The sequence below is a fragment of the Neophocaena asiaeorientalis genome, unplaced genomic scaffold, assembly GCF_003031525.2.
Source record: "Neophocaena asiaeorientalis asiaeorientalis breed wild unplaced genomic scaffold, Neophocaena_asiaeorientalis_V1.1 scaffold67, whole genome shotgun sequence".
Lineage (NCBI taxonomy): Eukaryota > Metazoa > Chordata > Mammalia > Artiodactyla > Phocoenidae > Neophocaena > Neophocaena asiaeorientalis.
In genome coordinates this window covers 9,409,247-9,472,414 of record NW_020173731.1, presented here as the reverse complement: position 1 = coordinate 9,472,414, position 63,168 = coordinate 9,409,247, and the positions used below count along the sequence as shown (strand labels likewise).

The following is a 63,168-nucleotide window of genomic DNA, read 5'->3' as shown; positions in this document are numbered from 1 at the left end:
CTATCATCTTCCTACCTTTTAATTTAGTATATATGCCTCCAATTGTCAGAGCTTAACCAGGACCCAGCTGGCAAGGAAGATTAGCAGTTGTACTTTCAGGCTTCTGGCCCCAGCAGTCAAAGGAGAATGCAGAAGTGTAAGGCTGGGAGTCAACAGAGATTTAACCAGCACAGCGCTTAAATGATCACATCACACTGCACTTATTAATCAAGGCAAAGAGGGGGGTGATGAGCTCTAAAATTGGGTGTCACAGCATCAGAGTATTTACAAAGTCCTTAAGGAGGTCATTTATTCTAGTCAAATGTCCCATTCTATACTTGAGAAAGCTGAAGTCCAGAGAGAGAAACTGACCTGATCTAAGCCAAAATGAAATGACCTTTCATGTTACTACAGTTTTATATAATTTAGGAGATTCAAGTGCATTCTGATTCTAAATTCAAACCAACTGTATAAAGAGACAGAGGCTCAGTTACAACATATGGTATGGAATATGCACTCTCATTGTGAGGGCTGTAGGTTTTTTAGAAGATTTCATTCAATGGTTGCCCATCTTCTCATTGGAATGAAGTGAATGGTTAAGCAGGACCTGGCCCTGTAGAGTGCAGAAAGGAGACTTATCTTCTCCACCAACCCACGTCAGGTGGCGTGACCACTGGAGAGGAGCTGGAAAGAGATGAGAAGAGATATATGAATCTTGTTTGTCACAGCAGAGTGTGATAGGTGATTGGGAAATCTGTTGGATGAGATTTGGGCTCAAGCTTTCCTTATTGCCAAAAAGGTGGATATAAATTGGTGGTGCCAATAAAAATTAAAATAAAAATATAAAATTAAAAATCCATCAATAGGGACTTCCCTGCTGGCGCAGTGGTTGAGAGTCCGCCTGCCGATGCAGGGGATGCGGGCTCATGCCCAGTGTGGTAAGATCACACATGCCACGGAGTGGCTGGGCCCGTGAGCCATGGCCGCTGAGCCTGCGCATCTGGAGCCTGTGCTTCACAACGGGAGAGGCCATAACAGTGAGAGGCCCGTGTACCCCCAAAAAAAAAAAAAAAAATCCATCAATCTAACAACTGTGTACTAAGTGAACAATAAAAGGAAGAATTGTGGAGGGGAACTGTTTGTTGTGTCATCTTAGGTGTGTACTTCAGATGGAAAACCATGAACTGAAGATGTCTCAGTTCTAGTCACTGTCTTGCAGTGTATCAGTTTAAAGAGATGGAGGAAGTGGGTGGCGGTTCTAGTTCTAATTAGAATTAGAAGGAAAATGTTTTCAAAGCATAGGAACTGAAAGCAAATACCTATGAACCTTAACTAGCATAAGTTGTACCATCTTCACAGGTTTTGGAGAGAAGCACAGATCAGCAGAGAACAAAGCCTGACAAAATCGCTTTTAATTGCCTATTTGTCCAGAGACCACTGTGTGTTCTCTCTGAAAACTGGGCTGCATTGTAAACAAAACACAAAGATTCTTTTAGCCAGTATGGGCTAAGTTCTAAGTTAAGATAAGGCTTCCTTGCTCCTCAGCCCCGCACTAATTTCAGCTGTTGCAGTTTTCCCTCTTTGGTGGAAAGAAAAAGCAAAGCAATGTGAACTCAAGGGAAAAATGCAAAATAGAGTGTTTATTTCTAAGGTCTGGAGGAGGTATCCTAAGGTAACCAATACCACTATGACACCCACACTCAGGAAGTTGAAGACGGAAGGGGAAAGTAAATTGTCGAAGCGACCCTAGTCCCGGCATAACATACGGACTGCTGAGGAACTGTGAAATAAAAGAGCAGTTCTGAAAGGAAAGGGACCAAGAACGGATATTCAGAAGTCATTTTTGCCCTCACTCTCCTTCTGTAACACCATGGCTTCAGCTTGGGGTGTCCCTATGAGCCTGTTTACAAACACAGACACCTAGTTCAGATTCAGTGAATCGGCAGTGAAAGGCAATCTTCCCCTAAGTTCTATGACTTTTTTCAACAGTACCCTATGCTGAGATGGCAGTCCTAGTTTTATCAGCTAGATTTTTTAGACTGGAGACCTGCCAGACCATCTTCATGTGTGATTTGGCCTTAGGTAGTAGACTTTAGTCATAAGGGGGACTCCTTGAACTAGAAGCTAGTATAGCTAATATTCAAGCTCTAAAATAAAAAGAAACAGGCAATATAGATGGTTGTACTTCCTGTGAAGCCACCTTGAAAATCAGCCAAATTTTCATATTGAGAAAAATCACTTAATTATATGTTAAAGAAATGAGAAATTGGTTTGCAAGTCTTCATACAGAGAATTATCTGGGTGCAGAATTGGCTCTAGCATAGCTTTTACTATCTGAAAAAATAATTGAAAGGGAGGTGGAGGACAGCTGGAATAGAAACTAAAAGAGAAGTTATTGTCAAAACCAAGTGGAAACGATTTCTATTTTTCCAAACATATACACTTTTTTAATTTCATACTACTTGAATCCAAAGTGAGTTTTCACTTCTCAAACCTAGAGCTTTAGGTGTAGGGGCTTGGAGCTAAAGCTAGAATTGGATTCAACATATACTTTACACAATGTTTCTGTTTTAGTTTTGTTGTTGTTGTTTTTATTTTGAAGAGATGCTGTTTATTTCCTTGTTGTGTTGAATTGGCCAGCTTAGGAATCAGACCTAGAAAGTTGGTGGCTGCTTCCTAGTTTCAAAAAACACCTTGAGTTCTCCATTCTTGCTTGTAAGCATGGGTTTTGATACACTGAAGTACAAAGAAACCAGACCAGGTGTAACCTGGGCAGAAACACTCCTCTGTCTCCCTAAAAATGTGAAAAATGAATTGGAGCTGTCTTTTACAGTAAATGATATGAGTAAAATGCCCAGATAGCAAAATAGCCTTCCGATAGTATATTTTCTAATGGGCACATGCTAATGGAAATTTCCCTTCAAAGATTACAAGGAAATTATCTTTCCACAACTAAAAGTTTCTTTTGTTCTGATACCAAATCTAACAAGAAAGAGAAAAGGAAGAATGGCATTGGATATCTTTTTGTTAACTCTGATGTTCTTGATTTTTTGGTCTCTAGGTCACTGTAACACCCCAGATCATTTTCAATTTGCCAAGTTGAAAATCCAGACCAATGAATCTGAGTTTCCCATTGGGACATCTTTAAAGTATGAATGCCGCCCTGAGTACCACAGGAAGTCATTCTCTATCACGTGTCTACAAAACCTCACGTGGTCAAGTGCCAAAGATGTCTGTAAACGTGAGTAAGCCCTGCATTGGAGCGTTCCTATGTTTGTCAAAGTATCTATAGGATCTTATTTAATTTCTCCAAATTTTAAAGATAAGAAAACTTTGTCAAACATGTTCACATAGGTGGAGGTAATAGTTGGTCTTGTAGGTCACCCCTAATTATTGGTTGAAATGCTTGTCTCCTGAGAATGTTTCAAGGAATATTTGCAGGAGAACTCCATTTTTTTAATGGGGTAGTGAATAATGAATTACTCCAGATCAGGAAAAAAATGTGTAAGGAGACATAAACTGTTTGAATAACCAGGTAATACAAACGTTTATACTGGTGGGATATAAGGCCACAAATGACCTTTCTATTTAGATAAGAGATTTGAGGCAAAGACAGGTGAGATTTAGAGGGGAGGTCTCTTTGAAAGTGGTGCTTAGTGGGTGGCTGATCCTGAGGCAGTCTGGTGAGGTTCCTCAAGGTGGCAAAATCTGTAGACCCATCAGAATTGCATATGCTCTTCAGAAAGCTACAGTCAGGTGGGGACTGACTTGTTATACACTAACAAAAGTTTAAATTACTCTTCCTGGCTCCAAAATTCTCTTTCTTTCCCAAGGTAAATCATGTAATACTCCTCCAGATCCTGTGAATGGTGTGGTGCATATAGATACAGACACCCAGTTCGGATCCAGAATCAATTTTTCTTGTAATAGAGGGTGAGTGGGCAGGAACATCTCTTGGTTCAAGAGTTCCAGGCCAGCGATACTACCTTCTGGTCATATCTTGGAAAAGAGGACTAGGCTATTACCATCTGTTCTCAAGAAGCTTGAACGTAGGTGTTTAACTGCTAATTGAAATGGACAAAGGTATGCTAAGATTTGAGGGGAAATCTGTCTCCTTGCTGGAAGCCAGGGCAGTACATACAAGAAAAGTGAGGTATTCACCAGGTAGAAAGGAAGAAAATGGGGGGAGGGCATAGTCAAACCGTACAAACAGCGCTTGCCCAGAGCAGACATTGCTGAAAGAAGGGGAAGGCCACGGAGCCACTGTGTAGAAAGCAGATCTTATAAGGTAACTGCACTATTCATTTGCTAGGGCTGCCATAAGAAGTAGGACAAAGTGGGTATCTCAGAACAGCAACAAAAATTGATTCTCTCAAGGTTCTGGAGGTTACAGGTCCAAAATCAAGGTGCCAGCAGGACATGTTCCCTCCAAAGCCTCTGAGGGACGATCCCTCCTTGCCTCTTCCAGATTATGGTAACCTCAGGGCTTCCTTGGCGTGTGGCGCATCACTCCCGTTTCTGCCTCTGTCTTCCCATAGCCCTCTTCATTCTGTGTCTGTGTCTTCACACGGCACTGTCCTGTCTGTGTGGGTCTATGTCCAAAGTTCTCTCTTTTTTGAGGACTCCAGTCATATTGGATTAGGGCCCACCCTAATGACCTCATCTTAACATGATTATATCTGCAAAGGCCCTATTTCCAAATAAGGTCGCTTTCATGGGGATTGGGGGCTAGGGCTTCCACATACTTTTTGGGGTACACTGTTCAACCCATAACAGAGTCCCCTGTGAAAATGTCAGACATAAAGTGTTTACTGGGCGGCAGTCCCACCCACAAGGGTGCTTACCCTTGCTCAGTCTCAACCTCACTCCCAGTGGGAGCAGCTGAACCAGTTAGAGAATATGGGCTAAATTTGCACTGCCATGATAAACACTGAAAAGGAACTTGTAGCCTTCAGCATATTTGCTAAGCAAGGCCTTACAGATCATAGTACCTATAATCTGACAAAGTGAAATTAGAGTAAATCTAAACACTCTGTCTTTCTCCGAGCATTTTTAAGTACAATCTATAAATTCTCTGTCTATACCCTCTTTATATTGTATTACGGAATAAGAGTGAACCTCTCAATGGCATAAAATAGAAAACCGTTGAGCTTATGATATGTTACAGGAAATTAATGTAAAAAGAGCAATCTGAAAAATCGGAAGAAATGTCCTCTTACAAAATAGAGTTACTTCCAAGAAATAAGAGAAACTTTTAGAGAAATCTCCTGTTTACGTTTTTAACAAGATCCAGTTGCACGCTGTTTCTGTGAACCTAGTTAGGAAATAGAGAATGTTTGCATATGAATGAAAAACACAATTGTCAAACTAAAGAAAAATTCTGTGATAAACACACTGAATATTGTAGAAAATTAAAGCAGAGGGTAAGAAGATAAATTAAATTCTCCCAGAATTAAGTGGAAAAGGATGAAGAAGAAGAGAAAATATGTCTAAAAGAGTACTGGGATTCAAATTACATGTAACAAAAATTCCAGAAGGGAAAACAATAAGCCCATATTTAGCCATCACTAGGGAATCATCTGTATTTCAGGGATCATGAAAAAAACCTCAAGAATGCAGAAAGGAAATTAATAAACTATAATAGCTGTGCAGGAAATTAATTTGTATTGATATCACATTGATCCTTCACATCACTAAATTGCAGAAGATGGAGTTTCTAATGAGCTAAGCTAGTATTCACATCTAGAGGCTACAGATGTACAGTAAAGGATAAGCAAGGACCTAAAAATCACACCTGTGTACTTTACAGGAAGTATACTTCCCGGGAGAAGGAAAAAGATAAACTCAGGCAATCCATAAGTATTTTCTTAAAGGTAATGATAAATACTGGTGAGGTAGAAAATTGCCAAAAATCAAACAAAAGAAAAACAAATTTTTTAAAAAGTTCAAATATTTTCAACAAACTTATAAAACTTAATACAATGACAGAACTAATTGTTAAAAAGTGAAACTTGAGAATGTAATCATAATCTAATAACAATTTCTGAAGTCATAAAATATATCCGTAAAACTAGAAAAGAGAAGAAAGCAAAAAGAAAAACATAGTCTAGACATTTAGTACATAGGAGATGGGTAGACTTTATATATTTTGACACCAAAATTGAGAAAATAGGGTTGAATACCTGTGTTATGTATGTATTGGGTTGGCCAAAAAGTTCGCTTAGGTTTTTCCAGAGGATGTAGCGGAAAAACCTGAACGAACTCTTTGGCCAACCCAATACATAACGCATGAAATGAAATTTCGAAGGAACAAAAATCAGTTATTTAGCTTCCAAATTATTAGAGCAACGAAAAGAGGTTCACCTATCTGTTTCATGTAGCAAATGAGAGGGAAGAAAAAGGAATAGCATGGACTATATCCATCTCATTCACCAGAAATAAGCCCCCTTATATTTGGGGCAGATCGGCTGTATTCACTGCTATGTACTTACCACTGAACATTATGAAGGAACATTATGAACTGATGACAAAATCAAGATCAACCATACCATGTAGTTCAGTAAATTTGAATGGTTTAATATCCCTGTTGAAAAACAAAAGTTTCCAAATAGGATCAAAAGCATCACAAATCTTGTTGTATGTACAAGAAACATGCCTAAACTAAAATGACGTAGCAGTGTTAATATACAATATGTATATTTATGTATATCAGGAAAATGCAAAAAGAAAATTAAGTAACAATAATAATATAAGAAAAAACAGATTTTAAGAAGAAAATTATCAGGCAGGTCTACAGAAGTATTGTTTTATTTAGGTACTGGGTACAATCCAAAATGAAACCAAGAAATGAAGAAGCAGAGCGAGCCATGAGGAGTTAGAGAGGAAATATTCCTTTCAACAGTGAGAGGATAGAAAAAGAGAAATAAGAAAAGTCAGATAAAATAGGTGGAGTTTAGGCTAGTCCTTGAACTTCTTTCAGATTGTAGCCTTTCAGATTTGCCATGCATGTATGCATGCTGAGGAAATTGATGGGATGTGTATACAGCATGCCTATTTTTCATTTTTGGTTTCAGGTATCAACTCATTGGTCACTCAGCTGCTGAATGTATTATCTCAGGCAGTACTGTCTTTTGGGATTCAGAGCCACCAATTTGTGAACGTGAGTTGAAATCTCTAGCCCCATTTATTCCATGCTCAATCCTACAGTTGGCCCCTAGAATTACAAAGGATAAATTTCATCCCTTTTGGCAATAGTATCCTTCTGATATTTGAAGAAAACACTCCTACCCTTAAAGGTGCTCACAATGTTCCAAGCTTCTAGTTCCTCCTGATTTTTCCTTATCCTAGGGTATAATTTATTTTAAACAATAGTTTGGAACTCATTTAGAAGAGCACCCAAATTCTTCTTTTGTGGGTTGAACACCTTCCAGGTTGAAGATTGTTCTCTTTAGTGAAGTAAATGAATACAAGGTTAGTGAAAGTGCCTTCCTTCCTGTCTGTCAAGTCTTAATCCCAGGTCATCTGTTCAAGCCGTGGGCCCTCCCTGCTCTCTTATTCTTTGTCTGGACAGTGATATGCCATCTTTCCCATGAGTTGTTTGGAATATGAACTTTCTACACTTCAGGGCACATAGAGAAAGGAGCAGTTGCAAATGAACAAAGAACATAAAGATATAACCCTGGGTTTGGTGATAACGTAAAAAAATGAGCTCGGTGCTTTGTGACCAGCTAGAGGGGTGGGACAGGGAGGGTTGGAGGGAGACGCAATAGGGAGGGGATATGGGGATATGTGTATACGTATAGCTGATTCACTTTGTTATACAGCAGCAACTAACACAACAATGTAAAGCAATTATACTCCAAAAAAGATGTTAAAAAAAAAAAAGAAATCAACACTCTTAACTCAGCTGATAGTAGGATAAGTGGTAATGAATTTTCTAACAGGCCAGTACACAGTATGTATCAAAAACCTTAACTGTACGCAAGCCTTTAATCCAGAAATTCTACAGTTCATGACTTTAAAAAATCACCGTGGGTTTTTGCGAGGATTGATGTACAGATGTTACCTATATTATTATTTTATGATAGTGAAAAAGTCAAAAGAATCTAAATATTGTGCATATTTCCAAACAATGTTCTGGAAATAATCTACAAAATAATAATCTTATAAAGGTACACGGAATGTGTTCTAATAAAAAAAGTTTAAAATATGCTGGAATGCATTTGACAAGAGAGAGAACACTTTCAAATGGAATCAGTTAGTATGTTTGTACTCTGAAATATTACTTAGGTGGCAAAGATATTTTAGAAAAAAAATATGTGTGTGTGTGTGTGTGTGTGTATTAAAGATTGCACATTAAATAGTTAATAGTGATTCCTTCTAGATAATGGGCTTAAAGGTGATTTTTATTTATATTTTATAAATTTTCTACAATAAATATGCATCTTCTTAAATATTTTCTCAAGCAAAAATAAATAAATAAATAAAAGTATCTACTTTAATATTCATGCCAAAAATGATAGAATTATTTTATATGCTCAGGAATGATTTAAAGTTAGGTAATGGGCTTAAAGGTGATTTTTATTTATATTTTATAAATTTTCTACAATAAAGATGCCACTTCTTAAATATTTTCTTAAGCAAAAATAAATAAATAAATAAAAGTATCTACTTAGATATCAAAGTATCTACTTTGATTTATTTAAAAATAAATGAATAAATAAAAGTATCTACTTTGATATCTACTTTGATATTTTATATGCTCAGGAATGATTTAAACTGCCTAGAAATTATCTGTTACTTGAATATTAGATTAAATTTGTCGATAAAATTATCTGTGCTTCATACCTTTTTAGCAGTAGTGTTTTTGATATTTTTTTCCACTTCTTCTATATGCTACCTTTTCTTGAGTCAATATTGGCAAAATATATTTTTATTTCTAACATCCTCATTTTCAAGATTATTAGCATAGAGTAGATAGATATTCAGTTATTTTTATTACTTCTGAATCTGTGATTGTTATGTTTGTTGTGTGTAATATTGTGTGTTTGTTTATTTTTTATTAGTTGTACCAGAGCTTTTGGTTTTTATTTATTTGATAGACTATATTGTATGCTATACCACATTAATAACCAATAGAATTAATCCAAATGCCCTCTACAGAGAAAGAATTGAATTAAAAATAGTTAAATAACATATAAATTCTCACTTAAAAGGAGAAGTATGTGGACTATAATAATACATGGATACATTTATTGAAATAGCATTAATTGAGAAGAGCAGAGGTCATAATATTGTGGCTATCTAATCTGCGATTGTGTAAAAACATGTCTGTACATTAACAAGTATTAGACAAGAGCAGAAGTGTTCTGAATAGTGACATTTTGATCATTTTTTAATTTGGTTACCAAAATTCATAATTGAATACAACTTTAAGAAACTGAGGTTTTATCTTGCTGTCCCTTTTCCCAGGCATTCGTTGTGGGCCACCCCCAGCCATCGCCAATGGAGATTTCATTAGCACCAACAGAGAATACTTTCAATACGGAACAGTGGTGACCTATCGCTGCAGTCTTGGGGAGAGAAGGCAGAAGCTGTTTGACCTCGTGGGTGAGCCGTCAATATATTGCACCAGTGAAGACAATCGAGTTGGCATCTGGAGTGGCCCTCCCCCTCAGTGCATTGCACCTAATAAATGCACGCCTCCAGTCATTGAAAATGGAATAAGGATGTCTGAGAACAAAAGCTTATTTTCTTTACGTGAAAGCGTGAGGTTTAGGTGTCAGCCCGGCTTTGCCATGAAAGGACCCTCCACTGTTGAATGCCAGGCCCAAAACAAGTGGGGGCCGAAGTTGCCCAGCTGCTCCAGGGGTGAGTCTGACTGAGGCTTTGAAGGGGTCTACAAATGATGTGAGTTTTAGGAGGATCAGGAGGTTAGTGTCAGTTCTCGGGGGAGGATGTGTGGTGAGCAGTGTGAGTAAATTTGGGGCAAGGAAGCACAAAATTAGGAAAATGTGTGTTTGCTCTTGTGTGTAAGTGCCTTCATTTTGAGAAGCAAGAGTTTAATTATTCAAGGAAGGAGACATTTGGGACTCTCGTATTGAGGAATTCTGAAGGCAAAGTACCAGCTCCAATATCTCTCAGTTGTATTCAAGAATGATGTGGACTTTCTGGCCAGCTGTATAATAATCTTGTTTACTCTTTGCAACACTCCTTTGAAATAGTGCTATCCTTATATCCATAGGACAGTGAAGTTAGCTTGGTCTTTCAGAGGTTAAATAAGTTGTCGAAATTATGTGCTACTAAGTGGCATATCCAGGAATAGAATGCAGTGTGTCAGCCCCTAAAGTTGAATGCTCTGGTTCTTGACAGAACTTTGCTTTACAGAATTCTACTTTTATCAGCATCTATCACAGAAAGAAACTGGCTTATGAAAAAAGATATCATAGCCTCAGAATAGTGACAAAGACTTTAGGGTTTGTTTTCGTCCACCTCCTACATTTTATCATTAGAAATCTGAAATTGAAAGTGCAAGTAACTTGCTCAAAGCCAAACAGATTTTTCATTCATCTTTAATTAGATACAGGTTAAGTTAAAGTTCAAATGAGTTCTAATGCCCCTAGCACATACCAAAAGGACTGTGAATAGAGGCAGCCACACCTTGAGTTGAATATTCTCTAAGAAATGTGTCCTGTCATTACAAGGACTGGCTTATTTAGGGGATTTTGTTCTCAATGGCTGGTCTTGTCTTATGCCAATAGCTGGCATAAGAAGGACTGTAGAAGTGGATTGGTAAATATTGTGGTTGATACTAGGGACAGAGAGGGAGCTTACAGTTTTTCCGCCAACCCATATCAGCCTTGTACAACCAATGAGAGGGCAGCTGGGAGGACAAACAGATACAGTATGGGTAATTACTACACTTTGATCATAGAAGTGTGAAAAAAAGAGATAAGGGGAAATCTGTTACAGGTTTAGGCTCAGGTGACCTTCTCATTACCTGAAAGATGAGGCTGTAAATTGTATTGCCTTTCTAGCAAATATGTGAGTTGGGTAGCCCACCAGTACTAGTGACTCTATTCTAGAGAGCTAGCAGTGGAAGAAGAGACAGCATGCCTGGTGGACTAATGAATGTATTTTAGAACTTGTGCTGGGAAGGACTGGGTTCTAATTCTCTACCTCGTACTAGCTGTGAGGTTTTGGGCTACATCTCTTCCCTATCCTTAACTTCCACATTAGTAAAACAAGGGGATTGGAGTATCATTTGACTTCCTTTGTTATACCTGTACTCCCTTAATTATGATTCTCTAACTGTAACTGACAGGTACTTTACTGTTCTTTACCCAGTATGTCAGCCACCTCCAGAAGTCCTGCATGGTAAACACACTCCAAGCCACAGGAACAACTTTTCCTCTGGGCAGGAAGTGTTCTACAGCTGTGAGCCCGGCTATGATCTCAGAGGGGCTGCTTCTCTGCACTGTATGCCCCAGGGAGACTGGAGCCCAGAAGCTCCCAGATGTGCAGGTGCCTATACTCTCTTCTGGTTTGCAGATCAATCTCTTTGTCCCTTACATGGCAGTCTTACTCTTGTTTTTTTTTTTTTTCCCTAGTGAAATCATGTGCTGCCTTCCTGGACCAACTTCCTAATGGACATGTGCTCTTTCCACTTAATTTCCACCTTGGGGCAAAAGTGTCCTTCATTTGTGATGAGGGGTGAGTGTGAACTGGAAAAGAGACCAGGGCCACACTGCCAGATGCTGATATGCTGATGTCCTGGGCAATGGGTTTTATCCAAAAAGGAGGCTGACTAATGGAGAAAAAGTACTAGAAGAGACTAATATCTCAAACAGTGATTGGGAAGTATGGTAAGAACCAGATGGACCATGAACAGATGCTTAAAAAGGAAAAGTGGTAAATATACTGAACAGCAGAAACATAACAACAGAACTTGAATATTTAGGTGGAACATTAAGTGTTTGGATAAAATGGATAAATAGTAATTTGTAGGCATGAAGAGAGAAATATTCCAGAGGTTAAGTTCGATATATACGAATGAAAGTTATTTATAAGACAGATGACATGCAAGGATTGTGTCAGGAAATTTTTAAACCAATCATTAGTGGCATTTGGAATAGGAACAAAAGAGTAAGCAGAAGTATTTTTAATCTGTAATAATTACATATCATCTAATTAGTATTAGGCTGTGTTGAAAGAGCATGAAGACTGCTGTTCATATTTCAAGTAACATCATTAACTCTTCGTGTGAATCTAAATGATCTTGATATTATGTTCCAACACCATTGGCAGATAAAAAGCATGGATAATAGAGCAGTTGTTCTTAGTATATTCCAAGGACTCTTGACAAGCATCAATTACCAGTCACCCAATAAAGACCCAGAGGCAATTCAGGAGCCACTGGTCTGACAATAAACCAGATGTTTCAGGATGATTGTACTCCAAGGAATCCTGTCTCCTCACCGTTTCTTATTTTTCCTAGATAATTTGGCTTTACTCTTCAGTAATCCAGATATGTCAGAAGTCTCATTCAGGAACATTCCAAATGTATTGGCAAAAGGAACAGTCTCTGATATCTTTCCTCATGTTCTCTGATTTGCTTAAATCAGGAGTTGTTTTCCTCCTGGTCTACTAAAAGAGGAAAATGCCACGCTTTGCATTAGAGGACAAAGTTTCTCCTAATGACAAAAGGGGGCTTGTCAGAGAGCAGTCAGGGTAAGATGGTCTCCTGAAGGTCCAGGACCATACTAAGGAAATGCCTATGTTTTTTGTACCTTCTTCAGTTCAGGCGAGTCTGATTACTGAGCTTTGACAGGTGTCATTGCTTTGTCCTCATTGGAAGCATCAATATTTTAAAATGTTTTGGTTTCTGAGCCTCTATCAGCTGAGACACAAAATGGACTGAGCTTTTTCTTTCATTTGGGATTTAACCTAGGCATTAAATTGTGTTTTAGCAGAAGAGAAGTAGCTGAGATCTGTCAATGGATGGAAGAGAGAAATGGTGTGCTCATCCAGTCACTACTGCTTTTTGTTCCTTAGGTTCCAGTTAAAGGGAAGCTCGGCCAGTTACTGTATCTTGGTTGGAACGAAAAGCCTTTGGAATAACAGTGTTCCTGTGTGTGAACGTAAGTAGAAAGAATATCTGTTCAGGTCTGCATCTTTCTCCTTGTTTTTTTCATTTTCTTGTTGCATTTTACCACATGAAATTATCTAATGTCTGTCCCTCTGTTTATTTTGTTTTTGATACAAATATTTATTGTTGAAATAGTTACAAAGAATGTTTTTTTGGGGAAATAAACCTGAACATCATGGGCTTTGTGTGTCATTCTATAAATATTTATAAACGTACTATGTGCTATAAATGGGAAGAAATGCTTCACAGATGGGGAGAAATTTATGGCCTGAAGCTTTGTCAAATGTTCCCTTTTTCCTTCTCAAAAATGATAGTCACACTTCAGCTTTTTTTTATCCTTTCTTCAATCATCAATCCATCATATACACATTCTTTCAACAGATTTTTTTTTGAGTAACTACTATGTGCCAACCAGTCTTCTAGATACTAGGAATATGCCTGTAAACAAGACAGACTAGGTCCCTGCTCCAATGTTTTATATATATATATATATAAAAGAAGTAAACAAGCAAACACATAAATAGACAATTTCAAATAATACTAAGTGTTATTAAGAAAAGAACAGGGTAATGCAAAAAATAGTTGTGTAAATGGGAAAAAGGAATTCCAGAAAAAAATTGCTTCCATTTAAAATAAAATGATTAAGGAAGAAAAAGAGAAAATAACATTTGAGCATTGATGAAAATTGATTGATTACCAATGTGCAAAGATAGAGGAAGAACTTTCCATGCAGATGGAGCAGAAACTACAAAGGTCCAAGGCAGAAGTGTTCCTGGCATTTTCTTTGAAAAGCCTGCTCCTGACATTTCTCAGAAGTCAACATGGCTGATGTTCAGTGAGCAAATACAGAAGTATACAGGAGCAATAAAAGAGAATAACTCTATACTCTGTAAGAATTTAGGTTTTCACTCTAAGCAAGATGAAAAGCCATTGGAGTATTATGAGTAGAAAAGTAACATGATCTAACTTTTTTTTTTTTTTGTGGTACACGGGCCTCTCACTGTTGTGGCCTCTCCCGTTGCAGAGCACAGGCTCCAGACGCACAGACTCAGCGGCCATGGCTCACGGGCCCAGCTGCTCCGCGGCATGTGGGATCTTCCCGGACCGGGGCACGAACCCATGTCCCCTGCATCGGCAGACGGACCCTCAACCACTGCGCCACCAGGGAAGCCCCTCTAACTTACTTTTAATGATTTCACTCAGGCTACTCTAGAGAGAGCTGAGTTGAAAGGATGTATCTTAGATTGAGATTCCCCAAAAAACAGTGCCAGAGACAAAGTTTGAGTTATAATGCTCTACTGGAGGGTATAGTCCCAGGGCAGCAAAGGTGAAGGAAAATAAAAAGGGAGGTGGAGAGGAAAGAAAAGCAAATAAATCAAAGAGATTGTGTTATTGAAGTGGCCATAAGCTTCACAAGAAAGATGGCTGGTTGTTTGGCCGTATAGGACATCTCCAGAGAGATTCTGTGGAACCAGAACTGACCATTAGAAGAGAAAGAACAAGCAACTTATCTGCTCGGTCTTTCCTGTCTCTCATCTTCTGTTTATTCCAAGGCTATTAAGTCCTTGGATTTCATGTTGTATTATTTCTCTCCCTGATCAGACTCTGGGGACACTAGAGCCCGTGATCTGTTGCCTGGTACTCCACCTAAGCCAGGAAGTGATAGAAGGAGCCAGAGTGGACATGGATCCAGTCATGTTGGCTTCGATTTAGAACTACTGTGACTTCCACTGCAGTGGTACAGCAGAGGCTGTGCAGAAGCCCATCTCACCCTTGGGAGTGCTGACACAGCCAGTGTTGTCAGGCAATGAGGTAGCAGTGGTATTAGCACTCTCAATTGAGAAAGCAACTGAAGGCCCAAAAGATACCTGTAGCCAAGAAAATCTGAGGGTAGAGCTGAGGATACAAGCTGGGAGGCTATTGCAAAAATCAAACCAGAGATGTTGGCCCAGGATAACACTGAGAGAAGTGATAAGCAGTATTCAAATTCTGGATATATTCTGAAGGTAGAAATGACAGGATTTGCTGATGGTTTAGATATAGAGTTTAAAATAGAGATTAAGTGAGATCACCCAGAGAGTGAATGGGGCCAGAGAATAGATGCATGGTCTGAGCCTTGTAAATTCAACATTAAGATGTTGGAAAGATTAGAAGGAATCGGAAAAGGAGATTAAGAAGAAGCAGCCAGTGTGTTGAGAGAAAAATCAGGAGGATGAGGTATCTTGGAAGACAAGTGGAGAACTTTGTTTAAGGAGATGAGTCTCAGAAACTGCGTTATATTCTTCAGAGAGGTCAAATAATATGAGGACAGAAAATTATCATTGGGTTTAGCGACTTGGAGGTAATGAATGACCTCGATAAAAGCAGTTCAGTAGAGTTGTGGGGGCAAATGCCCGATCGGAATGAGTTCAAGGGATAATGAAGGGGAGGAAGGACAGACCATAGACAACATCTTAGAGGACTTCTAATGTAAAGGGGGTAGAGAAAAGGGACTACAGCTGCGAAGGGAAGTGGGATTAGGGAGCTTTTTCTTTTTTCATGACAGATATGTAACCTGTTAAATAGAGAAACACTACTAATATATCCAATCTGTACATTTATTTCTGCACTAAATCACCAGGATGTTGCTTCATCTTCTGATTGTAATGACTGAAAGACATATATTTATTTTTTCAAATGAATACTTTGCTTTAATATTATTTGAACATATTGTACTGATCTATATAGTGAAACCATAGTTACATCTTTCATGTTTGAAAGTCAGCTATTTGAAAATCTTAATGTAATTAAGAAACACGAAAGAAAGAAAGAAAAGAAAGAAAGAAAGAAAGAAAGAAAGAAAGAAAGAAAGAAAGAAAGAAAGAAAGGAAGGAAGAAAGGAAGGAAGAAAATTACTCCCATGAACTCAAGGATATACCTAAAATCACTTACTAGAGTGTAAACATTGGTTAAGCTATTCCACCCTTCGAATAGTTAGTTTATCCATAATTCTTTCAAGCTGCAGTATCCTCTTCCTAAATACAGATCAGACCAGAAGGGGAAAGGAGCATCTCTAAATACATAACGCTCAAAAGAAGAAATGTGTGTTTCTTCAATGATAAAAACAAACTGTAAAACCTATAAGTATCTCAAAAGTCAAAACATTTCTGAGCCTTTGGAGCATGCACTGGAGTATGGAGATGTTTCATTTCACTGTGGCAGCATTTCTGTAACCATTCATTTTGCCTTTGAGAATAACAGCCTCAAGGTATCAAGAGAAGATTAAATCATGGATAGACAAATAGTAAATGTATATATTTGGAAAAAATTCTCTAGGATGAAGATCCTTGATGTTAAAAGATCTCACCTATTTTGTGCTTAAAATAGTACTTGCTGTATAGTAGGTGCTCAAAAAAAAAGAAAAAAAACCTTGGTGAAATAATGGATAATTTCCTTGTTAAATGGATGTGGTTAAGAAGATTTTTGTTTATTTAAGCCTCAATTATCCAGAAGGCTTAACTCACTGAAGAGTTCAGGATGCTTAAGTCCCTTTTAGACTTTTATAATAAAAATTGATTTTGATGTAACTTCATTTAGCTGCATCTCAGCAGTGTCCTAATATATTTATATTGTAGTTTGTACTCTCCCTAAGAGTTTAATTGTTGTTGAACTGGCAACACAGTCACAGAATCCCACAATTGTGGAATCGACCCAGATGAAAATTTAAGCATTTTAATGTAACTTTTAGCTCTTTTAGAAATCTTTTGTCCAAATCCGCTGGCTATCCTTAATGGGAACCACACAGGAACTTCTCTGGGAGGCATTTCCTGTGGAAAAGAAATATCTTGCATATGTGACCCCCACCCAGATAGAGGGATGACTTTCAATCTCTTTAGGGAGAGCACCATCCACTGCACAAGTGACAGTCAAGGGAATGAGGTTTGGAGCATCCCTGACCCTCACTGTGAACTTTCTGGTCCTGTTGGTCACTGCCCACCCCTATATACCCTAAATGGGTTCAGAACACCTGGACCACATCCTTTATATTTCTATAATGAGATATGGTGTTTTCTTGTGAGTTTAACTTTGTCATAAGTGGAAGTGTCGAAATTACATGCCATAGCTAAAACAGATATTTCCAGCAGTGCCAAGATGTTTAACTAGGTAAGATGCTAATCATTCTACTTGCTGGTGGGGTGGTGAAGAGAGTGGGGGAAGAGAAGAATGGAAGCTGGGATAGAGTGGGGGTGTGGCACCAACCTTGGAATACCGCATCATTGGCAGGGGAGCCTTGAGATAGAAGAGCAATCCAGTGAGAAAAGGCTACACACGATGAGAGGCATTTAACCTTTCCTTGATCTTCCTCACCCTCCAACTGGATAGTAGATATTAGAATCCAGTGAGATTTCTTTAAATGCAGTTGCCTAGGTCCCCAGCCAGGCTTATTGAATGGGCAAATAGAAGCAGTCTCCACCAAAGAGGAGATAGTTGAGTTCAGACTCTATTTCAAATTATGCAGCACACAGTATACGCTCTCGTAAAGAAGACCTAGCTTCTTAGAGGAAGCTACTGAATGGCTTAGTCTGTTTTGTCCTTGTCCTTGAATGTCTGCATCAGAATGAGAAGAGTGGTCTATTAGTATCCTAGGGCTGCCATAAACCATGAACTAGGTAGCTTAAAACAACAGAAATTAGTTCTCTCACAGGTCTAGGGGCTGGAGTCTGAAATCAAGGTGTTGTCAGGGCTGCACTCTCTCCTATGGCTCTAAAAGGAGGATCCTTCTTGCAGCTTCTGGTGGCTCCTAATATTACTTGGCTTGTGGACACATCACTTAAATCCCTGCCTCTGTCTTCACATGCCTTCTCTCCAATATCTCTGTGTCTCAAATCTCCACTTCCTCTCTCTTAAAAGCACAGGGAGCTCAGCTTGGTGCTCTGTGATGAGGTGGGATGAGGTGCTCTGTGATGCTCTAGATGGGTGGGATGGGGGTTGGGAGGGAGGTGCAAGAGGAAGGGGATATATGTATACATATAGCTGATTCATTTTGTTGTACATCAGAAACTAACACAACGTTGGAAAGCAATTATCCTCCAATAAAAATAAATAAAAGCAAAAAAATAAAAGGACATCAGCAGTCACTGGATTAGGGTTCACTCTGGTAATCCAGGATAATTTCATCTCAAGATCATTACCTTAATTGTATCTGAAATGACCCTTATTCCAAATGAGTTCCCATTCTAATGTTTTAGATGGTTGTATCTTTGCGGGGGACATCATTCACCCACTACAAGTGGTGACTGCTATTTAGTACCAGAGAAGCAGCTTATGGTAGGCATCCTGAGACTGAGGTAGGGAGGAATAAGTGAAAAGAGACAGTAAATATGTCTTAATATACATGAGTATGTTAACACCAGTAAATGAGAATGTAATGGTTAACTTAACTCTAGATAAAGGCACCCTGATAGAAGGCCTGGCATGTGAAACTATTGACTAAAACTCTTGCTTTGAACAGAAAGGCCAAAAAGGTGAATAGTCTTCCAAGCAGTAAAAATTTCCTGATGGGTAGATGCTCTTGTAAAGCACCATCCTAAGGTAACTTCAGGGGTTACCTTAGGGGAAGAAACTCTTTTGCCATTATTATGTCTCTGTTTCTGTGATCCCATCTATCAGCTCAGTTGGAGAGAAAGAGGAGATGGGGTGGAAGTGTCTGCTCACTTTGATATTTCTGTGGTTTTGGTCTTCAAGTATTGTAAAGCCCCTAAACAGTTTCCATTTACAAAGCCTACAATCCTGACTGATGAGTCTGAGTTTCCAGTTGGGACATCTTTGAAGTATGAATGCTTCCTTGGGTATTTTGAAAATATGTTCTCTATCACCTGCTTAGAAAACTTGGTCTCGTCAAGTGCCAAGATATTTAGAGATATGAGTAACCCCTTCCTGGGAGCCAATTTATGTATATCAAAGAATCTGTGAGAACTGATTTAATTTGTTCAAATTTTGAAGGTGAGACATCTAATTTTGCCCAAGGTATTTAAATGGAGGGTGGATTTGTAAGTCATCCCTTCTTATTGCCTTGCATTTCTACACCTTGACTAGATATTCATTTCATAGGAATGGCTCTCACAAGAGGAATTGGAGAAAAATTTTCCATTCACTGGGGGTTACACTTGGTGGCTAAAACCATGAAATGAATAAAACAGGGGCACAAGAAAATTATGTGGGTCACAGTGAACTAAATAAGATAGGAGGAAAATCCCAAATTTAAGGCCTTTGATTTAGGCTGATGGGATGGAAAACCACAAACGACCTTTATTGGGTGATGCTCACTGGTCGTTTTAAAAGCAGGTGCCCTATAGCTACTTGTATGGTGAGTTTCCTCAAAGTGGTCAATTCTGTAGAACAATCAGAAGTATACAGGCTGTTCAGTATGCTGCACTCCAGTCTGAATCTTAAAAACAAATGTAAATTGAACTGTACACCTCATCCCGAATTCTGCTTCTTTTCTGTAGGAAAATCATGTGGAAAACCTCCAGAACCCTTCAATGGCATGGTTTATATAAACACAGATACCCGGTTTGGATCAACAGTTAATTATTCATGTAATAAAGGGTGAGTTGGGAGCACTATCTTTGGAATGTGAGTTGCAAAACAGCAATGCCAACCTTCCACCCAGTCTAAGATATGCAAACCAGACTACTGACGTATGTACTTAAAAAAGTAAGCAATAGGACTTTTGGGTAGAGATGGTAGCTTGAACAACATAGGCATTTGATCAAGGAATCTAAAAAAAGAAGGCGCAATGTGTACCTGTATTAAAACTAGGGGAGGGCACCATGCTTCTGCTGAAGGTAGTACATGAGAAAGATATTCACTGAATAAAAAGGACCAGCTTTCCAAATAAAAGGAAAAATGCTGGTTGAACCATGCAAACATCCTTAACAGGTTAGCGGGTGTATAGCTGATTAGAGGACCCTGGGGCAGGGTTTGGGAGGATAAATATTAAAGGTAACAGCAGCTCTGGGAAACGTAAATGTTAAAGTGCACACAGAGTGGCGACCTTAAGGGAGTTCTTGCACTTGACTTTTCCCTGGAATGGGGAAACATGCTAGAAGCCATTGCCTCAACTTAGAGGGAGCAATTAAAGAATGTTTACTAATTTTCAGTTGGCACAATAACTTAGAGGGAAAAAAGATATCTATATTAAATCTTCCTGCAAAAACTGTCCCTAGTCATCGGCCCCATGCTATTCTGTCCAGGCTATTATACCTATGATCCAGCAAGTTTAAACTAGGATAAATCAATATTCACCCCTTCTCACTTTGTCTGAGCTTGGGTGACTTAAAAACTTTCCATACAATCTCATCACCAGTCCCTTCTCACCTCCCCTCAGAAATAAGCCTAAAACTGTCTCTGTGGTGAGCAAGCCAAAACATCATTAAATATAAGGTAAGATACAGCAATTGAAAATAAAAAGACCAATTTGAGAAATCAGAGAAAATATTCCTCTATAAATCAGAGTATTCCAATAAACATGGGAATAACCTACAAAGTAAGATATTAGAAATCTCTCATATGTGTTTATAATATAGAATCTATGAAAGGCATTTATAAGATTTAATGATCTGATATTAGGAAAATTTACCTTTGGATAAAACACACAGGAATCTAAAAAGCAGCAATAATCAGGAGATTGAATCCAGGAAAAAAACAAAGAGGTCATTAGAAAATAAGATTAAATTCTCCAGAATTAATCCAGGACAAAACTGGAAATTATACACATATTCACTCACACACAATCTAGATATGGGGAAAACAAAAGAAACCAGAAAAAAGTGAAGCATCAATTAGCACATAATGGAAGATAGTTTCTCAGACCAGAATAAAAAAGCCTAGATTGTTTGAATCTTTAAGGCTTACTAAACAAATGCAAGGTTAATGGTAAGAGGCACTGGCCCTACATGAAGGAAATTTATGAAATTCAGATACTGAATAAAAATACTGCAACTATCGAGAGATAAAATCAGAAAAAGAAGAACTTCATTGTGACATCAAAAGCCTCTTCCACACACTAAATTACAGAAATTAGTGTTTGAGAGAAAATATTATGCCATAAAATATCTGTGCTCAGCCAAGCTGTCATTTATCTCCAAGGCACAGATGTATAGTCTCACATGAGTAAGAACCCAAAACATATGCCAATTAGATATGCTTCCTGAAAAAAGAATAATTCTCACAAAAATATGAGTAAATTTTTAAAAGAAGAAATCAAAGAAGTAGTAGTGAGTCACAAAACCATTTAAACAGAGTTAAAGTTGTTATTTTTAGTATGGTTGTGAAACTAAATATAATGGCAGAACTAATTCTTAAAAGAGAACTCATGTATGAAAGGAAGTATAGTAAACTTGATATAAAATAATAGATTTTTATCACAACAACTAGGAAGTTGGTGATGCAGTAAAATAAATAAATATATATATATATGCTTAACTTGTAATACATACAGATAAGTACATATTCTTGACATGATAAATAAAGAAGATATTATTCCATGCTAGTATAAAATCAAAATATATAAATTCAAAATCACAATGGCAATCAAAAAAGCACAACCACTTGGTGCATATGACAAAAGAGGGGTAAGAAAAGGAAGAACTAGGAAGCTTTCTATCTCTCTTGCTGGAAACAGCATCAGCAGAGCAAGAATGGAGCTCATTTTATACAGTACTCCCAGAGTTCCAACCCTGGGAATTGTTAAATAAATAAAAGGAAAGAACACTCTAAGCAAGATAAAATGTGTAAGCTATTACAGTACCTGTGATGGCTTAAATTCCCCTTTTGAAGAACAATGCCTTCTAAATATAGTCAATAAAACTTCAAACTACATGATAATTAAAAGAAACATTTCTAAAATAAAATAATAGAAAAATTCCATTTATAATTTTATCAAGCAATAAAATCCTTAGACATAAATTTAACCAAGGAGACATAAGACTTATACACTGAATACTATAAAACATTGCTGAAAGAAATTAAAGAAGACTTAATAAATGGAAATACATTCATATTCTTGGATTGGAAGACTTAGTATTGGTAAGATGAAAATACTGCCCAAAGTGATGATATACAGATTCAAGGCAATACCTACAAAAATCCCAACAGTATTTTTTGCAGAAATGGAAAACCATCCTAAATTTTGTATGGAATTTCAAGGGACCCAGAACACCCAAACCGTCTTGAAAAGAACAAAGTTGGTTGACTCATACTTTTTATTTCAACACTTACTACAAAGCTATAGTCATTAAAATAGTATGTTACTGACATAAAGTTAGACACACAGGCCGGCAGAGTAAGTGATAGCCCAGAAATAAAGCTACATATTTATGGTCAATTGATTTTCAGCAAGGGTGCAAGGACCACTCACTGTGGAAAGAACTGTCTCTTCAACAATGGTCCTGGGAAAATTGGATATTCACATGCAAAACAATGAAGCCACCTTACACCATATACAAAACTAAATCAAAATGGATCAAAGGATTGAAGTTAAAAGTTAAAATTAAGGCTTCCCTGGTGGCGCAGTGGTTGAGAGTCCGCCTGCCGATGCAGGGGACATGGGTTCGTGCCCCGGTCCGGTTGGATCCCACATGCCGCAGAGCGGCTGGGCCCGTGAGCCATGGCTGCTGAGCCTGCGCTCCGCAACGGGAGAGGCCACAGCAGTGAGAGGCCCACGTACCGCAAAAAAAAAAAAAGAAAATTAAGTTAAAATTATAAAATTCTAAGAGGAAAATATAGGGACAAATCTTCATGACCGTGGATTTGGCAATAGTTTCTTAAATATGACACCAAAAGTACAGGCAACAAAAACAGACATAGACAAATTGGGTTTCATTAAAATTAAGAACATGTTTACATCAAGACACTATCAAGTTCATTCAGCTTACTATAACAAAATATCACAGGCTAGGTAGTTTATAAACAACAGAACTTTATTTCTCACCATTCTAGGAACTGGAAGTCTGAGGTCAGGGTGTTGGCAGGGTCAACAAAGGTCCTCTTCTAGGTGTATGCTTCTAGTGTGTCCTCACATGGTGGAGGGGTTAGGAAGCTCTGTGGGGTCTCTTTTATAAGAGCATTACTCCCACTCATGAGGACTTCACCTTTATGACATAGCTCCTAAAGGCCCGACTTATTAATGCCATCACTTTTGGAGGTTAGGATTTCAACATATGAATTTTGGGGAGACATAAACATTCAGACCATAGCAGACACTATCAAGAGAGTGAAAAGACAACTCATAGAATGAGAAAAAATATTTGCAAATCATATATCTGACAAAATTAAATATACAGAATATATAAAGAACTCTACAACTCCACAAGAAAAAAACTACCCAATTTTAAATGGGCCAAGGACTTGAGTAAGACATTTCTCCAAAGGAGGTATACAAATGGCCAATAAACACATAAAAAATGCTAAACATTATTAACCATTAGGTAAATGCAAATCAAACCCATTCATACCTCTTAATATGACTTTAATAATAATTATTAATAAACAGAAAATAAAAAGTGTTGGTGAGAATGTGTAGAAATTAGAATCCTTGTACATTGCTGGTGAGAATGTAAAATGATGCCGCCACTATAGAAATTGTTAGGTATCTACACATGCACTCTTTTGCAGCAATCAAAAAGACTTAATTAGATCCTATATTCAGTGATCTGGATGGATGATCATGGTGTGATATTGACTGAGAAAACAATTTGTAGAGTTTTTTTCAACTTGGAAAAATAATGACCAATTTTGAGGAGATACTCTATATGCATATATATGTTTGAATGTGCTTAGATAAAGTAGGGTTATCTGAAATACATGGTATTCTAAGCAAAAACATATGTTGTAACTTTCTGTTGTTAAGTTACTGAAAAGAAATAAATTAAACTTAAAACAAATAGCCAAGGAGCAGATGTTAACCTGGACAAATAAAATGCAGATTGCTTTGACAAAGGGGTGGCAAACTTTTTCTGTCAAGACCCAGATAGTAAATACTTTCAGATTTGTGGGCCATATAATCTCTGTCATAACTACTCACCTTTGCAGTTGCAGTGGGATAGTAGCCCTAGACAGTGAATGAATGAACGTGTGATACAGCATACATGGGGCCTGCAGAACTCAGCTTGCCAACCTATGGTTAGATGAAAGAGCATTAGTTTTCCTCAATTTCTTTTATTATTCCAGGTCAAGGAGGTTCTAAAAAGAAGTAAAAAGATAAATTGATAAAATAATAATAATAGTTGAAAACTTCAGATTGGGTAAGCAAAGGTACAAAAAATAAGACTTTGATGGATGAGGCTGCTTTGGTACATGTGTGTTGAATTTTGTACCTTACAGAGAATGTAAACTCTTTCTAGGGACCATTTATAAGAGTTGATAGCATATCACTCCACAGGGTGTACCTCAATAGATTTGAACACAGGAGAAACTAAAACAGCTATATACTCTTATTATAATAAAAATAACACTAGGAATTAATGACAAAAGAATAAATAAAAATTCAAGTTTTGGATCTTAGTCAAAGAGAAAATTAAAACAGACATTGCAGATTACATATCAAATAACAATAAGGAATGATTATTGAGTGCATGAGCCCTGAGAACTCTTCTAGTGCTTTACATGAATTAACTTACTCTTGAAAATGACTCTTTGAAGTGAATATTACACATAGCCCCATTTTACAGGAGAGAAACTAAGACAGAGAGATGAACCAATTTACCAAAACTCACAGGACAGAGGTTGAGGTTAGAATTTGAATATTGCCAGTCTGCCTCCACAACCCGTATTGGTAAACCTTACATTATTCAGCCTGTTCATTATGAATGCTGGTGCAAATATTACTCATGAAAATTTCTGGGATGCTGATGCCAAAACTGTCCTTAGAGAAATAGTCAATACTTTTGTTATCTGACAAAAAGTTTTCAAACAAATGAACAAAACATTTTACCTAAGAATTTTTAAATGACTAGAACATGAACATATAAAAGAAGCTGGACTAAGAAATTAATAAAGAAAGGAAATTAATAAAAAGGAAAAAGGGAAACGATAAGTAAAAATCTCAGAGTAGTTTCTTAAAGTGGCCAATTAAACAAACGGAATTTGGCCAATTGTAATTTCACAAAATAACAAATCTGCCAATACACGTGAATGAGAAAGGAGATATCATAGATATTGAAGGGATTCAATCAATACTAAATAAAAATAGTATATCCTCTCTAGCCTAATGAAATTGAAAACATCCATGAAATGTGCCATTTTGTAGGAAAAATACAATTTCCAGGATGTACTTAAAAATACATAAATCAGCTGATAAACCTGTATCTACTTGAGTCTCTGTTGTCAGTCTTTTTGGATATATAGCTAGGATTGGAATTGCTAGACCATATGTTAATTATATATTTAACTTTTTGAGGAATAGCCAAACTGTTTTCTACAGTGGCTGCACCATTTTACATTCCCACCAACAATTACAAGCATTCCATTTTCTCCACATCTTCACCAACACTTTTATTTTCCATTTTTAAAAAGTTATTATTGGGCTTCCCTGGTGGCGCAGTGGTTGAGAGTTCGCCTGCCGATGCAGGGGACGTGGGTTCGTGCCCCGATCCGGGAAGATCCCACATGCTGCGGAGCGGCTGGGCCCGTGAGCCATGGCCGCTGGGCCTGCGCATCCGGAGCCTGTGCTCCGCAGCGGGAGAGGCCACAACAGTGAGAGGCCGGCGTACCGCAAAAAAAAAAAGAAAAAAAAAAAAAAAGTTATTATTAAAAAAAAAACTCAAAAAAGTTATTATTATAGCCATCCATCCTGGAAGGTCTGAATTGGGTTTGACTTGGATTTCCCTAATGACTAATAATTGTTAGTATCTTTTCATGTGTATATCTTTTGTACATTTGTATATCTTCTTTAGAAAAATGTCCATTCAAGTTCTTTGTCCATTTTTCAATTGGGTTGTTTGTCTTTTTGTTGTTGTGTTATAGGCATTCTTTATATAGTCTGTATATTAAACACTTCTCAGATAAATGATTTACACATATTTTCTTTTATCCTTTTATCTTTTCACTCTCTTGATAGCGTCTTTGATGTTGACTGGGGCTGCAGTCATCTGTAGGACTGATGGGGCTGAGAAATGTGAGAATGTTTGGAGGGGTTTGGAGGGCAGATGGGAATCTGTACTTTACAAATGTAGAATTGGTGCTGTGTCCAATTTAACCAGCTCTTCCTTCTAAAGGTAGCTAAGCCCAGTTGACATCTGGGTTACACGTATATTTTTAGATAAAAAGGCTAGAAGGATTCATAGCAAAATATTAGCTACTACAAGTGGTGCTATCTTGGGTGGTGATATATTTGATCTCTGGGTTATTCACAACTTCCAAATATGTCTACAATGAATGTATGTTAACTTTTATAAGCCAATAAAATTCAGTTTTAAATTTCTTTTTTTTTTTAAAAAAAAGAGGGCTGCTGAAAATCATATCTGTGAGCTACTTTTAGTAATTTGCAGCCCACTGAATGTCTCCATAGATTGCCTCCACTGCTAAATAGTTCAAAGTACATGAAAAAATAGGAAAAGATAAATATGACACCATCCTAACCCTTGATTCTCCCATCCCTGACCTTACTTAATGGCTGTCCAGTGCCTCAGCACGCTTCTCCACAGTATGTATGATGCTTATAGGGAAAGGAATCTCATGGCTCTTGAACAACAATTTAGAGTGGTTCTATACAGAAAACTATACAGATTTCTAATGCTCAGGGGAACTGAGTGGGCTCCAGTAAAAGTAATTCACAGAGATGGAAAATCCATCCAGGAAAAATATTACAACATAATCACTACTGCAGCATACTAGTGTCTTACAATATGTTCAAAAATATTCACTGCTTTTTACAGTCATACAGGGGCTGGAACCTGCTTCACATTTTTACTCCAAAGCTCTAGTTTAGTCATAGTGAGTACATTAAGAGCAGCCTTTATAAGGTCAAAAGTCAGAGGATACCCATGACCCTGTGCTCCTAAGGCAACATTTAAATGTATGATGGGAGACAGGCAGAAGGAAACACACATGTAGTACAGGGATGATTATCCTCTTTCCTTACTAAAGTGGTTCTCAAAATGTTTGTTTGCAGACATTTTGAAGATTAAATATTTGTTGGCACACTTAAAAGATTTTAGAACACAGCTCATAAAAAACAAGGTAACAATAAGTAAAATTTAATCACTACCTAAATATAAAAGTGACTTACCGTGTATACCAAAATATTCACTGTCATTGCTCTACCAACGTGGTTCCCACCATCTTTTTGTTACTGTTTTGGGAAGAGCTGGTATACCAGTTAAGATTAGATTAAGTTATAAAAGACAGAAAAAACACAAAATAACAGGAGCTTGAACAAGATAGCAGTTCACTTATCTCTCATGTTAAGAACCATAGCGGCCCAGGGCTCATACAGTGGCTCTAAGATCCACAGAAACCTGGGATCCTTCCATTAGAGAGTCCATCTCAACTCATGGTCCAAACTCCATTTACCAAAGAGGAGGAACGGAGGAAGGGAACACTTATCCCTGTGAGGACACTTTCCAGACACTCCATTTACATCCCTCTAGCCAGAACATAGTCACACGGCTGTAAGGGAAGCTGAGAAATGAAGCTGTTATTGAAAGTGGCCAATGGCCCAGTTAAAAATACAGGGTCATGTTAATAATGAAGAAAAGTGGATGCTGGAGATTCCAGTAGTCTCTGCTACAAATGGGTACTGCCCTGATCACATGTCCTAGGTAATCAAAAGACAGATTTCTTAACTGTTGCAGTAACTACCTCACTGTTATGTGACTTTGCATTACACCCATCACCTTTTACTTTATCAAGTTTAGCCCTGCTGTACATTGGAACATATGAATAGCTTGGCTGAGTATCTTTTGTGACATTTCTCACAGTAACAACATAGAGATGTAATAAAGAAAAAATAAATGATGAAGTTTCAATTTTTGTGACCTACTTTGAATGATTTTATGACACAGTGGGTGAGTACCCCTGCTTTCTACATTTGAAAGGTAAAATGGTTAGCTGTTTCCTCTGACTCTCATTTACTAAGTCTTCAGGGTAAAGCCATCATTCTTTCCTTCACTCAGTAGATATTTTTGAGCACCACATGCTTGAAAGTCTCTAGGCTAGATGCTAAAGAGTGTATGTATTTCAGTAAGGCATCTTCCCTCCTAATCAAGCGCTTATAATTTCTTAGCTGAAAGTACAAATGGATAAAATAATTCTGAGGTATCTTTAAGACAAGTACAGAAGTGTCCCATGATTAATAACGGGAATATTGCAATGAGTTGTGAGGGGACTAGGAATGGAGATGGATTAAAGAGGTACGAATTTTAGCTTGCCCTGAAGAATAAAGACTAATTTGTAGGTGGAGATGGGGTTTCTTTCTTGAGGTCTCTCATGTTTTAATCTGTCCTGTAATTTGTAACATCCTCCTGCTATTGTTTTCTCATGGTGACTTAAGTGGGAAATCTGTGTAGAGTCTAACCATCTTTCATTCTTTGCTTCTAGGTATCGACTCATTGGTTCCCCTTCTGCTACTTGTCTCCTCTCAGGCATTGATGTCACTTGGGATAAGAAGGCACCTATTTGTGAGAGTGAGTTGAATTATTTTTTCCCATCATTCCCTCCATTTGATCCTTATTTGTCCTTGGAATTATGAAGAAGGAATTGAATCCTTCTTGCACAGAGTTGACTCTCAGTTGTTTGAAACTTGGAGTCATGTGCTGCACGGTCCTCCTGGTTTTTCTTCACGTTAGGAGGTAATTTATCTGGAACTGTGGACTTAAACTCAGGTAAAATTGCCCCACTTTCCTACTTTGATAATAAACTCGCAGTATAATGATCATTCTCCTTAGTGACTAAACTTAAAAGATACTAAAGAAAATTAATTTTGTCTCTACAACCTCTTAATACCACATTATAAGCCCAGGAAGTAGATTACTCCCTTCCTTATCATTCTTGCTCTGAAGCATAAAAGATCTTGCAATCCTTAGCAATTTTCCCAAGCCTCGGGTTATTCTGCTCTTTATTCTTCCCTCAAATTCTTCCAAGCTCATGCCCTAGTCGTATTTGTTCTTGATTAGTTGGCCATTCATCTTTTCAATGGAATATTGTAAAGTGAATCTCCAAAATTTTGAGGAACATAGAAGAATGATTGCAAATTGGTAAAGTATTAAGGCTGTGAAGAAATCAGTATCACATGCAGAATTGATGGCCGTAAAAGTGGGCACAAACTTCTGGAAGGCTAATGAGCAATATATACTAAAGCCTTAAATGCAAATACCCTTTGACCTAGCAATTCCATTTCCCAGAATTTATCCCAAGAAAATAATCATCATGGACTTTTCCCGTGATTTTCATCCAAAGACACTCAATGCAACAATATTTATGGTAGTGGAAAATGTTAGAAATCATGGTTTGTAAATAGCTGATGGAAGACATAAGGCTTATTAAAAATGATTATAAGTTTTTAAGAAAAGTAAAAAGTATACCATGAAAAATTAGAGATAGAGATGCCACATCCAAGTAGCAATAGATAGTATATTTATATATCTACATCCCAGAATATTATTCAGCCACCAAATATACCATAGAAAATATAACCATAGACACACATGCACATGCACACACATATCTGAAACAATATACATTAAATTATTAAGAATATTTATTTTTGGACCTTATCATTTTTTGTTTGTCCACATTTTATAAATTTCCTACAATGAATATGTTCATTGTATTCACAGGTATTCCTCCAAAAATTACTGTCCTTTTCCCATTGGGTTATTTTCCCTCCATAAAATAACATTGGCTTTTAGATATCCAAAGACATAAATGAGAAACTATAAAAGGTGCCTTCTTTACTTGCCAAAAAATTTTAAATTCTCTGAAAAAAATTCAAATTAGCAAGGTATTATCATTTACTATATACAATTTTCAAGGTCTGGCACCTTTTGTAGGAGGTTATCTTTAATGAAAAATGTTTCCACTTCTACTATATTTATAGGTCAATAAATATTTAACTGAGTCAATATTGGTCATGTGTGAACATGTGAACGTATGAATAGTCAATTATACCAGTATGTTTTAAGTTACTATGTTGTGATAGAACATAGTAGTTATTTAGCATTTTATTACCCCAAATCTGTGATTATTTCCTCATGTCTTTTATATTTTCTTTTCAACCTTTTTTTGGAAATATATTAGCTTTGTGTAAATTTAAGATGTACATTCATATATTGTAATATGATTGCCATCATAGGATTAATTATTACCTGCATCACATTACATAATTATTCTTTATTTTTAGTAGTTGGAATAATTAGTTTCTAGTCTCTCAGCAAGTTTTATGGTTATATCACAATGTTGCTGTCTATATTCATTGATCTGTGCATCTCTAGGGCATATTTTCTAATTGTCGTAAGTTTATACTCTTAGACAACATCCATCCTGTCCTCCCATCCCCTGATAACCACCATTTTATTCTGTTTTTAAAACTTGGCTTTTTTACATTCCACATGTAAGTGGTATCATACAGTTCTTGTCTTCCTCTGTCTGACATCTCATTTATCATAACGTGCTAAAATTCCATCCATGTTGTCACAAATCTCACTTAGCATAATGCGCTAAAAGTCCATCCATGTTGTCACAAATGGTAGGATGTCCATCTTTCAATATTTCATTGTATATGTACCACATTTTCTTTACCCATTCATCTATTGATGGACACTTAGGTTGTTTCTATATCTTTGCTATTGTAACTAATGCCATCATGAATATGGGAGTGCATACACCTTTTTGAGTTAGTGTTTTCATTTTCTTTAGATAAATACTCAGAGGTGGAATTCCTGGATCTATTTTAAGATTTTTTAGGAACCTCCATATGTTTTCCATAGTGGCCACACCAATTTACATTCCTACCACATTTGTACAAGTGTTCCCTTTTCTCCACATCCTCATCACCACTAGTCATCTCTTGTCTTCTTGATGACGGCCATTCTAACAGATGTGAGGTGATATCCCATTGTGGTTTTAATCTGCATTTCCCTGATGATTAGTGATGTTGACCATCTTTTTATGTACCTGTTGACCATTTGTATGTCTTCTTTTGAAAATTGTTTAGTTGTGCCCATTTTTCAATCAGATTTTTTGTTTTTTGTTATTGAGTTGTATGAATTCTTTATATATTAAACCCCTTATCCAATATATGGTTTGCAAAAATTTCCCCCCATTCTGTAGGTTTCCTATTAATTTTGCTAATTGTTTCTTTTGCTGCACAAAAGCTTTTAAGTTTTAAGTTTGATGATTTTTCCTTTTGTTGTTTGTGCTTTTGTTGGTATTGTATTGAAAAAGTCATTGTCATGACTAATGTTAAGAGCCTCTTCCCTACACTTCCTTCTAAGAGTCTTATAATCAGGTCTTATATTTAAATCTTTGATCCACTTCAAGATACTTTTTGTGAGTGATATAATATAGGGATCCAGTTTCATTGCTCTGCATGTGTTCATCCAGTTTTCCCAGCACCAATTGTTGAAGAGACTATCCTTTTCCCATTGGGTGCTCTTGCCTCCCTTATCAAATATTCATTGACTGTATAAGCAGGGGATTAATCCTGGGCTCTCTATTCTGTTCTATTGGTCTATGTGTTTATTTTTGTACTAGTACTGTATGTTTTTTATTATTTTAGTTTTGTAGTGTAGTTTGAAATCAGGAATTGTAATACCTCCAGTTTTGTTCTTTTTCATCAGTATTGCTTTGGCTCTTCAAAGTCTTCTGTGGTTACATATACATTTGAAGATTCTTTTTCTATTTCTGTGAAGAGTGCCATTGGTATTTTTATGTGGATTGCATTAAATCTATATACGGGTTTGAATAATATACATTTTAGCAATATTAATTCTTTTGACCCATGAACATGGGGTATCTTTCCATTAGTTTGTGTCTTGTTCTATTTGTTTCAGCAAAGTCTTGTGAGTTTTGTTGTGCAGATCTTTCAGTTCCTTGGTTAAATTTATTCCTAAGTATTTTATTCTTTTTCATGCTATTGTGAATGGAAAAGTTTTCTTTATTCTTATTCAAATGTTTCATCCTTTGTGTATAAAAATGCAACTGATTTATCTATGTTGATTTTGTATCTTGCAACTTTACTGAAATAATTGATTAGTTCCAACAGTGTTTGGGTTGAGCATTTCAGATTTTCTATATACAGAATCATATCATCTGCAAGTAGCAACACTTTTACTTCTTCCATCCTGTTTTGGATGCCTTTTAGTTCCCTATCTTGCATATTCACTCTAGCTAGGACTTCCGGTATTATACTGAATAAGAGTTGTAAGAGTGGGTATCCTTGTATTGTTCCTGATCTTAGGGGAAAACCTTCCAAGTTTTTCTCCATTTTGTATATTGTTAGCTGTGGATTTGTTATGGCTGACCTTTATTATGTTAAGATATATTCTTCTATACCCAATCTGCCAAGACTTTTTATCATGGAAGGATGTCATTTTGTCAAATGCTTTTTCTGCATGTATTGACATGATCATGTACGTTTTTATCTTTAATTTTATTAATGTGATGTATTAAATTTATTGATTTGTATATGTTGAACCATCCTTGCATCTCCCAGGGGTAAATCCCACTTGGTTGTGGTGTATAATCCATTTTATGTGTTCTTGAATTTGTTTTGCTAATTTTTTGTTGAGAATTTTTGGACCTATATTTATCAGAGATATTGGTCTATAGTTTTCTTTTCTTGTGTTGTCCCTGTCTGGCTTTGTTACCAAAGTAATCTAATGCTGGCCTCATAGAATGAATTTGGAAGTATTCACACCTCTTTAATTTTTTGGAAGAATTTGAGGAAAATTGGTATTAATTATTCTTTAAATTTTGGTAGAATTCACCAGTGAATCCATCTGGCCCTAGGGTTTTCTATGTTGGGAGATTTTCGATTACTGATCCAAACTTTGCTCATTATTGGTCTGTGCAGATTTTCTATTTCTTCCTGATTCAGTCTTGGTAGGTTTTTCTAGAAATTTATTTTTTCTAGGTTATCTAATTTGTTGGCATATAATTTTTCATAATAGTCTCTTATAGTCCTATGTATTTCTGTAGTATCAGTTGTAATATCTTCTTTTTAACTTTATCTATTTGAGTTTTCTTTTTTTCATAATTAGCCTGGCTAAAGGTTTGCCAATTTTGTTTATCTTTTTGTAGAGCCAGCCTTTAGTTTCATTGATCCTTTCTATTGTTTATCTGGTGTCTATTTCATTTACTTCCGCAGAGATCTTTATTATGTCCTTCTTTCTGCTAACTCTGGGCTTAATTTGTTCTTTTTTTTAATTCTTCAAGGTGTAAAGTTAAGTTGACTGTTTGAGAACTTTCTAATTTCTTAGTATATGCGTTTATCACTGTAAACGTTCCTCTCAGAATTGCTTTGCTTCATTCCATAAGATTTGATTTGTCGTATTTCCATTTTCATTTGTTTTGAGATAATTTTCTAATTCCCTTTTGATTTCTTCTTTAACCCATTGGTTGTTCAGAAGTGTATTTTTCAGTTTCCACATATTTGTAGATTTTCCAGCTTTCCTCTTGTTGTTGATTTCTAGTTTTATACAATTGTGGTCAGAAAAGATAATTGGTGTCATTTCAATCTCCTTAAATTTGCTAAGATTTGTTTTGTGCTTTCTCATATGATCTATCCTAGAAAATGTCCCATGGGCACTCCAGAACAATGTTTATTCTGCTGCTGTTGGATGGAATGTTTTATATATGTATGTTAAGTCCATTTGTTCTAGAGTATGGTTCAATTCCAATGTTTCCTTGTTGATTTTCTGGATGATCTATCCTTGCTGAGAGTAGGTATTGAAGTCCCCTACTATGATTGTATTGTTGTCTATTTCTCCCTTTAGATCTCTTAGTATTTGCCTAATATATTTCAGTGCTCTGATGTTGGGTGCATATGTATTCATGATTGTTATATATTCTTGATGTTCTGACACTTTTATCATTATATAATAACCTTCTTTGTCTCTTGTTATCATTTTTGACTTGAAGTCTATTTTGTCTGACATAAGTATGAATATGCCCTCTTTCTTTTGTTTTACACTTGCATGGAACATCCTCTTCCATCCCTTCATTTTAAGCCTATGTGTTCTTTAGAGCTGAAATGAGGTTCTTGTAAGCAGCATACACTTGGGCTTTGTTGTTGTTTTTTTAAATCTATCCCGCCACTCTGTGACTTTTGATTGATGAATTCAATCCATTTATATTTTGAGTGATTATTGATATGTAAGAACTTACTACTGCTGTCTTATCATTTTTTTGTTTCTCCTTTGTTTCTTTTTCCCTCTGTTTCTGTCTACCTTTGTAAAGTGGTGGTTTTCCATGGTGATTTTCTCAGTCTCCCCTTGTTTTGTTTCATGACTTCTAGAATTTTGATTTGTAATTACTATATGGCTTACATAGAACATCACATAGATCAAATCGTCCTTTTTATGATGATAGGAATTTATCTTAATTCACCTATAAAATTTCCACAGTTTTAGTCCTCCCTTTTTGTATTTTTGATGTCACAATTTATCTTTTTCTGAGCTATGAATTTATTGAGAAATTATAGTAGCTATAGTTTGTTTTTAGTTGAAAGCTATAGTCTTTTTTAATACTCTTTGCCTTAAACCTTTATACTATAATTAAGTGACTGACCCACTGTTCTAATATTGAAGTACTGTTTTCTAATTCTGAATATTTTTCACCTTTGCTAGAGTATTGTGTACTCTCATTTGCTTTTATGTTACAAAGTAGCATCTTTTCATTTCAGCTTGAAGAACTTCTTTCAGCATTTCTTGCAAAGGAAGTCTCATTATGGTAAACATTCTCAGTTTTTGTTTGCCTGGTAAACCTTTATTTCTACTTCATAGCTGAAGAATAAGTTTGCTGGATAAAGTATTCTTGACTGGCAAATTTTATCTTTCAGCACTTTGAATGTGTCATTCCACTCCATCTGGCCTGTAGAGTTTGTGCTGAGAAATCTGCTAGTAGCCTCATGGCTACTTTGTAAGCTACTTTCTTTTTTCCCTGGCTGCATTTAAGATTCTTTCTTTGTCATTGATTTTTGACAGTTTCAGTATAATATATATTGGAGAAGGTCTTTTTGCATTGAGATAATAGGGTGTTTTATTAGCTTCTTGGACTTCCAGTACCTTCCCCAGGTTTGAGAAGTTCCCAGCTATTATTTCTTTAACTACGCTCTCTGCTCCCTTCTCCCTCTGTTCTTTTTCTTGTAGACCAATTATTCTCACATTTGTTTTTCTCATTATATCTGATAGCTCTCATAGGATTTCTTTTAATTTTTTAACATCTTTATTGGAATGTAATTGCTTTACAATGTTCTGTTAGTTTCTGCTGTATAACAAAGTGAATCAGCTATATGTATACATATATCCCCATATCCCCTCCCTCTTGTGTTTCCCTCCCACCCTCCCAATCCCAACCCTCTAGGTGGTCACAAAGCATGGAGCTGATCTCCCTGTGCTAAGTGGCTGCTTCCCACTAGTTATTTTACATTTGGTAGTGTATATATGTCCATGCCACTCTCTCATTTCATCCCAGCTTACGCTTAACCCTTCCCGTGTCCTCAAGTCCATTCTCTACGTCTGCATCTTTATTCCTGTCCTGCCCCTAGGTTCTTCAGAGCCATTTCTTTTTAGATTCCATATATATGTGTTAGCATACGATATTTGTTTTTCTCTTTCTGACTTACTTCACTCTGTATGACAGACTATAGGTCCATCCACCTCACTACAAATAACTCAATTTCATTTCTTTTTATGGCTGAGTAATATTCCATTGTATATGTGTGCCACATCATCTTTATCCATTCATCTGTCGATGGACACTTAGGTTGCTTCCATGTCCTGGCTATTGTAAATAGTGCTACAGTGAACATTGTGGTACATGATTCTTTTTGAATTATGGTTTTCTCAGGGTATATGCCCATTAGTGGGATTGCTGGGTCATATGGTAGTTCTTTTTTTAGTTTTTTAAGGAACCTCCATACTGTTCTCCATATTGGCTGTATCAATTTACATTCCCACCAACAGTGCCAAGAGGGTTCCTTTTTCTCCATACCCTCTCCAGCATTTACTGTTTGTAGATTTTTTGATGATGGCCATTATAACTGGTGTGAGGTGATACCTCATTGTATTTTTTTTCTTTTTCTTTGTTATTTTATTTAAAATTAAAATGAGGTTTTAGGTCTCAGCTTTCTGAAATCAACAGACTGTGTTGATTTACTAAAGATATCTCTTCAAAAAGCATTCTTTCTTCCAATTTTCCCTCCCCCCCTTACTGCCTGGTAACTATAAGTTTGTTTTCTACACCTATAACTCTATTTCTGTTTTTGTAGAAAAGTTCGTTTGTACACTATTTTTAGATTCTACGTATAAACAATATCATGTGATATTTGTCTTTTTCTGTCTGACTTACTTTGCTCAGTATGACAATCTCTAAGTCCATCCATGTTGCTATAAATGACATTATTTGTTCTTTTTATGGCTGAGTAATATTCCATTTTATATATGTACCACATCTTCTTTATCCATTCCTCCGTTGATGGACATTTAGGTTGCTTCCATGTGGAGTGCACGTATCTTGTTGAATTATGGTTTTGTCCAAATATATGCCAGGAGTGGGATTGCAGGATCATATGGTAGCTCTATTTTTAGTTTTTTAAGGAACCTCCATACTGTTCTCCACAGTGGCTGCACTAATTTACATTCCCACCAGCTGTGTAGAAGGGTTCCCTTTTCTCTACATCCTCTCTAGCATTTACTGTTTGTAGATTTTTTTTTTTTTTTTTTGCAGTACAGGGGCCTCTCACTGCTGTGGCCTCTCCCGTTGCGGAGCACAGGCTCCGGATGCACAGGCTCAGCGTCCATGGCTCACGGGCCCAGCTGCTCCACGGCATGTGGGATCTTCCTGCACCGGGGCATGAACCTGGGTCCCCTGCATCAGCAGGCAGACTCTCAACCACTGTGCCACTAGGGAAGCCCATGTTTGTAGATTTTTTGATGGTGATCTTTCTGCCCAGTGTGAGGAGATAACTAATAAGGACCTACTGTTAAAATAGAATTACCATATGACCCAGCAGTCCCAATAATGGGCATATACCCTGAGAAAACCATAATTCAAAAAGAGCCATGTACCAAAATGTTCATTGCAGCTCTATTTTATCTTGCTGTGATTTATGCCATAGAGTGTTCTGCCTATATTTTCCTCTAACAGTTTTATAGTGTCTGGCCTTACATTTAGGTCTTTAATCCATTTTGAGTTCATTTTCATTTATGGTGTTAGGGAATGTTCTAATTTCATTCTTTTACATGTAGCTTTCCAGTTTTCCCAGCATCATTTATTGAAGAGGCTGTGTTTTCTCCATTGTATATTCTTGCCTCCTTTATCAAAGATAAGGTGACCATATGTGCGTGGGTTTATCTCTGGGCTTTCTATCCTGTTCCATTGATCTATATTTCTGTTTTTGTGCCAGTACTATACTGTGTTGATTATTGTAGCTTTGTAGCATAGTCTGAAGTCAGGGAACCTGATTCCTCCAGCTCTGTTTTTCTTTCTCAAGATTGCTCTGACTATTCGGGGTCTTTTGTATTTCCATACAAATTGTGAAATTTTTTGTTCTAGTTCTGTGAAAAATGCCAGTGGTCGTTTCATAGGGATTGCATTGAATCTGTAGATTGCTTTGGGTAGTATAGTCATTTTCACAATATTGATTCTTCCAATCCAAGAACATGGTATATCTCTCCATCTGTTTGTGTCATCTTTCATTTCTTTCATCAGTGTCTTATAGTTTTCTGCATACAGGTATTTTGTCTCCGTAGGTAGGTTTACTCCTAGGTATTTTATTCTTTTTGTTGCAACAGTAAATGGGAGTGTTTCCTTAATTTCTCTTTCAGATTTTTCATCATTAGTGTATAGGAATGCAAGAGATTTCTGTGCATTAATTTTGTATCCCACTACTTTCCATGTATTTTGCAACTGACAGTTTGTACCTCTTAATCTCCCTCACCTATTTCGTTCTTCACCCCATTTCCCTCCCCTCTGGCAATCACCTGTTTCTTCTCGGTATCGATAACTCTGTTTCTGTTTTCTTATGTCTGTTCATTTGTTTTGTTTTTAGATTCCACAATAAGTGAAATCATGTAGTACTTGCCTTTCTCTGTCTGCCATGTCATTTAGCATAGTACCTCGAGGTCCATCCATGTTGTTGCAGATGGTAAGATATCATTCTTTTTATGCCTCAGGAATATTCCATTGTGTATGTATACCACATCTTCTTTTTCCATTCATTTATTGATGGGTATTTAGGTTGCTTCCATATATTGGCTTTTGTGAATAATGCTACAATGAACATTGGGTGCATATATCTTTTCTAATTAGTGTTTTCATTTTCTTCAGATGAATGCACAGGAGTGGAATTGATGTCATGTGGTAGTTCTAGTTTTAATTTTTTAAATTAATTTATTCATTTAATTTTGGTTTCATTGGGTCTTTGTTGCTGTATGCAGGCTTTCTCTAGTTGTCGAGACCGGGGGCTACTCTTTGTTGTGGTGTGCGTGCTTTTCATGGCAGTGGCTTCCCTTGTTGTGGAGCATGGGCTCTAGGTATGCAGGCTTCAGTAATTGTGGCATGCAGGCTCAGTAGTTGTGGCTCGTGGGCTCTAGAGTGCAGGCTCAGTTGTTGTGGCACATGGGCTTAGTTGCTCTGCAGCATGTGGGATCTTCCCACAGCAGGGTTCGAACCCACGTGCCCTGCATTGGCAGACAGATTCTTAACCACTGCAGCACCAGGGAAGTCCCTAGATTTAATTTTTTGAGAAATCTTCATACTGTTTTCCACAGTGGGTACAATTTACATTCCCAACAATAGTGCATGAGAGTTCCCTTTTCTCCACATCCTTCCTAACACTTGTTATTTGTTTCTTTTGATATTAGCCATGCTGACAGGTGTTAGGAGATATCTCACTATGGCTTTGATTCTCATTTCTCTGGTGATTAATGATGCTGAGCATCTTCTCACATGCCTGCTGGTCATCTGTAGGTATTCTTTGGAAAAATGTCTATTCAGATCCTCTGCCCATTTTTTAATTGGATTGTTTGTTTTTTTGATGTTGAGTTGTATGAGTTCTTTGTATCTTTCAGCCTTTCTTTGTCTTTTGGTTGGAGCATTTAGTCCATTTACATTTAAAGTAATTATTCATAGATATGGACCTATTGCCATTTTGTTAATTTTGGGGGATTGTTTTGTTGTGTAGTTCTTCTTTCTTCTTTTCCTCTCCTCTTTTGCAATTTGATGACTTTCTTTAGCATTATGTTTGGATTCCTTTCTCTCTTTTTTTGTGTGTATCTATTATAGGTTTTGGTTTGTGGTCACCATGAGGTTCATATATAACAGCTCTCTATCTATCTCTTATCTATGATTACATATAGATGTACATATGATTAATTGATGATCTCTTAAGTTCGAATGTATTCTAACAACCCTGCATTTTTACTCCTCCCACAACAATGTTGAATATTTTTGATGTCATATTTTACATCTTTTTGTTTTTTGTATCCCTTAACTACTTATTTTGTATATAGATGATTTCCCTACTTTTGTCTTTTAACCTTCCTGCTAGCTTTATAAATAGTTGATCTACTATTTTGCCTTTACCAGTGAGATTTTCTTTCATAATTTTCACATTTCTAATTGTGGCCTTTTCTTTTCCACTTAAAGAAGTTCCTTTAACGTTTCTATTAAAGTCAGTTTAGTGGTGCTGAACTCTTTCAGTTTTTATTTGTCTGTAAAACTCTCCTTCAAGTATGAGTGATAACTTTGCCAGGTAGAATATTCTTGTTTGTAGATTTTCCCCTTTTGTCATTTGATTGTATTGTGCCACTCCCTTCTGGCCTGCAAAGTTTCTGTTAAAGAGTCAGCTGATATTCTTATGGAGGTTCCCTTGTACATAACTAGTTGCTTTTCTCTTGCTGTTTTTAATATTCCCTCTTAATCGTTCACTTTTTGCCACTTTAATAGTATGTGTTTTGGTGTAAATCTCTTTGGGTTCATCTTGTTTGTGATTCTCTGTACTTTCTTACTTGGGTGTCTGTTTCCTTCCCCAGGTTAAGGAAGTTTTCCACTATTATTTCTTCAAATAAGTTCTCTGCCCCTTGGTCTCTGTCTTCTCCTTCTGGGACCCCCATCATGTGAATGTTAGTATGCTTGATATTGTTCCAGAGGTTTCTTAAACTATCCCCATTAAAAAAACCTTTTTTCTCTTTTCTGTTCGGCTTAAGAGATTTCCATAACTTTGTCTTTCAGATCACTGATCTGTTCCTCTGCATCATCTAATCTACTGTTGATTCCTTCTAGTGTATTTTTTATTTCAGTTATTGTATTCTTCAGCTTTGTTTGGTTCTTCTTTATATTTTCTATTCCTTTGTTAAATTTCTCACTGTGCTTATCTATTCTTCCCCTGAGTTCAATGAGTATCTTTATGACCATTACCTTGAACTCTTTATCATGTAGTTTTCTTACCTCCACTTCAGTTATTTCTTTTATGAAAATTTTGTCTTGTTCAATCATTTGGAACATACACCTCTGTTTCCTCATTTTGCCCAATATTCAGTGTTTATATCTGTGTGTTAAGTTGGTCCATTATGTTTCCTGATCTTGAAGAAGTGCCCATGGTAGGAAACATCCTGTGGTTCCAGCAGCATGCTCCCCTTTGGTCATGAAAGCTGTATGTTCTATGGATGCCCCCTATGTGCGATGCTTGTGCCCTTCTTTTGTGGTGGTATCAACTACTGTGGGCACACTGGTATGTGGGGCTGACAACTAGCCAAATTGGCTGCTAGGCCATGCTTTGTACAGTAGCTGTGGGCCCACTGGAGGGCTGGGTAAGCTTCCTTCATGGTTGGCTGCACACCCAGGGCGATGTGGGGCTGATGCTGGTCCACTGAAGGGTAAGACTGTGTCCCTGTGTGGCTGTCTGCATAGCCTGGTGGTGGTGGTGGGCTCAGCATTGGTGCTGGCCCACTAGTATGAGTGGCTGGGTCCCCATGGGGCTGTCTACATGACCCTGGGGGCTCAGGGCTCATGCAAGCCCACCGTAGGTCGGGGTCAGGTCCTTATGTGGCTGTCTGCATGGCCCAGAGGGACTCAGGGCAGGTGCTGTCCTGCTGGTGGGTGGGGCCAGGTCCCCACATGGCTGTGTACATGTCTAGGTTGGGTTGGGCTGGTACAGGCCCACTGGTGGTGGTAAGCCTCCAGCACGAATAGGCTAGAGGGAGGATTTCCAAATGGCATTTGCTAACACTGGTGTTATCTCGGTAAAATGAGCTCCCCAGAGTGGCTGCTAACAGTGTCTAAGGGGAATCCCAGTTGCCTGCTGCCTCTCTGGAAGGCTCTTCAAGATCAGCAAGTAGGTCGGACTGAAGCTCTTTTCAAACTACTGCCTCTGTGCTGGGACTTGGAGCATATGAGACTTTGCACGTGCCCTATAAGAGTGACATTTTTGTTTCCTATAACCCTCTGGCACTCCCGAACATAAGCCCCACTGGGTTTCAAAGCTAGGGGGCTCATCTCCCTGGAGTAGGACCCCTGGCTGGGGAGCCCAGTGAAGTGCTCAGACTCCTCACTCCTCGGGGAGGACCTTTATGATTGTGATATTCTTCCCATTTGTGGGTCACCAACCAAGGCTGTGGGTCTTGACTATACCATGTCTCTACCTCTCCTATTTATCTCATTATGGTTCCTTCTTTATCTCTTTAGTTATGGAAATTTTTTTTTCTGCTAGTATTCAGGTCATTTTCATAGATAGTTGCTCTGTAAGTAGTTGTAATTTTGGTGTGTCCATGGGAGGAGGTGAGTTTAGGGTCTTCCTATGCTACCATCTTGAACACCTTTCCCTAAAAAGACAGATTCTTAAATTCCATTCCCAAGAACTCTCTGACATGTTGAGGTAGAGTCCAGAGGTCTATTTTTAACAAACCCATCAGAATATTTTGATGTAGCAGGACCACAGACCATATTTTGAGAAATGCCACTTTACCTTGTTGGTTTTTATTTTAAAAAGAGGACTTAGGCTAATTTTGAGACCATTACAACTGAAAAGCAGGCTTTGCTTGGAAGGTATCAGTGGCAAGGCAGAGAAAGAAAGCAAAACAAAGGATGGGCTTGTTCGCCGAAAACAAATAGACTGCCAGTTATTTCTCTAGCAAAAATGGTCTTGCTTGGGATCAGCAGAGAATTGCGGTTTGGGGTCTGCAGCCATGGTGAGCCACATGCAAGTCCCCGCATAGCAAAGGAAGGAGAACTCTTTTAACAGAAGGGAAAAGGAAGTTGTAAGGGCTCTAGCAAACAAAGAGTCCATGGTTTTTCCTTGCTGATTTGCTGCTAGGAAAGAAGAGGAGTCTTTCTTCTTGCTGTTGAGCTCTGCTGTCATCACAGTGTGTGAAAGCTCCCCCTTCTGGTCTCCAGACTCTATTTAATTATTTAATTTAAGGTTTCTATTTATTAATTTTTACAAGGTAAATGAGATAAAATTAAGTAGAAAATTAATACTTTAAATTCAGAATCATAATTTATTTGTTCTATGTATAGAAATGAGCCAGAAATACGCATTTATTCAAGAGACAAAATACCTGTTGTATACCTAAACAGAGTTAAAATGATATTCCTATTTTCTTATGGTGTGGCCCAAGTGGTTCCAAGGCTGGAACATGGTTATCCTAATTCCTAACCTTTCCATAACTTTCCTGTTGAAGAGTTAACAATAATTTAAGGTATGATAATTTAAAATAATTATAAGCCATATATTTATATTCCCTTGCTTTACATAAAAAGGGAAGTCAGAGAATTTTAAATAATAAGATGTTGTAGGAGAGGTATCAATAATTTTTGATGGAAGACATGACTCATCTTTGCTAAAAGCAAAGTTTCAACTAACAATAAAATATCAATTTCTTTTTTCCTTTTTCTAATTTCAGAAGTAAAATGTAGCCTCCCACAGATTATGAATGGAATCAAGAAGGAACTGAAAATAAGAAAAGTATATCACTCTGGAGATAATGTAACTTTGGAGTGTGAAGATGGGTATACTCTGGAAGGCAGTCCCTGGAGTCAGTGCCAGGAAGATGACCTGTGGGACCCTCCTCTGGCCATATGTACCTCTCGTAAGTGCAAGTGCAAGGAATGTAGGTCCTTCCCAGTCCTGGTTACTGTTCATTCATTCATCTGTACTGACACTGAATGTGGTGGTGTGCCATATGGTGTGCATGAGCTAAGAGCTAAGGAGTGCAGTAAGAGTCCCTAATTCTTCCCCCAAAGCCCTTAGCAATGAGAATAAGGCAAGCCTTGCTCCTCACACTTCTTAACCCATCCATCTCTCCTCAGGGACTCCTCTGAACCTTTTCTGCCCATTATCACTCTGTTGCTGCATACATTGCACAGTAATAATTTGATTACATCCTATGGGTCTTAAAATTCAGTAGCAGATTAGTGGTAGAGCAGGCCTTCAAGAATGTTTTCAGCATGAGTCGGGGATCACCTTCCAACTTGCAGAGACTAGCTGGCTGGTCTCCCACACTGGTGTAGACTACAGGATTTTAACCTGGTACATTGGATACAGTGATTTAGGAATCATGTGTCATTAAGATCTGTAGAAGGGTAGCCTTCTGCTGGCAACTAGAGGGTGATGTAAAATAGAAAATCCTAAACCTGAAACTTGTACACATCAAGTAACAGATGAGCAAAATGAATAACGAATAACCTTCCTTAATCTAAATTAGTCTTAGCCTTCTCTTCTCCCCCATTCTTATCACTCTTACTTAAAATATGTGGTTGAATACCAAGATTGTTCAAGATACAACTTTTTTACAGTCAATGCCTTAAATGCATTAACAAAGCTCACTCGCAAATAATATTTCTAAATTATAAACTTGATACTCCCTTAATATCAAATTATATTCATTTCTTTGGCAAAAAGATCACTGCCTATCTGAATGTCTTTTGAGTATTCTAACGATGTGGCTGTGAGAGACAGAAAATTCACATAATGTGGGGGGACTGACGTGCCAGTTATTAAAATAGAAAGTCACAATACATAAATCATTTTATATCACCAAAAATAGACTTATCTTTATTAAAAATGGAATAAAGTAGATATTAATAAAATAGAGCTAGTATAAATAGAAATTAAAGTATCTTACAGAAAACAATCTAGTAACGGAGACATCATCAATCCAAGGGGAAGAAAAAGATGATCAAATAGTATACGTAGCACTGAAAAAATTTGGAACCTTTCTTTATGTCTTACAATAAATACCAGATGTAATAAGTAGGTAAAAGTTTTAAAAGTCAACATAGGAAAGCTAAAGTAGAAAAGGAAAAAAAAGAAGGTAAAACAGCTAGAAAAAGAAAAACAACTTTTGGAAAATTTTGATATATAGAGAAAATTATAAAAGGTCAACAAATTTGACTTAGAACTTATGAACTTTTAAAAGTAAATAAGAAAGCAGTAGACAGATGAGAAATATGTTAAAAATATAATGAAGTGTTAATAATGTAATACACATAGCAGTAGTGTTGGTTGTGGTAATAATAAAGGTTGTAAAAGTTAACATATGTTGAGCACTTAATTCACCTGTTCAAAGATTAGATATTCTATAACTATGTAAAAACTTAGATGCATGAGAAAATGTACTAGAAGGGAATGTACTAAAATATTTCAGGATAGTAGGATTATGGATGATATTTTTCTTTTGTTCTGTTTTATAAACTTTCTGCTCTAATTATACTACTTTTATGACAAAATAGTAATTTTAAAAGAAAAAAACAGACTTTGTTGAGTACACAAAATAATATGAGATTGTGTGAGTAAAACCAATGGCTTTTTATATTAGAAAAAAATTAAGAATCTGTACAGAAAAAAATCAGGATGAATTAACTGGCTGAGAGCTCCTGTTTGATCATATTGTGTGTCAGACTGATGTTTTTTGTGGCTTTTGCTTCCTTTTAGGCACGAGTGATGAGCTCATAGCTGGTAAGTTTTATGAAGGGTTTGCTGAGGAAACATCCTTAACAGTAGGTATCCACTGATAATAGGTGAAATGTAAAAAGAGAGATCAAAATATCCTAGACTGCAATTTTAATTAGAAAGAAAAGAATAATGAATTCAGGCCACAGTGTAGCAAAACTGGTATCCTTATATGCATATAGAGTGGGTGTCCTTTATCAAAGTTCCCTTACTATCTTTGAACCATTATAAAAAAAAGAACCATTCTTCCTATTTTAATGTGTCTGGAGAAGGCAACTTGCTCTTCAGTTTATAACCTGGGAATAGTCTTCAGGATGGTAGTCATGCCCATTTGCATAAATTGAAAGCCACAAAGACCAATTTTCTAAGCCCATTTCTGTGATCTGCCTATGTGAGAGGAATAGTTTTGTGGTAGAGTTTCTACCACAAAGTGAAAGTAGACTCTACAAAGTAGAGTCTGCTGCATAGAGTAGCTCGTGCCTTGCGCCTCACACAAGAGACATGCAGGGTCATGGTGAGCTGAGCAGAGGAGCTCCAGTGTTTGTTCTCACCCACTTATTGAAACGCTGCTGTTGGACAAAGGTCACAAACTGCTCTCTCATTGCTCATTTATAACCCTGGGGTAATAAGACTAATATGCTAGATTAAACCTGGAGCAGAGGGGAAATCTTAAAGGTAAGCCTGTGGGGGGTGTTTTTTAAAAACAGAATTTATACTTACTTTTTATTGGTTAATTTGGGGTTTTGTTTTTTTTTTTTTGCGGTACGCGGGCCTCTCACTGTTGTGGCCTCTCGCGTTGTGGAGCACAGGCTCCGGACGCGCAGGCTCAGCGGCCATGGCTCACGGGCCTAGCCGTTCCACGGCATGTGGGATCTTCCTGGACCAGGGCACGAACCCGTGTCCCCTGCATCGGCAGGCAGACTCTCAACCACTGCGCCACCAGGGAAGCCCTATACTTACTTTTTAAAAACTCTTTAAGACACAGTTTGAAACCTACAGGTTATATTTTCCATGCATTTAATTACCATGTTTTACTGCCTAGGCATGTTCTTTGGTATGATCCTCTTGATTTTACCCGTCATTGCTTCCTGTTTGATAATTCTAAAGCACAAAAAAGGGTAAGTACAGCCATATTCTCCTAGAATATGTTTATAACTCTATTTGCTGCTTCTTGGAAGCCAAAGAGATGTAAAAGATGTTGACCTAAAACAGATAGACTGCCAGTTATTTCTCCAGCAAAAATGGGTTTATTTGGGATCCGCAGAGAATAGCAATTTGAAGTCTACAACCATGGTGAGTCATATGCAAGTCCCTGCATGCCAAGGGAAGGAGAATGCTTTTCTTGGGAGGAAAAGGAAGTTGGGAGGGCTGTAGTAAACAAAGAGTCCATGGGTTTTCATTGGCTGAGCCCTTTCCAGGAAAGAAAAGGAGTCTTTCTTGTTACTGCTGGTCTCTGTTGTCTTCCTAGGGCAGGAGAACTCCCCTTTCTGGTCCCTCAACTCTATTTATTTGAGGTTTTTGGGGATTAATTTTTTACAAAGAAAACCTCGAAAAAGAAGTACTACATAAACAGAGGTGATAATTCTTATAAAGAAGGCTGATGACACATATTAGGCATAAAGAAGGATTTACACTATTAAAAACAACACAATTCAGCTGGGTAAATTTGAAGATCTAATTGGCTTCATTAAAAGATTCATGGATTGAGCAGCATCCCATTTAGCAACTAGAAGGATGCACAGAGGAGTTGTACAAATGGAAGGTTTTCATAGGAAGAAGGGTGGGGCAAAGGAGCTATTCGGGGAAACAAGGATTATTTTTAAATCAGGACATCTTCTTTGGAGGCAGGGCAGAGGTGTTAGACAGCAAGAATTTATGAAATTGATTGCCTCTTCTTCCTCTGGGAGGTGAAGAGGACCTACATAACAGATTACCTTATTGATGCTGACCAGAAAATTTCAGAATGGTTGATTAAGATTAATTTCTGCAGGTCAAAACTGCAATTAAGTCTGGGGATCAAATGGTTCCATTTTGTGTCTGTTACTTTCTTTAAAGAAATATATATGATAAGAAGAACACTTTTTTTAAAAGCATAGAATTTATGAAGGACTCAAATTTTGCAAAAGAGAAAATAGAAGGAATTTTTACAAGGGTGTTGATGAGAATGTTGGTATCCTTGTTTTGCTAAAACATTTCAGACTCCAACCTTTATACACTGACCCTATCAGGGCACTAGAAATTAGAAAGTGTGTCCCACTGGCACACATACCCAGGCTGTCAGTGTGGAAGAATTAAGGTTTTGCATGGGTATTTTTAAAAAATAATCATCTTTGAGATTGGTTCAAGATGGTGGAGTAGAACGACCGCTCTCACTCCCTCTTTCGAGAACACCAGAATCAAAACTAACTGCTGAACAATCATCAACAGGAAGACACTGGAACTCACCAAAAAAGATACCCCACATGCAAAGACAAAGGAGAAGCAACAAAGACTGTAGGAGGGGCGCAACCACAATAAAATCAAATCCCACCCAGTCACACTGGGTGGGTGACTCACAACTGGAGAACACTTATACCACAGAATTCCAGCCATCGGAGTGAAGATTCTGAGCCCCACGTCAGGCTTCTGAACCTGGGGGTCCGGCAATGGCAAGAGGAATTCCTAGATAATCACACTTTGAAGGCTAGCGGGATTTGATTGCAGCATTTTGACAGGACAGGGGGAAACAGAGACTCCACTCTTGGACGGCACACACAAAGTAGTGTCTACATTGGGACCCAGAGGAAGGAGCAGTGACCCCATAGAAGACTGAACCAGACCTACCTGCTAGTGTTGGAGGGGCTCCTGCAGAGGTGGGGGGTGGCAGTGCCTCACCGTGAGGACAAAGACACTGGCAGCAGAAGTTCTGAGAAGTACTCCTTGGTGTGAGCCCTCCCAGAATCCACCATTAGCTGCACCAAAGAGCCTGCCTAGGCTCCAGTGTTGGGTCGCCTTAGGCCAAAGAAACGCCTTAGGCCAGCCCCACCCATCAGCAGACAAGAAGATTAAAGTTTTACTGAGCTCTGCCCACCAGAGCAACAGCCAGCTCTACCCACCACCAGTCCCTCCCATCAGGAAACATGCACAAGCCTCTTAGATAGCCTCATCCACCAGAGGGCAGACAGCAGAAGCAAGAAGAACTACAATCCTGCAGCATGTGGAACAAAAACCACATTCACAGAAAGATAGACAAGATGAAAAGGCAGAGGGCTATGTACCAGATGAAGGAACAAGATAAAACCCCAGAAAAACAACTAAATGAAGTGGAGATAGGCAACCTTCTAGAAAAAGAATTCAGAATAACGATAGTGAAGATGATCCAGGACCTCAGAAAAAGAATGGAGGCAAAGATCGAGAAGATGCAAGAAATGTTGAACAAAGATCTAGAAGAATTAGAGAACAAGCAAACAGAGATGAACAATACAATAACTGAAATGAAAAATACACTAGAAGGAATCAATAGCAGAATAACTGAGGCAGAAGAATGGATAAGTGAGCTGGAAGACAGATGGTGGAATTCACTGCTGAGGAACAGAATAAAGAACAAAGAATGAAAAGAAATGAAGACAGCTGAAGAGACCTCTGGGACAACATTAAATGCAAGAACATTTGCATTATAGGGGTCTCAGAAGGAGAAGAGAGAGAGAAAGGACCCGAGAAAATATTTGAAGAGATTATAGTGGAAAAATTCCCTAACATGGGAAGGGAAATAGCCACCCAAGTCCAGGAAGGGCAGAGAGTCCAATACAGGATAAACCCAAGGAGAAACACACGGAGACACATAGTAATCAAATTGGCAAGAATTAAACACAAAGAAAAATTATTGAAAGCAGCAAGGGAAGAACGATAAATAACATACAAGGGAACTCCCATAAGGTTAACAGCTGATTTCTCAGCAGACACTCTACAAGCCAGAAGGGAGTGGCATGATATACTTAAAGTGATGAAAGGGAAGGACCTACAACCAAGATACTCTACCCAGCAATGATCTCATTCAGATTCCATGGAGAAATCAAAACCTTTACAGATGAGCAAAAGCTAAAAGAATTCAGCACTACCAAACCAGCTCTACAAGTGCTAAAGGAACTTATCTAAGTGGGAAACACAAGAGAAGAAAAGGACCTATGAAAACAAACCCAACACAATAAAGAAAATGGAAATAGGAACATACATATCGATAATTACCTTAAACATGAATGGATTAAATGCTCCAACCAAAAAACACAGGCTTGCTGAATGGATACAAAAACAAGACCCATATGTATGCTGTCTGCAAGAGACCCACTTCAGGCTTAGGGACACATACAAACTGAAAGTGAGGGGATGGAAAAAGATATTCCATGTAAATGGGAATCAAAAGAAAGCTGGAGTAGCAATACTCATATCAGATAAAATAGACTTTAAAATACAGAATGTTACAAGAGACAAGGAAGGACACTACGTAATATTCAAGGGATCAATCCAAGAAGAAGATATAACAATTATAAATATATATGCACCCAACGTAGGAGCACCTCAATACATAAGGCAACAGCTAACAGCTATAAAAGAGGAAATCGACAGTAACACAATAATAGTGGGGGACTTTAACACCTCACTAACACCAATGGACAGATCATCCAAACAGAAAATTAATAAGGAAACAAAAGCTTTAAATGACACAATAGACCAGATAGATTTAATTGATATTTATAGGACATTCCATCCAAAAACAGCAGATTATACTTTCTTCGCGAGTGCGCATGGAACATTCTCCAGGATAGATCATATCTTGGGTCATAAATCAAGCTTCAGTAAATTTAAGAAAATTGAAATCATGTCAAGCATCTTTTCTGACCACAATGCTATGAGATTAGAAATCAATTACAGGGAAAAAAACATAAAAAACACAAATACATGGAGGCTAAACAATATGTTACTAAATAACCAAGAGATCACTGAAGAAATCAAAGAGGAAATCAAAAATTACCTAGAGACAAATGACAAAGAAAACACGACAATCCAAAACCTATGGGATGCAGCAAAAGCAGTTCTAAGAGGGAATTTTATACCTTTACAAGTCTACCTCAAGAAACAAGAAAAATCTCAAATAAACAATCTAACGTTAAACCTAAAGAAAGTAGAGAAAGAAGAACAAACAAAACCCAATGTTAACAGAAGGACAGAAATCATCAAGATCAGAGCAGAAATAAATGAAATAGAAACAAAGAAAACAATAGCAAAGACCAATAAAACTAAAAGATTGTTCTTTGAGAAGATAAACAAAATTGATAAACCATTAGTCAGACTTCTGAAGAAAAAGAGGGAGAGGACTCAAATCAATAAAATTAGAAATGAAAAAGGAGAAGTAACAACAGACACTGCAGAAATACAAAGTATCCTAAGAGACTACTACAAGCAACTCTATGCCAATAAAATGGACAACCTGGAAGAAATGGACAAATTCTCAGAAAGGTATAACCTTCCAAGACTGAATCAGGAAGAAATATTAAATATGAACACACTAATCACAAGTAATGAGATTGAAACTGGGATTAAATATCTTCCAACAAACAGAAGTCCAGGACCAGATGGCTTCACAGGTGGATTCTATCAAATATTTAGAGAAGAGCTAACACCCATCCTTCTCAAACTCTTCCAAAAAATTGCAGAGGAAGGAACACTCCCTAACTAATTCTACGAGGTCACCATCACCCTGATACCAAAACCAGACAAAGATACTGCAAAACAAAGAAAATTACAGACCAATATCACTGATGAATATAGATGCAAAAATCCACAACAAAATACTAGCAAACAGAATCCAACGACACATTAAAAGAATCATACACCGTGATCAAGCGGCAGTGAACACTTCCTAACACTGTACACAAAAATAAACTCAAAATGGATTAGAGACCTAAATGTAAGACCGGGCACTATAAAACTCTTAGAGGAAAGCATAGGAAGAACACTCTTTGACATAAATCACAGCAACAAATGTTTTGATCTATCTCCTAGAGTCATGGAAATAAAAACAAAAATAAACAAATGAGACCTAAAGAAACTTCAAAGCTTTTGTACAGCAAAGGAAACCATAAACAAGACAAAAAGACAACCCTCAGAATGGGAGAAAATATTTGCAAACGAATCAACGGACAAAGAATTAATCTCCAAAATATATAAACAGCTCATGCAGCTCAATATTAAAGAAACAAACAACCCAATGCAAAAATGGGCAGAAGACCTAAATAGACATTTCTCCAAAGAAGACATACAGATGGCCTAGAGGCACATGAAAAGCTGCTCAACATCACTAATTGTTATAGAAATGCAAATCAAAAGTACAATGAGGTATCACCTCACACTGGTTAGAATGGGTATCATCAGAAAATCTACAAATAATAAATGCTGGAGAAGGTGTGGAGAAAAGGGAACCCTCTTGCACTGTTGGCGGGAATGTAAATTGATACAGCCACTATGGAGAACAGTATGGAAGTTCCTTAAAAATCTAAAAATTGAATTACCATATGATCCAGCAATCCCACTACTGGGCATATACCCAGAAAAAAACATAATTCAAAAAGACACATGCACCCCAATGTTCATTGCAGCACTATTTACAATAGCCAGGTCATGGAAGCAACCTAAATGCCCACTGACAGACGAATGGATAAAGAAGATGTGGTACATATATACTATGGAATATTACTCAGCCATAAAAAGGAACGAAATTGGGTCATTTGTGGAGATGTGGATGCATCTAGAGACTGTCATACAGAGTGAAGTAAGTCAGAAAGAGAAAAACCAATAACGTATATTAATGCATATATGTGGAACCTAGAAAGTGGTACAGATGAACCAGTTTGCCGAGCAGAAATTGAGACTCATAAGTAGAGAAAAAACGTACAGACACCAAGGGGGGAAAGCGGTGGAGGTGGGCAGGGGTTGGTGTGATGAACTGGGAGATTGGGATTGACATGTATACACTGATGTGTATAAAATTGATGAGTAGTAAGAACCTGTTGTATAAGTAAATAAATAAAAATTTTTAAAAACTAATAATAATCTTTTATAAACTCCATTTATTTTTTAAACTTGCCAAAACCTTGCAAGGATTCAGATCTAAATAAAGAAAAAAAATTTTTTTTTTTTCGGTACGCGGGCCTCTCACTGTTGTGGCCTCTCCCGTTGTGGAGCAGAGGCTCTGGACGCACAGGCTCAGCAGCCATGGCTCACGGGCCCAGCCGCTCTGTGGCATGTGGGATCTTCCCAGACGGGAGCACGAACCGGCAGGCGGACTCTCAACCACTGCGCCATCAGGGAAGCCCAAGAAATGTTTTTGACTGGGAATAGAACATACACAGCTTGTGTACTAGTTGATTTAATTATAACAAAATCAGTGTGGTCAAAGTCAATGAGATATGAGCAAACTATATCCAGGAGAAACAGTTTGAACTTTAAATGAGCAGTTTTCTATAGCAAACGTTCTAAGTAAATACAGTCTCCTAAAGAAGCTTTACAGAAATTGTAGTTTTGATATGCACAGAGGATGCCAATATAAACTTTAAAAAAAACAAAGTATCACAGCAGAACTTCTTGCAAACAATCTAGCCATTTCCTGCCTCTCCCTGAATTGTCCTTTCTCACACTCTTTAAATTCTCTCTTGTCTTCTTGGTCTCCACTACACTCCTCACTATGCCCCTCCACAGACAATGAGCTACTTGTGAACAGGGACCACCTACCTACAAGGGACTCAAAATAATTTTTATTTAATGACTTTTGATCTCACTTTTACAGTAGTCAAGACTAGTAGTAAGAATAGCAATATCTAAAACATTGTTTACAAAATGCTTTACCATTTGTGGTCTTCTTTGGCCCTCAAAACAACTCTGTGAAGTAGGTAGACCCAATAATATTATTATCCCAAAGCAGAGAAGCCTCTGAGATGCAGAGAAATTCAGTGACTTACTTAAAATCATATCAGTGGGAAGTTGTTAAGAGTTAAGGCTCTAGTCTGAGTTATCTGAAGCAAAATCATGAACCCTTTCACACATTCTGTTGATAATTTTCTTTGCCCATTTCTGAATCTGATTTTGTATCACTGAATTTCAGTATCTAGAACTGTGTATAGTACAGGGTTGAAATATTTCCTCTTTCTTTCAATAATCCTTTTTTTGTCCCTCTATTTTATTGGATTTGTCTTAGCTACTGTGGTATAATGAGTCAGTATCTTTCTAGAGAATGGTAGGCAAACTCTCTGGTATAATGAGTCAGTATCTTTCTAGAGAATGGTAGGCGAACTCTCATTTTTCCCTCTATTTTGAGTTATTAGCCTACAAGAGAATTATAATATTTCTGTAAGGGCCTCTGTCTTATTAAGGTTTAGTGACAATTTTCCTATTTGTTCATGCAAGGTTTTTTCTGTGATATAACCTCACTGGCTTGACATTTCACTAGTTTTTTTTTTTAAAAAAAGGTCTTATCTGCACACTTGGTATTTTACTATGTATTTACTACCTCAATAATTTGTGACAAATGTTAAGCAAGATAAGTCATGCACTGATTACTGAGAAATAATAGATTCCTCCATTCAGAGCCCAATAATCCTTACCTGTTGTTTTTGCCTCTGATTCGCTCCAATTTCTTTACAAAACAGCCCCTTGTCCACATTTAGATAAAGCCTGAAGTCTTCATTAGTATTATGCATAGAGTTCAAAATTATTAAGGCCGCTCTCTGTAAAGGCTCGCTGCATTACCCTGTATTCACATTAGCCACCATCAACTACCTGCACAGCCATTCTTTGAACACATACTCACTAAGGTTGTATCCTCTCACGCCCCATGTACCACTCATCATCCAAGACCACTTTCAGGCCATTACTCACCTAACCACCTAGTCACTGCTCCTTGGACACCCATCCAACGTGGCTGTCCAGCCCTCTACGCTTCCTCATGCATGAATCTCAAGTTGCCCTTCCTCATCCTGTGGACACTTTGCTCCTGACTCACAGTCTCCTCTTTGTCTCAAGTGGTGCCACCATCTAACCTCCATGAGAGTGTAAAGAGGAATAATGAGGAAGTACTGGGAAGTGGTGGAGTGAGTGAACTCTTTGTGCTTCCATTCTTAAATCCCTAATACCAACCTAGACTTGAAGTCTAAAGGTACTGGTATCATATGATTCATCATTTCATTTATGTAAAGTGAAGTGCTGATTAAATGACCCACAAAGGCAGAGGAGCATAGCCGGTAAGACCCTGGGCTTTGCAATCGGTAAGACCTGTGTTCACACTCACTTACTACTATGAGACCCTCAACAAGATACATATCCTGTCTAAACTCTACTTTCCTTCCCTACAAAATAGGGAAAATAATAGATTCTACCTCACTTAACACAGGTTCTCACATATGGTGAATGTCAGAAAAGTTAACTCTATTTATTGTTATTTACACATGATTGTTATTATTGACATTTAAAAGTAATTAAGTACTTCTGTATACTGTCAGTTCTTATATACCTTCATGAAAACTACTGCTGCTCTCCTAACTGTGGGTATTAACGGTACAGAAAACAAAACTTACATCTTCACTACACGGAAAGAAAGAAGCCTTGTGTAAAATTGCAGTGCAAAGCCATTCACATTGTGAAGCCTAACTAAATGTCACAGTATTGTGGCGAACAATATTTACTAATCAAAATTACATTGGAAATAGTGAAATGTTATTTTAAGTATGGACACTTGTCTCTAAGCAAGTTAGAATCTTCTGACACAATGTATAGGATGGTTTTATTATTATTTCCTAATGCAAGTTTTTACTTAGACTTGAAATGTGGGATTTGGTTTTTCTTTTTAGATATCTTCAAAGATTTGAGAAACTTGAAGTAAAGTATGGCCTAAATTTCAAAATGAAAGCTACTAACTTCTTTCAACACTGAAAGTTATATATTTAAAATATTTTTCCTATTTTTCTCCATTGTCAATTAGCAACAATACAGATGAAAACTTGAAAGAAGCAGTTATCCATCTGCATCCCAAAGAAGGCAGTGGTGTCCATCCTCATACTCTGCAAACAAATCAGGAAAATATCAGGTACCTAATACATAAACTGAACTCAAAACGTTTTCAACAACTCAAATGTTGAAAATGAAAGTAGGATTTGAATATGCTATGGCACTAATTGGATCACTGATACCAAAGGAGATGGAATGTACTTCAGGAGCTGGAAACGCCTTTGTGGTTTTTTTCTTGGATTGTTGTTTCCAGTGATTTTGGGGTGATGACTGTCAGTGCTCTGCACAGGCCGTTTCTTTTCAAAGCTTTCCTACATTTTTGTGCATTTATGCTATGAACCTTTGAGAATAGTAAGCTTTTCTTTTTCTTTTGGAACCCAAGCATTTGCTCAAGGTGCATCTCAATCTGTGCACATTGACCGTTGATCGCCTTTTTAAAAACAGGTAGGAATTCCTTAATGAAATAGTCTCAAATTTCCCTTTTAAAATTGGAATTTTGGCCACAGTATTTCACAGGAATAAGGTTAATCATTTGTGGCAACATATGGTTGACAAGGAGTGAGTTAGAGTCTGTAAAAAAATTAAGACCTGTGCACCCAGACCAGGTGCAGGGGCAGAGAGGGCAATATAGCCATCTCCAGTGTCACAGCACCATGTTAAAGGACATGAGAATATTCAGTGGTGCAGGTAACACATGATGTTGGGAAGTCTTGTGAGGTGGAAGGAGAACAATGCTGAGGGATCCAGTGGCAGTAATAACTGCGAGTGACAGGTGAGCTGATGAGCCTCATCAGGGGTGTCCATTAGTACAAGAACAGTGTTCCTGGCCTTGAGAAACAGGAGAGGCTTCAGCATGGCCAAGGGAGCATTTGGATGTCTTGAACTATACAGTAACTTCTTTCGACCTTACTGCGAGTAGGGGAGGAGGACATGCTATCTGAAGCTGACCCTCCTCCAAACCTCAAGCTCCTGTTTATTTCCTCTAACAAAACCATCAATCAGAAAAGAGATTCAAGGAATCATTTTATGTGTTATGAGGGACCTGTGTGTGTTCCAGAATGAGGCTCTTTTTATTTAGTTGCTCAATTCTTTTTTTAAATTTTTTTTATTTTTGGCTGTGTTGGGTCTTCGTTGCTGTGTGCGGGGCTTTCTCTAGTTGCAGCGAGCAGGGGCTACTCTTTGCTGCAGTGCACAGTCTTCTCATTGTGGTGGCTTCTGTTGTTGCAGAGCACAGGCTCTAGGCACATGGGTTTCAGTAGTTGTGGCACATGGGCTCAGTAGTTGTGGCCCACAGGCTCTAGAGCGCAGGCTCAGTAGTTGTGGCGCACAGGCTTAGTTGCTCCACGGCATGTGGGATCTTCCCAGACCAGGGCTCAAACTTGTGTCCCCTGCATTGGCAGGCAGATTCTTAACCACTGCACCACCAGGGAAGCCCACTTGCTCAATTCTGAGAACTCTTCCTTTGACAAAAGAAGCAATGAGGAAAGGTCAAGTTATTGTTAGTCTCTTATCGATTTATGATGTCGACTGAAAAGAATGCACAATGTGAGAGTTGTGAGTTAAGTTTTATTTGGGGCAAAATGAGGACTAACCCAGGAGACAGCATTCAGATACCTCTGAGAAATCGCTACGAAGAGCAGGGCGGAAGGTCAGTATATATGTGATTTGGGGGGTGGGGGGGTATATGCAGTCAAGCCTACATTTTTGCAGAAGGTTGCTGCTAGTCTTGTGAAGGTTACTGCTAGTTACAAGGAGCAGACATCACCATGAAAACTTTCAGTACTTACCTAGATAGGAGGAGATGCAAGAATAAAAATAAAATCTCATATAATCTTCTCCTGAAAATATCTAACTATCTGAAGGCCTGTTCTGCCCGTTTTTTCCAAAGCACAGAGTGCCTCATTCCTGATCTCCACCCTGAACTCCTTTCAGGGGATGTCAAAAGTCAGCAGCTGCAGCAGCTCATGATTTGATCCTTGTAGAGGTAGATGGCAAGTGCCAATTGGTAGTTGGCAATGCTATACTTTTTTGTGCCCAACATAGCAGCCACAACAGAAGACAGTAAACACTTCTTTTATTTATTTATTTATTTATTTATGGCTGTGTTGGGTCTTCGTTGCTGCATGTGGGCTTTTCTCTAGTTGTGGTGAGCAGGGGCTACTCTTTGTTGCCGTGCACAGGCTTCTCATTGTGGTGGCTTCTCTTGTTGTGGAGCATGAGCTCTAGGTGTGTAGGATCAGTAGTTGTAGTTCATGTGCTCTAGAGCACAGGCTCAGTAGTTGTGACGCATGGGCTTAGTTGCTCCATGGCATGTGGGATCTTCCCAGACCAGGGCTCGAACCTGTGTCCCTTGCATTGGCAGGTGGATTCGTAACCACTGTGCCACCAGGGAAGTCCAAGTAAACACTTCTTTTAAAACTTGTAATTTATGTGCAATGCTAGCATCATGATTATTAGCATATAAATTCTGGGTAGTCCAGTTGTCGACCATGCTGTCATCTAAATAAAAATATTTTGTTATTTCAGTGTCCTTCCTTGACAAAGTACTATAAAGCTAAAGAACACCTCGAATTAAAATGTTGATTGGAAAAGAGCCAATTCATTTCAACAGAATAAGATCTGAGACTCATAAAATCTTTGAAGTGACTTCACAGAGATGCAAACATGTGCACTTGAAGATGCTGAAACTCTCCCAGTACCTACTGAAGCACCCTCTTCTTAGCTTGGATTATGGTCACCCCTTCACTCTCCTCTCTTGTGCTGAAAACACACATTACCTAGTCAGGGGAAAACTACACTTAGGATTTATAAGTAGTCTAACTATTTAAAGGAAAAAAGTGTTGCCTAGGATTTCTGCTTGTAAGTTGGTCATTTTTTTCCCAAATGTTCATAATAAGAATGGGCACATTAGGGCAAATTTGGAAAATGCAGGGAGAAGATATGAAGAAAAGTCACATTAATTATACTACCCAGTGGTAACCATTGTTAATATTTTAATTCATGTTCTGCTAATCTTTATATATGTTTCTTTATACACATGTTTTTCTTTCTTAAATACTTTCTTTTTTATTGAATAGAATCCACTCATTTTAGACATTCTGGAGAAAAATATACGGTATATCAGTTTTCACTTTCTCAAAGAAAAATAAATTAATTTCTGTTTATTAAAAAGGCATTGGGGGCTTCCCTGGTGGTGCAGTGGTTGAGAGTCCACCTGCCGATGCAGGGGACACGGGTCCATGCCCCGGTCCGGGAAGATCCCACATGCCACGGAGCGGCTGGGCCCGTGAGCCATGGCCACTGAACCTGGGCGTCTGGAGCCTGTGCTCCACAACGGGAGAGGCCACAACAGTGAGAGGCCCACATACCGCAAAAAAAAAAAAAAAAAGGCATTGGTACTTCCCTGGTGGTCCAGCAGTTAAGACTCCATGCTCCCAATGCAGGGGGCCCAGGCTGGATCCCTGGTCAGGGAATTAGATCCCGCATGCCACGACGAAGAGCCTGCATGCCACAACCAAAGATCCCGCACGCTGCAACGAAGAGACAATGAAGATCCTGCATGCTGCAACTAAAGACCCAGCACAGCCAAATAAATAAATAAATTTTTTTAAAAAGGTATTAAATGATTATAGGGGAGATGGGTCAATACTATTCAAGAGAAATAGCTGGAAAAAAAATTAAGCTTTGGATATTTCTTAAGCTCTATTTCAAAAGCGCTTTGACCTATGTTATTAATTTTAAAATACTAAAATTTAAATAAAAATAATTTTTATCATAAAAGTAACTAGCTTACTTTTGTATCAATTCAGAAAACACTAAATTAACTAAGAAAGCATGACTTTTAATAATTTATCAAGCTAATAATGTCAGGGAGGAAAAATTTCCCTCTAGAAATTCTTATAGCTGGTCTAAGAATTAAATTGACATCAGACAGATTAACAGGAGAAAATCAAACCAATTTTAATAACATGTTTATGTGGGAGAAACCCAGGAAAACAGTAACTCCCAAAATGGTCAGAGCACTCCCCTTAAATACCATTTTCAGCTAAAGAGGAAGGAGGATGTTGGGGGTAGTGGTTTGGGACTTTGAAGGGGAGGAAGGTAATTTACATGGAGGTGGAAAAACAAATGTTTGAAAAATGCTTGCTGGGCCAGGCAGAGACAATGAGACTCAGAGTAGACTCTGATCTCTAGGCCGTGCCAAGTTCCACCCCCCACACACGGCTCCCACCACTTTAGCCCATATTGTTTGCACATATCTCTGGTTATAGTCCTATTCCTGGAACAATCACTTTATCTAAATTTTTTTAAGCAGCTAAGAGGGTGGTAACAAGAAAAAACTTTCTGAGCTTTCTGTTTCTTAAAAATAATCAGCCTAGGGCTTCCCTGGTAGTGCAGTGGTTAAGAATCTGCCTGCCAACGCAGGGGACATGGATTCGAGCCCTGGTCCGGGAAGATCCCACATGCTGTGGAGCAACTAAGCCCATGCACCACAACTACTGAGCCTGTGCTCTAGAGTCCGTGAGCCACAGCTACTGAGCCTGCATGCCACAGCTACTGAAGCCGATGCGCTTAGAGCCCATGCTCCGCAACAAGAGAAGCCCGTGCACCGCAACAAAGAGTAGCCCCCACTCGCAGTAACTAGAGAAAGCCCACACGCAGCAACGAAGATCCAATGCAGCCAAAAATAAATAAATAACTTTACTTAAAAAAAATAATAATCAGCCTAATAATCCTCATGCCAATGAGACACATTTCCAGGTGGCACATTTTATTCCCCTACAATAAACATGTACTGACACCTTCTAAATAAGTAGCCCTGGAATCTTTAATGCATCCACATCCTTATAGATCAAAACTTTATTTGGTATGATATTATCAGCCACTCTAATGATCTCTAAAAAATATCAACTCTTTCTGGATATTTAACAATAGATTTGTATAAGACTACTGCTAATTTCTGTGTAATTCTGGGTTTTAAAGTATATTCTTCCACATTTACCTTGATAAAGAGTGAACTGGACATCAATGTGACTTTCAATTTAAAATCATACAAGATAGAAAAATAAAACAGTATAAGCAAAGAAAAATGAAAGAAGACATTGCAACTTATATCACAGGCAAAGGGTAAATGTCTTGAGACTTAAAAATTCAAAGACAACCACTGCTCATCTCACAAAATACAGGCAAAGGACACACACCTATGTCAACAAAACAAAAAAGAAAGACAAGTAGCCCCTGAAAATATGAAAAGTTGCTCAATGTTTTGCTTACCTAAAATTTTAGCAATCTCTATTATTTCTTGGGTTTCTGAGGAAGTAAATTTTAAAGGAGAACTAGAAATCAATTGCTTGGGAATCAACCATTCTTAGAATCAAAATTTCCCATCACAAGAAAAAAATTCTCATTTCTTTTTTCCCCCCCAGAATGGAGTATGTCAGTGAACAATGTGATTAAAAAATATTTGATGTGTGTAACTTTCTAACTGCAAGAAATCTGTGTTTCTCTAAACATCAGTTATCTATGGGAAATATGTGTTTAAATTATGTATATATTAAATATATATATACTATGTAATAATGTATATACTGTCCACTGAAAGAAAAACTCACAAGGTAAAAGTTGTGAGTTAAGTTTTATTCTGTGACCTTTCTGAGGACTACAGCCCAGGAAACAGTCTCTCAGCTCTGAGGAATGGCTCTGAGGAGGTAAGGCAGCAGTCAGGATATACATGAATTTTTTGCTGGAAAAAAAAAGCAGACATGTAGTTGAACATCAAAAGATTACTGCTAATCCCAAAGAACAGACATCTCAAGTTAATGATTTTATTGCTTTTCTAAGTATGAAAGATATTTTTCCTTAGATATGCATCTTAACTATCTAGGGGCCTATATAATCCAAAGCACAACGTACTTCCTGTTTTTCTCCATCTTGAATTCCCCTCGGGGTGCACTGTCCATGAGCAACTGCAGTAGCTAATGGCTTAATCCTTGCAGAACTGGAATAGCAGGCAACATTTTTTTTCTTCACATTACTAATTATGGGTAAAATACTATACTGCTTAACTTGTATTACTGAGCACTTCTGTTCACTTCTGAGCTTATATATTTCATCTGAAAAGCAGGGGCTGGGCTAATTGATCTCCAAAGCTATTCCTAGTACTAACATTCTAATATTGTTTTGTTTCACTTGCCTTTTTGTACAGTTAAATGTGAGATGTAAGTTAAAGTACATGATGTTTAAATGTAATTTGTCTCAGCATTATAATAAGAAAGGAATAAGAGATTTTATCTTTGCAAATCGACTTGTGGAATATGGTTTGTAATATATTTACTGTGTAAAGATTTCAAAAGCCAAGAGGAAACAAAATGAATATGTGATCCTTATGAGAAATGCCCTCCTTTCTGTACTTGACTGGGTTCAGAATCCCTGTGTTGGGTTTGGCACCACAGTAATGCTCTTGAGGTAACAGCCAAGTAAGAAGGTCAATTTGCTGGCAGGTGCCTACCAGGTGCGAGTAGAGGTGGCAGAGCTCCCAGGACCAGCCTCAAAAAGGTGGCTTAACTATCCTCTGTTTAGCCATTCTCTCAGGTTTTCACAAACACCTAACCTGTAAAGCACCATGACAGGTGAAAGCCTCTTCTGAGAGCATTCACAGGCCCCTTCATGCTGCTACCCTCACCTCTGAAAAGCAAAATGTAAATATACCAATTTAGGAGGCAAAGGATCTTCTAACATTGTTTTATTTAATGAAGTCCCCCTCGGGTTAATGACATCCACAGACACTTCCCTCCACCTTACCGCCATTCCTAAAGCTTACAGGAGAGCTACTACATAGCTCAAAATCTGGTCTACAAACAATCATATTTTCCATTCTCTCCTCATTTTATCACTGGCAGCTTGACAAAATCTTTAGGGGGAGTTGGAGGAACCACTAGTGTTTAAGCCCCTACTTCACTCAAAGCCTCGACTCGAGTTCTATTCCTCTCAGCACCTTAGGAAGTTCACAGTCCATACTCTCCCTTTGAACTCAGTCACTAAAATGATCTCAAGACAAGGGTTAGACAGTAGATCCACTTCATAGGTCAGCTTGCCATGCCTGATTTAGGAAAGTTTTCTCTGCAGACAGTTGTAGACAAATCCTTTCAGAGACAAATCCTGCTTTGTTCCTAGTGGCTAAAATTACTAAAATCAAAATCTCTCAGGACCTTCCCAGCATTTGGTAAATGCACACTGGGGGAGGATTGGCAGAAACATGTTAAATGCACTTGACAGCAACACCCATTTATTTCATTCAGTATTTAATGGGTATTTTCTATGCACCTAGTGTAGGTCTAGAACTGTCTCAGCACTGGAGATACAGCAAGAAAACTATCCCTGCCTCGTGGAACTTGTCCAGAAAAATAGAGAACAAGACTTAGAACCTTTCAAATGGAGCCTCAGTTGGGTCAAATCAAAATAAGTTAAAGAAATCTATGTGAAACTCTTCAGTTGTATTTGGGATGATTTGATGAGCCCCAGGTACAGAAATTTCACTGAAACAAAGTTCCAGTAAAACCCCAATCCTTGAATCTAATCTAGCAAAAACTAGCCTACTTCTTTCCCTACCTTTTAAATTTTCTCATGAGAATAAAACAAAACAAAAAAAACCTTACTTTCAAGCCCAAAAATAAACGGGAAAGTTTTTTTTCCAGCTTATTGACATACAATATTATGTACAAATAGTTGCAGAAGAAATAATTTCTGTTTTCATAAGTTAATGCCAACAGTTAGCCACATAATATTTCTGTTATATCACTCCTTCATAACTGAAAGTATTAACAGAAATGATAATTCCCCCTCATTGCATTTCCTTTCA

The 63,168-nt window shown here is 37.7% G+C and overlaps 1 protein-coding gene across 1 annotated transcript; it reads left to right on the top strand.

The window, feature by feature from the left end:
- The first annotated feature begins 2,700 nt into the window (after positions 1-2,700).
- Positions 2,701-60,767, top strand: CR1L (complement C3b/C4b receptor 1 like). Its single transcript, XM_024750878.1, has 16 exons — positions 2,701-2,824; positions 3,041-3,220; positions 3,813-3,912; positions 7,053-7,138; positions 9,451-9,849; positions 11,326-11,502; positions 11,589-11,691; positions 13,033-13,118; positions 19,615-19,714; positions 28,706-28,791; positions 43,231-43,416; positions 45,261-45,284; positions 46,321-46,396; positions 55,285-55,389; positions 59,736-59,765; positions 60,737-60,767. The coding sequence occupies exons 1-16, from the start codon at positions 2,701-2,703 to the stop codon at positions 60,765-60,767; spliced, it is 1,893 nt and encodes a 630-aa protein (XP_024606646.1).
- The last annotated feature ends 2,401 nt before the right edge of the window (positions 60,768-63,168 follow it).

Bases quoted from the DNA above. Each gene is read 5' to 3' on its own strand.
- CR1L (XM_024750878.1), top strand. From the start codon at position 2,701: ATGGGTTTTGATACACTGAAGTACAAAGAAACCAGACCAGGTGTAACC. The intron at 19,715-28,705 runs GTGAGTTGGGAG...CTTTGCTTCTAG, and splicing joins AATTATTCATGTAATAAAGG to GTATCGACTCATTGGTTCCC. The intron at 46,397-55,284 runs GTAAGTACAGCC...ATTGTCAATTAG, and splicing joins ATTCTAAAGCACAAAAAAGG to CAACAATACAGATGAAAACT.